This window comes from Diorhabda carinulata, chromosome 2 (genome assembly GCF_026250575.1).
Source record: "Diorhabda carinulata isolate Delta chromosome 2, icDioCari1.1, whole genome shotgun sequence".
Lineage (NCBI taxonomy): Eukaryota > Metazoa > Arthropoda > Insecta > Coleoptera > Chrysomelidae > Diorhabda > Diorhabda carinulata.
Genome location: NC_079461.1, coordinates 25,660,867 through 25,721,886, shown reverse-complemented (window position 1 = coordinate 25,721,886; position 61,020 = coordinate 25,660,867). Strand labels below are relative to the sequence as shown.

General features: G+C 32.9%; 1 protein-coding gene across 1 annotated transcript; it reads left to right on the top strand.

Annotated features, from left to right (window-relative positions):
• Positions 1–2,251: 2,251 nt before the first annotated feature.
• On the top strand, positions 2,252–56,086 carry LOC130890781 (dynein axonemal intermediate chain 7-like). Its single transcript, XM_057795098.1, has 20 exons — positions 2,252–2,365; positions 10,069–10,257; positions 11,823–11,914; positions 11,977–12,120; positions 16,218–16,365; positions 19,404–19,447; positions 19,502–19,771; positions 25,278–25,418; positions 29,912–29,992; positions 30,480–30,679; positions 31,767–31,936; positions 32,161–32,376; positions 32,550–32,714; positions 36,216–36,372; positions 36,431–36,646; positions 38,829–38,982; positions 45,574–45,634; positions 48,824–48,984; positions 52,714–52,815; positions 55,935–56,086. The coding sequence occupies exons 1-20, from the start codon at positions 2,344–2,346 to the stop codon at positions 56,070–56,072; spliced, it is 2,871 nt and encodes a 956-aa protein (XP_057651081.1). The 5' UTR covers positions 2,252–2,343; the 3' UTR covers positions 56,073–56,086.
• Positions 56,087–61,020: the final 4,934 nt, after the last annotated feature.

Sequence of the window (61,020 nt, the reverse complement as noted above, 5' to 3'; positions counted from 1 at the left end):
ATTGAAAAATTACCAGCAAATATTGCTCAGTACCTAGGTCTACCTAATATCAAAGGATACACAGGACATTTCCTCCTGGTAGGCTCAGGACCGGATATTCTGAATATAAAGCAACACGGAGGATGGAAATCCAATAATGTAGCCGAAAGCTATGTTGAGAGCTCATTAGAAAATAAGAGAAGAATTTTAGAAAACATTCTGGGCCAAGCCCCTGGCATACATGTAGATATCACAGCTTTTAATAAAATTAGCATTAGAAAGAAAATAAGTATAGTAATAATAACTATTTAATAATTGATAATAGTTTAGTAATGACTATGGATATCCAAGCAAGACATTTTAAAATGTGTATGATCTAAAATAAAAACAAAAAGTATTTGAGAGTATTAATAAATAATAAAATGAATATGATAATATCCAATACCAAATTTTTGATTTATTATAACCAAACGAAATAATTGATCTAATTACTTAAATTTTATCAATTGGAAAAAAACGAATAACTAATTTAGTATTATAGTTGGTTATGAAAAAATTTAAATATTAATATATTTACTTATTTTATACATTGTGAAAATCTACACAAGTAAGTATTATACTGATAATAATTGTGGGAATATGTGTTTGATCAATAATTTCCAAACGTTCACATATAATTCCTAATATTTTGTGTCGACTAAACACTAAAATATATAAAAATGGTAAGTAACAATAAAAAAATCATAAACTCCAATTATAGGTATTATTTTTAAAGTTTTATATAGCAATGTAATCACACTAGAGATTTATGAACAGAACAGTAATGTAGGTATATTTGTTTAACAATAATTAGTCTATTAGTAGTATAGTCATTTGGTTGAAAAAATAGAGGTTACCTGGAAAGTTTCCGGACACACAGGGTGATTGATTAGTGTGATAAAGTTCAATGCCTCATTTATCCTTTGGCCAAATAAATTAAAACCAACTCACAATTAATTGTTAAATGATTAAATATGAGTACATAATTATTGATTTGTCCAACAAATTATTTAAAAGGTATTCTGTAATGGTGGATGCTATTTAATCGGACAGTTCTATTAAATAAATAAAAAAAGGAATCGTGGTTCGCTGATTTTATTTATTTCGAATTTTAAAAATATAATTAGAGTAGATTTTTTACTTAATGTTGTAGATAAATCCTTTCCATTTGTTTTAATAATTTCTAAACGAATTCTTAATTTCTTATTTTTGGATATATGATTAATTATATTTGTGCAGGTATATCTGGACCGTAAACCAGGTGCCAAAATTGACTTAGGTAGCGTGCATAGAATATTTTGATAACAGTAATACTTATTAATCTTATTATTACATAGTATGTAATAAACTAAAACTTCCACATTCTATAAATGCAAAGATGGTTTGACACTGATTAAAAAAATGGTTTTAAATACTCAAACTCTTACACTAACGGTGGGAAATGTAAAAACTACAAAGATGGGAGTTTCCCAGCAATGCACATTTCAGATGAAAATCGGTTCGTTTGTCGGCGTTTTTCATAGCATCACTGTAATAAACTCATAAAGTTTAAAACATCTACCAATACTGGAAAGCAACATCTGGAAATTCTAGTTCACAACAAATGTATAATAAAAATTCTTAGCATTAGCCGCAGGCCCATTTGGTTATGGCAATAAACTATACCAGGGATGAGTAACGTACGGTCCGTGGGCCGCTTGCATCAAAATTTATGTATGAAATCTTTACTTTTTTGAAATTCTATATTTTTTTCTTCTAATGTTTACTATGAATAAAGTTTAATTCCCGTTAAACCGGTTCACGTACGTGTTTCGGTTTGGTTCGAGTTCCGGTTCAGCAGAAAAAAAAACGTTCCGGACTCCGGTTCACGTTTCGGAAAAACAATCCGGTTCGTTCCGGCTTTTGTTCCGGTTCGGATTCGGTTCAAACCCCTGTTTATAATAATACATATAAAAATTCGTCAAAATTTAGAAAAAAGAATTTTTTAATTTTTTTTTCAATACGTCAGCCAATTCTCGTTATCAGAAATCTTTTTAGTTCCGGAGCGCGTTCCTGTCCAAAAAGGAAGTACCGGAACGACGTTCCGGAGCATTCCATCTCGACAACACCACTGATTACAGCCTTAACTGATTTCAGTTTTAATCTAAATATCTTCCAGATATTTATGACACGTCTGCGCCGTGTATTTGCAGTATATGTTTTGTGTGAATCCGGCTTAATAATATTTATGTCAAATCGTTTATTATTATAAATGAACTTTCAAAAGTCTTGAATTAACAAATTCATAAATTAATTTTCTGTACCTACCAATTGTAAATATTAAATATGAGCGAAATCGAAGTTGAAGGTAAGTTTTAAAAACAATCATTATTTATTGCATTATCTACATTTACAAGACGTGAAATTTTCAGTTTATTACTGTAAAATGGGGTGAATAGGAAAACTTTTTAGTATCTTAAGTGATATAGCACATCAAAATTGATTGAGAAATGCACCAAATTTCAATTCTACATTTCCTCTATCATTTATTTACTTTTTGTTTGATTTTAAGTTGTAGATCTTGTAAACAAATATGTTACTGTTCCCAATGTCATTAAAAATGTTATTGTGTTTCTATTTAAAACAAGTGGGTGTGAATAAGAACAGTTACAGGGATTATAGTAGATAATGTAAAACATTTTACAAGTATAAATAAGGTAATTTATATTCTAAAAAAGTTCAAAAACATCACGCTTCTCTTGTAAGAGGAAAAAGAGTGAGTGAATGGTGTAAGCACTTAAGTCATTGATAAATGAAAAAGTTCAAGAATTTGGCAAATTTGGATGCTCCAATTCCCTCTACATAGTTCAATACAACTTCATTAGAACTAAGAGAAGCATCCTCTTGAGTTGGGACAAACCTACAAGTTTGCTTGATTTTTTTCTAAAAGAAACTAATGTATCCCTCGTTATCAGATTCTACCTCTTAACATAAAGATGAAAATTTTTTCGGGTTTTTCCAAATACTTTAACAAGTAAGAAATCACCGATTGAAACGCTATAATTTGCGGACATTGATCCAAGCTTAGTTTCATCTTTATATTTGTATGACAGCACCAACTCAGCATCACTATCTTGTAAAGAATACTGTCTGAATGGTTTCTTTTCTTTTTCTTCCCTTCAAGTGTTGCGGCTTTCTTGCTAGTTAAAGGAGCATTTATGTCTTCGTTATAAGATTCAAAGTCTGAAACTCCTACACTTTTCCTAGGTGTCACGGTTACTTTCTTTCTTTCCCTTTTAGGCTTCAATCATCGCCATGGCGTGGGGTCTGGTCTTGATCTTTTGTGTTGTCTGTAGAGGGTAGCACTTTAAGCACTTTCTCACAATTCAGAGGCCCTATGCCACATTTTTAAAATCCTATTTTATAATTGAGGAGAATCTGTCCTTTGACAATGATGACTCTCCTTTCCCAGAGTCTTTTTATCATTCTTCCAAAATATTTCTCCTCGAGATCTTCATCGGACGAAAAAAGGCAACGAAATGAATGTCTTTTTCCTTGCACCTTGCAGACCTTTATCATATCAACAGACAAATGAGATGATAAATTATCTCCAATGAGGTACTTTTCTATTTCTTTTTGTTTCAATAAGGAAACACTATTGTCTCCATCCAGTTAGCAAAACAAAACAAATCGAACCATCCCGATTTTGTTCTGGTGTATCGGAAGTTTGTAGGATCACCAACTCACCAACTGGCATATAGTTCTTTCGCGCCTTGTATACGGTATAAGGTAGTATATCATCATCACATTATACCGATATTGAAGACTTGCTTGAGTTCTGGGTACTTGTAGCCGCGTCGTCCGGGATCATTACTCAAATTCGTCTCATCGAAATTTATTATATTTGATGAAGGAATATCTTTTTCAAGTTCATCAAAATATTCACTGTTGGTCTCCTAGGAAACAGCAGCTCTCGACGTTTGATATTCTGGCACATTCTTGTAGATAATTCCTTGCAATGGCGGTTTAGAAAACTATATACAAAATCCCGCCCAGGAAATTTTATTTAAACCGTTTGACTGATTTACCTTGTTCATCTAGAAAGTCTTTGAAAAGAAGCCTTAGTGTGATTATATCAACTGAACAACACCAGTCTGTACATATTTGTAAGCGACTTATACTTTTTTAATATGATCGCCCAATTTTATATATCTTTGGAGAATAGTTGTGCTTATATGTATATACCGATTTGGCAATATACCTCAGAAACTTGCCCTACTTGACAAACTTTACAGTCTTTTCTATAGTTTCGGCGGAATAATGCTTGTGCTTTTTTTCTGTAATCTCAATATATAAATGTATTTCATATAGTATAAACAATAAATTGTCAATTTAGCAGTCCGTGGTGTGGGGTGAATGGGAACAAAAACAGCTGTGGTTCCATTTATCCTGCACTTCAGAAAAAAAATTGTTGCCAGGGAACTATTGTAGATAATATATTAAACAAAGTGTTTTATGCTAAAAGACAACTTGAATAACAATGATAGCATAGTAAATAAAGTATATAAATAACAGCTTCACACTTACAGGTAAAATTTGTGGACATTAGAAAATCATGTGGAAACTGTTAGAGTGCTTGTAGACGTTCGTTTTTCTCATCGGATTTTTGCCGGATTCGCGGTGGTGTATGATTTATAATGGATGAGTGTACATGCACCGGACATCGTTCCGGCAAACAATATACGCCGGATGCACCACCGCTTCCCCTCGGCGCGACGAACACCGTTCCGGTGTAAGAAAGTGCGGTCATCCACAAATTTGCAAATGGAGTGTCGTCTATCTGCGTTCTTTTAAAAATGGCTGCTATTGTAATTGTAAAATTCAGTTTTATCTTCTTCCAACTGCGTAAAAAGAGTATGAATTGCGCCATATTCTTCCCTTTCCAATAATATAGGATGCATCCAAAATGACCTTTTACGTTTTTCTATTTCTTTTTGTTTCTTCTTATAAGGGGTTTTCCAATAAGGACTTGACAACTGTTTTCAAAACAAAATGAAAACCATTTGAGATATTTCAAAAACTTTATTATCGAGTTGAAGTACATTCAAAACATTTATGGATGGAGGTCGACTTCGCTTATACTGCCACCGCGGGAACGTTTGCAGCGGTTGATTAGTTGGATCCAATTTTCCACGACTCGGCCACACATTTCGTCCGAAACGGCTGCTATTTCGCGTTCAATGTTGGCTTTGAGCTCTTCCAACGTCGTCGGCCTATTAGCATAGACCAATGACTTGACGTAGCCCCAAAGAAAAAAAACTAGAGGTGTTAAATCACACAAACGAGGCGGCAAATCGACGGGTCCATTTCTTGAGATAACACGCTTATCAAACTTATTCTTCAATAAATCAATTGTAACGTGTGCTGTGTGGCTTGTAGCGCTGTCCTGTCGAAATAACATACTGTCCATGTCTATATATTTCAATTTGGGCCAAAAGTAATCGATAAACATGGCGCGATAACGATCCCCAGTCACAGTAACGTGGCGACTATTATCGTCGACGAAAAAACATGACCCTATGACGCCGCCGGCATGCAAATCGCCACAATCAGTTATCTTTTATGGATTAAGTGGTTTTTCATTAAGTGCATGTGGATTTTCACCCGCCCAATACCGCATATTTTGTTTATTGACAAACCCATTGAGCCAGAAATGACATCTTCGCGCATCTTTTCCAGAGCCCAATCGGAGTACGTACGTCGCTTCAATTCTTGAGTGAGCCTGATCTTATATGGTTGTAAAGTAAGATCGTTACGGAAAATTCGCCATAAAGTGGTCTTGGCGATGCACAACTCTTAAGAACGCCGTGGAATTGACTGATTTGGATCATTTGCTTCGGACGTTTCAACGGCAGCGATATTTTCGTAGTCTCACTGCCTCGGCAACATCAAACAACGAATATGTAGACTCAAACTTTTTCAAATTTGTTACAGCCTGTCTACTAGGTAGAGATTTACGACCGAAAATTGGAGTTAACAACCTTAAAGTAGCGGCCACCGACACCGAATTTCTGTAGTAAATTTTTAAGATTTGCAGACTTTGTTCGTTCGTGTACTTCACCATGGTGGAAAGGTTATGTCTACTGAATAAACCGACAGTGACAGTTCGATGTTAAGTGATAAGGTTTGTTCACAAACTAAATTAAAAATTGTCAAGTCCCTATTGGAAAACCCTATACAAATAGTGGGCCAATACGAGTTTTTTTGTTATTATTCATTTCACACGTGCGTAATCTCTGACTACCAGTTCAACACTATCCATCCGGTAAAAAAATATATGTATACAAGGACAACCGTTTATTGACGGTCTGTTGTCCGGTGAAAAAAACGGACGTCTTCAAGCGCTCTTACAATTTTTCAATGCTGTAAAGACAAAAGTGCTACCAACAGAACAAAACCGAATAATCTTATTCATTCTATAGCCAACCTATAACACCAAAATTAATCAAAGGAACTGGCTTTCATACAACTATAAATTAATATTGAAGTTTTGTTCCTATTCACCCCATTTTACGGTATAAATATTGATTATGTCTTGAAACATGTTCATCAGAAACAATTCGCATCAATACTAATGATGCGGGTGCCGCTGCCACATTTACACCTTTTTATTTTTTTGTAACTATTTACTGCTACTTTGGCGGAGAATAGAAAAGATATAAATTAACATTTATGAACATTTCATGATTAAAATATTGAATAAATATAAAAGAAGGACAAATGCAATGTTTTTACTTCACACAACGTTGATATTTAAGCATAATTTCCAATTAAAATTTATTTGAAACAAAACGTCAATGAGCATGATACGATACGATAGCTCATTTGAGGTTATGGTTGTGAAATTGAATATTCTTTTATGGTTATATGAATTGGGTTTTCTTTGAATAAAATCTAAAGTTGGGTATGTCAAAGTAGACTGTAGAGATTTACTAAGAGTTAGAGTTGACATAGTTGTAAATTTTTTGTCGAAACTGCAGAGTTTTCAAGTGTAGGAAGGGACCAATTTACTATGGAGGGTAGAGAGAAGGAGAACAATCTATGTATATAAAAAGTTTCCGTCGAAATGCATTAAATAAGGGTAGCGCCACATTAGCATCAGTTTAAATTTCTTCTAGATTATAGCTACTTCATTATTTCGTACAAGTAGTTGAAATGATCAATAATGAACTATGATATCAAAATCATTAATTCGGCATATTTTATTTCATATACAATTGTTACATTTTGCAAATTGTTTAATTGAATATTCGATTCTAAATCTTTTGGCTGGCTCGATTCTATTGAAATATTAGAGGCAAGATTATTAGTCGGTTTTTCTTCATGGTCGATCTTAAATAATTTTTTATATTCTATGTTCTGAAAAGTATCTCCCTCTTATCAGGAAAAGAGCTCTCTACAGTTTTAAGTGTTATATAATTTAATTTAAAGTTTCTTCTGGAGACATGATAAGTTTTCAATCCAAACTTTATAAATATTGCAATGCTTCAACAAGTTCCATGGCAGTTATGTCTCGTTCATTGCGAGTTTTGTCATTGATTTTCAACTTAATTCTTACTGTTCGTAGTCTGAATAATTTTTAAATTTCATAAAATGCGAAATTATTATAATAAGAAAAAAGTAATTGGAATCTCAAGTTTTGATTACATCTAGACCACTAAAAAAATAATCAATTTTGAACTTTAAAGTTTCGTCGTGGATAGATTTATTGTTACGTTCGTAATTAAAATGATTTTTTTCATTTTTCGCAGTTTTAAATCTTTTTTTGAATTCAGGTTCTATATCTAAGCTAAATGTTATTTTTTTAGTATCGATCACAAAACAAAACAATACAAAATAAATAAAGTTTCGAAAACAGATATCTTGTAAAATTTCACTAAATCACTTAAATACCCTTCAGGCATCTGGCAACAAATGAAATAGCGAGTGATACAGCGCTTAATATAAGAAGTTTCATTACAATCTCAGACAAGATAAAAGCGCTTGTCTACTCGTTGGTTCGCTGCAAGCATGAATAAAATCAGATTTTTTTGAGTTTTAACAATTTATTTTATCATGATACATACTCGATCAAATAAATGCTATTAATGGAATATATATTATTTTCGAGAACATAAACAAATAAAAAACAATGTAATAATGGTCCAGTAGACTAGGAGGCAGTTTTTCACTAAAAGTTATGAGCAAAAAGGTTGATTTTTTTGACTTAATAGCATACTAATTAATTTAAGAAAAACTTCAGAGGTCTATCGATTTTCTAAAGTCAACAGAATTTCCAAAATCATTTTTATTTCCAAAATTTCCCATTATTTCATTCTGTCATGAAAATATAAGAAAATAAAAATACCACGTTGTAGGGTAAGTTTTTCTTGATAAAAAAAATCTCCTACATTTTTTCGTAAAAGCTATAGTTTTCTCGGAAAAAATTCGTAAATTTATCAGATTCTCGAAATTTTTTTGACTTTGAGAAATCGATAGACCTCTGAAACTTGTTTTAATCAACTCTTTTGCTTCTAACGTACTAAATTCTTAAATTTTCGCTACTCTACTGAATTACTAACTATTTCTGAACTTGCTTTAGGTTTGTTACTAACATGTTTTTCTGTACAAGCAGATCAATTAAACATATTACAAGTATATTAGCTGACTTATATCAAAGTGAACTTCGCGGTATCAAATAGTGATCTTGGAAGAATAATTGTCATCTCTTCGCAGCTTGAAACCACTATTTTCTCAGGTTTGGGTTGGTAGATGGACACATTGGCACAAAACATGAGTTTGGGATAATACTACTACTATTATGAACACCTGCTGTTGATGGATAGTCTCTTTCAAATTCTTACAAGAAAATATCTCCAAAGATTACCGAAATATGCAAAAGTATGAAAGCTAATGAATAACAAATACGACAGTGACAAATAGGAAAGTTGTCATTAAATCATAGGTCCGATTTCGCGCGAAAATTTGAAACTGTCAATTTAGAACCGCATATTTTCCAATAAATTATAATGTTTTAATATATTCTTGGTCTTTTCTACATGGAATTATTTGAAATGAGAATAAAAATATTGCATTGTACCTATTGGTAGAAAATCTAGAAGGATTAACGCCAAAAAATCTTGTATGAATATGTATCTATATTTCTCTATGGGGATTACAGAATAACTTCAAAAGAGAGAAACGCAGAATGAGGAATGATTTCCATAAATAGATTTCCCTTATTAATTCCTAACAAAAAGAATCAAGAAGTAACGTTTCTATTCTCTTTTGATAATGGAAATGTTTAAACCATAGGAATGTATGAATTGAAATCGATTTTTGAAAAATTGAATTCCCATTTTTGAAAAAGCGAAGCAAAAATTCTCACTGGTTGAGGTCTGCACTAATAAATGTGACAATATGATTAATTAATGTACTCCTGAATAGAAGAAATCGGAAGTGATTAGCAGCCTGTAAAAGCCGCACGAAGGAACTAAAACATCAGCTACTGAGGTTATGGAAACGGTATTTTGGGACGTGTTTTATTCATGGACTATATTCATAAAGATTAAACCATTAACAACGAATCTCGAAATAAAGAAAAACTGTTCTCAAATGCAAAAGAAAAAAAAAAAAAAATTATCAACTTATTTTCTAGATCTGCCTCCCACGGATTATTTGCATACTTAAAAAGAATGCTCTATGTTGAATGAAAAGACAAAGTATTTTACAGAAAAAGTATTAAAAAGTTAGAGAAGGGCTGGAGAACATTACTGCTGATGACAGATTTTTAAAATGTTTTATTAGTTATACCCGATATACCCAATACTTATTGGGGATTATATCTAGTGATTTAAAGAATTTCAATAATGTATTTGTTACCACTGAAATAATTATATTATTCTTGATGTCGATCTGCTTCTTAGAATCGTGGTTTTAGTTTCTAAAATTCTTTTAAAATAACTGTTTTTTATGGAAAAATACGCAATAAAGTCAATAAAGTAAATGTTATATGCTTTACAATTCCTATAGCCTCAGAGGCACCAGATGGTAAACAAAAACGCAAGAAGGGAAAGAAAAAAGCGGAAAAGAAGTTCAATGCACCAATTGTGATACCTTCTAGTACAATGACCAAACAGGAATATCAGTCCCAAATGATGCTTGCTGCTTCACAGACTCAGTACCCATTGGAATCGTCTACGAAATCTAATTTAGTATTAGGTCAGTGAAAGATTTTTTTAAATTATATCTTAAACATTTCTTCGCGTGGACAAGAACTGATATACTTCTGACGAAAAGGCCTAAAAATAACCGAAATTATTTTTAATAAAAATGATCCGAAACTATTGAATTATCCCTTTCAAATACTTCCCATTACAACTAATACATTAATATCACTAATGCTTCCAATGCTCGAAACTGTTTTCGTACTCATCTTTAGACATGGCTGACAGCTCCTTCGTCGTTTCTTCTATGTTGTATCGGTATCCTCTCAAACCTCTTTTCATGCGTGGAAATAAGAAAAGTCTCACGAGGCCAGGACAGGCGAGTAAGGTGTGTGGGGCATACCATTTCTAGCCTAACTGTTAAACGGTGCAGGTGCATTGTCATGGTAGAAGAATCAGTTTCCTATCTACCACAAATGGGATCGTTTTTGACAAATACTGTTACACACTCTTTGTAATGTGGACTAGTTCCAAGCTGTTCTTTCAAAGTACGTCAGGTTTCATGACTGAAGTCAGTTAAAGTGCGAACAATTCTTTTTGATTCCCAAACCTTCCGTTGACATTTACTAAACGGAGCACAGAGCCTCAAAATAACTCACTAATAATTGACAGTTGATCAATAATCACTTTATAGTCTATGGGTGCGAGATCTCGAATTTTTTTGGACAGTTATCTTGTGGATCGACATGTCGTTATTTTTAAACCACTCGTATTTTTTTAGGTTTAGTAGTTTTTCCCAAAGCGCCATCTTTGTCATTCTACAACAGATTCAACGGCATTTTTCTCAAATAGAAAACAATGTTTCACAGCTGCTCGTTGCGTTGTTCACTTAGACTTGGTATAATAAAAATCGAACAAATTAGCGTTAGCACAAAAAATCGTCGCAGACAAACAGAACAAGCCGCGTCGATATCACAGATGGCACTGACCCATGTGATCGTTTACGTAAATCTGACTCTAAATGATGTTCTTACTAGACCATTAACAGTAAACTTTGTTTTTAACATGAGTCCAATCCTTGCAACGCCTCTGCTCCGACTCCCGCATTTTTCACTATCTCTGAAGTTGTAGGACACTAAAAAGAGATAGGTGTATCCTATACTCATAACTGGTAACGATTTGCGCAATCTAGCTTTTCGCTGAAGAAATGTGTACCTCACAAGCTTCATCAACAGCAATACCACTTTCCGATTTTCTAGTAAAAAAATTCAAATAGAAGCTCTGCTATTATTATCGCTTGCATTGTCATGCTACTCTACGAGCAGTATTACATGTGAAATACTTTTCATTTATCGATTTACATAAGATTAATCAGAAGATCCTCGAAAAAGTAGCAGTTTTCGATATATTCAACTTTCTCCTTTGAGGTAGTTCAGATTTTTATTCGCATAAAATGAAGACTATTAATTTCTATCAATTACTTCGTTTTCTGGTAGTCTATCGCCATTCTACTATCTATTAGAAACAGACCACTTACGCAAATAAAGATGAAGATAATCAAATACTTGTTTTCTAAAGAGTAAACCCCATTTGCTAAAACTATTATCGTTGTTATTAAAGGCGCAGGCAGTTCCAAGATATTGAAATCGAAGCCTAGCAAAACTAAGTCAAAATCTAAAAATATTTTACAAAGTTTTCTCCAGCTAACACAGGTATACATTTCCTAATGAACCAGTTTAATTCTTATTCCAAATTTGTCATATTTTACATTTAGGTTGATGAAGAGTCGTACTCATCAGGATCTTCGACACCAGAAGAAGAGAAACAAGCTTCCAAAAAAAAGCACGTGGCTAAAGGTAAAATCGTGAAACTATCTATTGATGAAGATGGTATTGACATAGGTGCTGAGTTAGATAAGGTACTTTCCCCATCTATTTTTCATTCGAGAAGGAGAGTTTCTATTGACGAATATCGTACTACCTACCAGTCAATGAATATCGTATTCCTTTTTGACTATAAGAACTCTAATGAACTAAATGCAGTGAAGCGTTTTTTATGTGTTTCAAACGAGGTTCAGAATCAAAATGCATACATAATACATTAACTTATTTTTATATTTCACTCAACATTGTAATTAACGGTTACATTTGAATAATTTTTGGAAGTAATTTCTGGTAGGTATTTTCGCTAAAACACTTTTTCGGTCATTTGAATATCTATTAGTGAAGTCAAAGTTGAAGTTAATGGACTTAACGCGCTGAGCTTCAACAAAATTGTTGAATTAAGATTTTAGTGGCGCTAGTAGTCCAGGCGAGATAGCCCAAAAATCATCATTTTGCGTAGTTTTCCACGATCAGTATGAAACTTTGTATTTAGGTGGTGGATAGCGTGTACAATGACATATCTTTATCCGTGGTCTGAAAAATTTTTTTGTCATTGTCAAAAGCACCGATATATGTCGAATTTTAAGGAAATTTCTCATTTTTTGCTTATAACTTCATTGCTAGTGGATTTACCAAAAAAAAGTTAAATTCTTTTTTTTTTGTCATTAAAAGACCTACAAAAGTAGACGTCACGCGTTGAAAAATATTAATTTGTTAAAGAGATACAGTAAAACACAATAATAATTATTATTTTTATATAAACAATGATAAAGTAGCTTAATAATTGTCATTGGTTCTTGTAATTGTGCAAAAATACTCTGAACTATCAATAAATGACGTGTGCAAAAGCTGGAGATTGTACGTTTAATGGTTCATGAGTTATGGCCTTATAAACAAATTAACAGCAATAACAAATAACTTGGTCTGTGCGTTGAATGTGGTTGTGCTGATTTTTTTATGAGTAGATTTCATTATTTTATGTAGGAAGTCGACGTTCATTTAAAAAAAAATTGAATTTTGCAATCAAGGGAATTTATTTTTGAAATCCCCTCTAAGGGGATTTCAAAAATGAAATCTCGTGCGGATTCGTCTTTTTTTCATAATTTTTTTTGACGTAGATCGAAAGTGCATAAAAATAGCTTTCAAAAAAAAATTGAGTTTCGTTGGAAAACCACGGAGATACAGACCGGGAAAGTGAAAAATTAACTGTACAACAAATTTAGCGAGTTGACGAAAAAAAAATACCACATAATTTGTTATTTACAGTATTGTCTTTACATGAAAAATCACGTATCTCGTGGAAATTTCTCCCTGCAAAAAAAATTAACAAATGTCAGCGGAGCGCTCGGTTTTCCTTGATCGCGCGCGGTGGGGATAGCGGATTCAAGCGCGAAAAAAAGTGGTTTCGAGCGTTCAAATTCGACCGCGCATCTTTAGCCGTACTTTTCTCGGGAACTAATTGCTATAAAGGGATGATTTTTTTTTTAATTTGATACCTCGCCTCGAGAGGAATCGATTGGCATAGCTAAAAAATACTCAATACACAACCACATTCAACGCACAGACCAAGTTATTTGTTATTGCTGTTAATTTGTTTATAAGGCCATAACTCATGAACCATTAAACGTACAATCTCCAGCTTTTGCACACGTCATTTATTGATAGTTCAGAGTATTTTTGCACAATTACAAGAACCAATGACAATTATTAAGCTACTTTATCATTGTTTATATAAAAATAATAATTATTATTGTGTTTGACAATGACAAAAAAATTTTTCAGACCACGGATAAAGATATGTCATTGTACACACTTTCCACCATCTAAATACAAAGTTTCATACTGATCGTGGAAAACTAAGCGATTTTTCCTAAATTGCCTGGACTATAGGGGCTGATTCGATTTTATCTAACTTCTTGATAATTTGTTAGACATAGTTTTATCGATATAAATCATTACTAGATTTCCAATTGGTGTGGCGTTTTAGATTTAAAAGATCTATCCTGCATCCCATTATATATTCCGGATTCGATAACTGCACAATTTTCGTCTTTTTTGCCATGGTGCTGAAACAATTTCTTTCTATGGGCTATTTTGTATATTTGCCATGACCGAAGCTTTGCCATATTTTTGGTAAAGGTATGTTATTTTCATTGTCTTGATAACTCTTTAGAATAAATTATTTTCAGAAAATGAATTATCCTTGGATTACATTTTTCAAAACATAGTTAATGTGAGAGGTTTACTTTTTTTATCTGGATATGCTTGGTAGGAAATTATTACAAATATCGGATGCTTTTTAAGCAGTGAGTTGATTTTCAAACTGTATATCTTCATATTTCATATTATAATCAATATTTAACAATTCGAAAGGTAGCAGCATTGCGTAGTAACCTTGGAAACTGTGTCGTATCATTTGGACATGTAACAATTCATAAGTTATTTCTCATAATAACAGTTAGAAATAATTTCTTATGGTTTGAGTCATGCCTTACCAACAGATTTCAGCTTGTAAGGGTTGATAAAACGATGTCATCCTGCAAGTCAATAGAATATGGAGTGCCCCAAAGCTCAGTACTAGGCCTATTTTGTTTCTTCTGTTTATTTCACTTCACTTCATAGGACCATTTCTAGTAACCTAATCACCCTTAAATCATATTGCGATTTTTATCATATAAAAATGCATTGCATCCTTTTTTATAAATAACACCACCGTTGACGTCATTGAATCTATAAAATTCTTAGAGCTTGTTTTGGACAATTCTTCGACATGCCCTTCCCTTCTGGGGTACGTGTGGTGCGACTCAATATGAGCCAATATTCAAACTACAAAAGGGAGCTGTTAGTTATTTACTCGGACTAAGCAGCAGAGCTCAATGTCAGAACTTCTTCAAAAGATTAAAAATTCTGACTCTTCCCTCCTTATTCATCTTTGAATTCATTTGCCTAATTCGTAAGCCCGCTTCTCCAATTTTAGAAAGATCGTTGCACGGCTATCCACTTAGGAACGCGTAGCCCGACCTTTACCTACCTACTCCACGTTTAGAATTAGTTAAAGGCTCAATATTTTACAATGCAAAAAATGCACAATCACTTGCCAATTGAAATGAAATCGATTTAATCTTTTCCCGCATTCCGCGGTAACTTGAGAGCATATTTACTGGAAAGTGCTTCTATTCTAATAATAAAATTTAATTCCGGGCATACTGGTTTAATTTTGCTATGGATTTAATACTAATTATTAACTATTGCTATTACCTATAATTTAGTTATTCATTGTGGTTTTCTTCTGTATATTGAAAAGTATGGAAACATCTCTTCTGTTATGTCCTTCTCAATGTTAGAAATAGTGTTAAAACATCAAAAAAAAAACGTTTCTACATCTCTAGTGACGCGTAAATGTTGACTTTTTTCCGTACCAAAATAATTCACAAAATTCAATTTCATTTATTGGAATAATAATTGATAGTAAAGTTTGAAAAATTACTTCCAACATAAATTTCCGAAGATGTTCCATGTTGCTGCGGATCAGAAATCTCTTAAAGAGTTGATTCCACAATGTTATCAGATATTGTAATTTGTTTGGAAGAAGGTGGAAAATTCAAAATATTTCTTTAAAATATCAATTTTGTTATTATCTTCTAAATATGCTTCTGCTACGGAGGCAGATTTTCAGCTACCATGATGTTTTATGGACTAATTTTTTCAAGAAGACAGTCATTTACAAGGCATAACATATTGGGACAAAGACCACGTCAAGATGTAAAGTATTTATTTTTAATATATCTCAGACGATCTAAATTCACATTCAAAGTTGTACAGAAAATTTTGTTTGTATTTCGTGTATAAAATCCGTGTCTTTGTGGCACAATCGAGGCAATTTTTAGTCTCTAGATTAGAAAGAATATAGAACTTAACATTTCGTGAGCTTTTCAAGCACTTTTTTTCGATAAAAAAAAAATAAATATTAATGTGTTATTACGTAGAGCTAAGCCGCTAGAGACCATTAAAAATGTCCGATTCAAAGGAACTCTTCTCCAAAAGAAGTGTATGTATTAAACTTTTTGTGCAGAAATAAGTTTAAAAACTTTTGATCAATATTTTAATATTTTTCATTACAATTCAAATTGAGAAACCGCCAAAGAAGCCTAAAAAAGAAAAGAAAGGCAAATCCAAAAAGGCTGGGAAAATGGAGAAAGTAAAACCAGAAGAAGAAGAAGAAGAAGATATAATGCTTACAATTATGAAATTACAACCCTCAGCGACAGCACCTTCTGAAAGTAAGGATTGTTTTTTTACTAAAATCTTGTAGATATATACTCGTATATTACAATTACAAGAAATGGTTTCTGTTAAATGCAACGCAACTACATCAGTCTTTAACTAAAAAGAATTCTTATTTAACTTTTGCAAATAGAACATGAGTTAACTTAGACATCAATTTATTATGCTAATAATATCCCTGCAGTAAAAAAGGCTATATAAGTATTCATTATTTTCATTAGCCTGTAATTTTTGTTATCCGGATTCAACGACTTAGTCGATAAGTTGTTGATTACTGGAAGTACTATTTATGCTCATTAGTTCAAGTTCATTAGAATATAAGAATGCCAAAAATCTGCACCTAGATATTTTTAAGTAGCTCATCTTAATGTGACTCGAAATATTAGTAGATATTCTTTTATGTAATTACTATATTAATATATTTTTTCTACGTCAGGTTATAATATTCACGTTTTTTTTATAATTCATTTGCACTCATAAAAAATGTAATTTCTGAATGGGACAAAAAGCTTGAAAAAAAAGAGTGCCGTAACGTGTCATTTTTTAACGCAATTATAAAATTGTTTTATCAAAATAATGGGCTCTGAACGCTTTCTTTCTCATGTCAATTCGTTTCTCCGATAAACTGTCACACTAGAATATGTTGTTGAATCGACAACTACAGCGACTATGAATCTTCTCCTTGAGAAATCTAGGGAACAATATTTAAATGAATATAATTCTTTTATGAAGTAGCGCTCTAAAAAAGGCATAAACAGCTTCACAGGAAGAGTGTTACTAGCTTACTTTGAAACTAGATCCAAAGTCTTCAACACTTTGGTCGATTTATTCAAAACTAAAAGGCACCTTAATGGTAAATAACGACACTGACATCAGTAAATACTCTAAGCTCATTGCATTTTTGAAATACAAATCAGTTGGCTATAGACCTAAAAAATCTAAAACATCTGCCCGTGAAGAAATTAAGTTTCTATTGCAAGCTGCAGACGATCATAATCTCATGCATAAGAAATGATAGCAAAAAATTTTGATGTAAGCTTATTATTTGTAACATCTTAGAGGTTGCTTTAATATTCGGAATAGCTGGAGCTCTGCGGAGGGAGGAATAATAAAAAAAAGAAGTGTAACGATATCAATAATACTGTTATTGCTGAAACATCTGACAATAGATTGAACTTGGTGAACATTTATAAAAACCAACGACCCACAAATGTCAAAACATATCATTTCCTTGTGCAGTTGTAGGTATCAATACCGTTCCAAAGATTCCCTCGCATAGCGCAACATATATTTGAATTTACCTTATCCAAAAACTACAATGGGCACACATTTCGACGCTCTTCGGCGTCTCTATTTGTGGATTCCGCTGGTGATATAATTTAACTGAAGCAGCACGGTAGGTGGAAATCCAACACAGTTGCGGAAGGTTGCATAGACGACTCAATAAAAAACAAAATGGTTTCCGCAAAGAAAATTTTAAAGGGAGCAACTAGTTCGACTTCAAGCAACATTGTAAATGTTCACTATCCTACCAACAATTCAATAAGTACTAATACAACTATAGACGATGTTATTTCTTTGAACTCGTTAAATGTTGCCAATTCAAGTACCAATAGTAATGTAACTTCTTCTTCACTTCAAATTAATAATTCTCACAATTGTACTTTTAATATTACTATTAAAAAATAAAAATTGACAAAAGAAAAAACTGTTATAAAGTAGGAAAAATTTGACAACAACAAAAAAGCTTTCACAAAGTGAGGTTTACTGAAAAGTCGCCACTGATAGTCAGAGATCAACCAACAAATATAGACTGTTAAACACACTGTATAAATATAAAACTATCCTAGAATTTCACGCACATACTAATCAAAACCCTCTCATTCCAGAATATACCCGTGAACAATACATTCTGGAAAACGTTTCCTGCCATTCCCCCCGTCTCATCCCATGAACTGGTCAGTCTTCATACTTCGATATTATAGCATCCATTTGATGTTTCTACCTAAGATCCTGCCAATAATCATGAATTAGTAGGTCCTGTCGTATCCTGCTCAAATGCAATCAACTACATCTTCTGATGCGCTCTAAATCCTTAAATCCTGATAGAAACAAGGATGGCTCTGATGAGATGGAAGTTCTCAGTTCCAGCTTGGCTCTTTTTCTGCTAGCCGTCTTATTACCTTCCCTGTGTTGTCTATATGGTAAGCGACGTGGTCCTTGAACGTCAATTCTTGGTTTAGTATGACGTTCAGATATTTGGCCTTGGTAGCACTGGTGATTTTTTTCCTCGCAATGTCCAAGCCTTCTAGTATCTTCCTAATCTTTTCGAAGAATATTGCTTGGGCCTTATTTTTCAGTCGTCGATTCATTTCATGGTTTTCTGTATTCGCGCTATTTATCTTGGTTGGGTGCACCTGGTGGCGATGGCAGTGTCAATAGCGAAGAGGATTATCAGTTTGTTTTACATATAGATATTACAGAGCACCGGAGATAGAACTGCTACTTCTGACACTTTACCATAATTCAGCAGTTTAGTCAACAGCTTCTTTAATAATCAGGCTAAATACGGTAGAAGGTTGTGTATCTAGGAAGATGAATCTAGCGAATTGTATATATTAATAATTTAATATTCGCTTCCATTAAGGACGAGAAATAACATTTTCTTTTATATTAGAAGGTTTAATTAGTAACATTTATTTTTTTCTACTTTGCTATTCTTAAAATCGGAATTTTTACGGAAAACAAATGATAGAAAAAAGTTTTGATCAACCAAAAATTTCGTATTATTCGTGGCTTCGATTTCTCAGATCTAATTACCATGGTTTGAGACGAGCGGAAAAGCGCAGGAGTTGATAGAAATTGCAGAAAAAAGTGTGATCAAATGCTCCTCTCACGATCTGTATAGTATGTAGTGATCAATTTTTCAAGAGGACCATGTATTCACTAATTGCAGATTTTTTTATTCGCAAATTGTTTAAGCAGTTTTTAGGACTATTTAATATATAATACTTTTTTCTACTACAATCTGCAGGTATTACAGAAACAGAGGAAGGCAAGGAATCGAAAAAGAAAAAGGTTTCCAATCGAATATTCCTATTTCCTGTATCTTTTATAAATTTATTGTTACAGAAAAGCAGCGGCAAAAAGAAAAAAGACAGAAATATAACTCCTCAAATGGCGGAACAATTGAAAATGGAAGCCGAACAAGAAGCGATAAGACAAGCTGAATTGGAAAAAATAAGACTTGCGGAAGAAAGATTAATTGCGATAGAGAAAGAGAAAAAAGAAACACTTGAAGCACAAATTCGTGTAGAACAATTATCAAAAACAAACAATAATATTCAGAAAGCACTGGATCATTATAGAGAGGCAACAAAAGCGGAAAGAGAAGAAGAAGAGGTGAGTAGTTTTTGATAACAGCTTAATCAATTTCGTATGTGTGCTATGTTATGATAAACAGTTTTGTTTTCAATAAACATCGTGTTTAATATTTTATTATGATACATTTTATTATTGAAGGTCAGGTCAACTCAAGGTAAATTTAACAGTAACACGTGTATAGTGATCAATATTTAAGATTGAGAATGAAAATAGGACTTGGATAGTGAGAACGTTAGTTGGATCCCAATATTAAAATTAATAAACTTGGCTCTGCGTACCTGATATCCGTCTGTAGGCTTGTGGTTCATAATTTTCGATAGGAACTGAAGAGTTGCAAAATGGAAAAATTCCCGTCCTTTAAAACCATGTTTGATAATCAACGGATCTATGCTTTCCCAAGCTTTGGAAATAACAGCAGAAAACATAGATTTTTGTAGTTTCTAACCATAGTCTTTCCTCTGCCACTTTAAAAGTTCTTCCTCTCATTTTATTTTCAAAGGTCGGAACACACTTAGGTCCATTGGTTGAAGCACATGGTTGGTGGGTGGGGGAAGTTTCACCATTTTTATATTTTCTTGTCTTGCCATAGGATCGTAATGTTTTCCTTTCCGGACCCATTTGTTGCCCTGTAAGCAGCTGCTACGTTTTGGCCAACAACCTTTATTCTGCTTGGATCTAAGAAAAATGATGTTTCGTCTATTTTATAAATTCGTGTTGGCGGAATATCTTCGACAACATCTTTTAACAGAGCGGGGTCAATACCCCCTTCCTTGCTACTTCAACTTTTTCCTGGCTAAGGTGGAATATTTTTTTTTAAACTGGCAAAATAAGCATTTCCTGGTGTCCCATTTTTGAACGGAATCCGAATGTTATTTTCCTTCAAATACAAGCTTTTAAGGGTCAACCCTTCTTTTTTCGAAAGATCGAATCCCCATTTTTCCATTACTTTGATATTTTCAGTTACCTTCTGTTTTTTTTTTTCATAAGGAAGTAGCTCTACCCATAGTGGAGGTTTTGACACCCCTTTGGCCATTGATATGTTTGTAAAGTGTTGTAAAGTGTAGACTTAGGAATTTTATAAACTATTAATGCTCTATATATAACGGTAGCTTTTAGTGCCTACTTAGAGTACTTAGGTAACTCCTTCTTCCGAACATGTACGCACCATATGTTAAACAAATAAAGTAGAGCAGAATTAAAAATAAAAATGGAAACATTTATGCCGATTCAAAAGGGGCAAATGAAACCCAACCCTAGCTTTTCTTTTTTTGAGGGGAGGGTAACCATTCAAATTTCCTGAAAGTTACTAAATATACGTTTGTCATAAGTTTAAAACACATAGAACTAAGACTCGTTAGGTACTTACCGGAAAAATTCACAAAATACCACTATTTCCTTGGTCAAAGTACACACTGGTAAGAAACACGTGCTAGCTTATTTTGCGAGGTAAATCTAAAGAACACTGGCTAGGTTCAGCTAGAAATGACACGCTATCGGCTACATATACTACAGAGTATTAAAGGGATATAGATAGGTTAGAATACTACACGAGAAGCCGCCGTACAAAACATGCACTTGGCAGAAAAAGCCTGGGCTCCACTTACCCCGGTGTACCTTAATTTTTTTGAATTTTTATTGTTAATTTTAAATTTAAAAGAGGGCGGGCGGGTACAGCAGCGACTGCGTTATTCCCTATAGTCGGTCATTTGGCTGAAGAACCGGTTCACCAGGTTGCAGGCAAATCGTAGAAAACCTGCAACACCGACGATCGACGAAGTGTGTATAGGGTGGGACTGGTAGGTCGGGTTTTATCTGTTGGATTTGGGAGGGCCGGCGAGAAGTCTGCCGGCAAGGTTGTATTTTATTGGGAGGTACTTGGCTTTTGGGTAAAAATAAATAACGTCAAACTAATAATGATTTATTATTTTTTTTTAAACTTGAAGTTTAGGGTACTTGGAAATATCTGTTATCCTCTATGGATATGAATATTTACGCTATTAGCTTGATGAAGATTTTCATAGAACATATTTTTTCCACGATTTTTCTTCTAAATCTGTAATGCAAATCAACTTGCGGTTCTTGATAAAATAACAATGCTTACGATGCTATAGAAACCTGTCAAAGCTATTCATAATTTCATGCGAAAAGTATGGAATTAAATTAATGAAAACCAAAAATAAATTATGTAGGAAGGAGAAAGAATCTTATAGACTTCAAGGGATATGAATATATTTACTGGTCTCGAACTTTATTGCCATCCCTCGCTCTCGACTAGTAAACGTTACTTCCATCCTTTGTAGTATAAATAAATATTTCATAATTCAGATCATGGAAATCAATATCGGCGTTGGTAAACTCTTTGCCAAGTTTACCTGCTCCACTAATTCGACATGTAAATTGTTCGTCGGAGTTTAAGGGTTCATTTTAACCCTATAAGTGAATTGGTCGTCGGTTTTTTATATTGAGACCAAAACAAAAAACAAATAACGTATAATGTACTTTACTATGACGAGTTTATTATTCAAAAGCAGCATTTATATAATCTCAGGTGCGGATTATATCATAGCTGTGGGAGAAAAAAATTATACAAAAGTGGCCTCGAGAAATACGGGGAATTTATTCTCAGAATTTTATCCACCACTAAAGGTAGTATTTGAGAATATTAAATTGAAAATTGAAATAGCGAATTATTTTAAGATTTATCTAATTAAGTGGCACTTATACGATAATCGGTTTTCCACTCTCCCCAAATAAGAATTTGCTGTTGTTTGAAAAAGCTTCTGCTCAGTAACACGAAACATATAAATTCTAACTTGATGTCTAGAAGACGTTGTTCCCTATATTACAGATATTTTAATTTCTTTCCATAAATTTAAATAGAAGCATAAGAGTTTGAGAAAACCTTTCAAAAGGAACTAAATTAACATTAAATTAGTATAAACCGCATATTGATATCTTTTTTCTGTCCCGAGATATCTCAAGAAATGTGTAAGGCAGCGAAAAGGAGGAACGGTTATAAGATGGGAAATAGAGGAATAAAAATTCTCTACTATGCAGATGATGCTATCCTCATAGCAGAAAGTGAAAACGACCTGCAAAGATTGGTCCACAAGTTTAAGATAGTAGCAAAGAAACTAAACATGGTAATTTCATCCCAAAAAACAAAAGATTGAACAGATTATGGAAACTAACTACTAAAGCATCACATTATCAAGCTATGGAGATGTAGAATCAGAAGTAAAAAAAGAAATACAGAAAGCCAATAGAGCAGCAGGATGCCTCAATAATACAAAATGGAGAAACAAACTTATTAGGACGGAAACTAAGTTTAGAATTTACAAAGTTGTTATAATTATTTCTTCGTCTGAAATCCCACATCAAACATTTACAGACCAACGACCCCAATGTTAGATCTCTTGCATTTAACGGGGATTAGTACATATTATGATGAAGTACTCTACCATCACAATGAAACGTAACCTCATTTGTCCACAAAATTCGTTCAGGATCGCCGTGTATTATATTTAATAGCCAGTTGCAATAATTCAGCCTGATATCAAAATCTCGAGCATTCAGACTGCTGTAGGACCATATTTTGTGATGGGGGCAATATAAAATAGTATAATTAGTATACCTAGTGTAAGTAGTAACGACAGCAAGTCACATCATTAATTATTCTTTCATATTTTAAATTTTTCTTGACAAATATGTACGTTTTGACTTATATATTATGCTTTAATTTACTGGCAAACAAATATAACATTTTTGAATAATGAAAAAGATTCAACACAACTTAGGTGCTTCATCAGCCTACTAGACATTTGTAGAAATATTCTCGCCGGTTACAATTCTTAAGATATCTCGGCACAGAAAAAGAAATCGATTTTCATTATATCAATGTTAATTCAGTTTACTTGGTTAGAATTTATATAAATGGAACTACTGGATAAAAGCTCTTTCAAACAACAGCATGTTTATGAAAATCGGCTAAACAAAACCGGACTTACAGACATGTTTTCATATCGAGGCTCCCACTCTCCCCAGCCTCTTTTTCAATACAATAAACTAAAACTTGTGAAATGAAACATGCGCAAATTTTTTGAAAAATTCGATTATTGTACATAAAGAGCCATTTAATTTTACAAATTTAAAAAAAATTTCTATGTGCTTCTCTTTGTTATTTTTTTCCTGAGGCTGCAATCTAATATATAGTCCATTCTTGAGATATGCCCTCATGAAGACTTATTTTTTTATATTTGTTTCAAATTCACATACTTTGAATTTTTCGAGGAAGACATATATGAAGGAATGTATTTCGTACAAAGAAGAATTAAATTTTGCATGAAACGATTTGCAGCAATTAGTCGTTCTTTTAACCGAGGTACCTTCTTCAACCCACAAAATAGGAGAAAACTTGGTATATTCGATGACGATTTCTCTAACAAACAGTCACAAAATATATCTAAAAGCTCACTCGCTGGTTTATACGACATTGAATAAAAAAAGAAACAGTCCTTTTCTTCATTTGAATTGAATTAAGTCAGTTCGACGGTATTTTTGATCCAGATTCCTATTTCGGTCTTTAATTCATAATAAGAACTTAATCCGATTGACTTGAAGTTTGAATACCATACGAATATCGCTTACTTTTACATCTGGCCAAACCCACATTAATGCTATGTGGATGGCCTTTTCAAAATAAACGAAAATTTGCGGTGGATCAAAAGTAATTTTCATAAATCTTGTACTTCAATAGGTATAAGTATTTTCTTGTCATTTGTCTTACTTGAAAGCAAAAAAACACTAGTGAAACAAAATGACCATTTTGTAGTTCGTAACTATAAGAAGAACTTTGCAGAATGAGAATATTCGGTCCATAAATAGTATATACATATCGGTCAATTGTTCAGCTTTTTGCCATATGCACTGCTAAAACTCCATCCACGATTTTTGTTATAAATATTTCTTCTAATGCAGCCAACATCAGTAGATGAGGTAGAAGAAACGGTGGCAAGTTTGTTGCTGAAGCTCTACAAGTAATTTTTAAGCGCCTTTCTATATTCGTAGTTAGTTATGCGCATCGTCCCTCCTGGATATCAGGTTCTCTGTTCCAATAGTGTTAAGCCTTGCTTACCCTTTGCAACAACTCCATGATGTTTTTTCTCTTTTCAAAACTTTGTGTTTGGAAAATGGAAAAGTTTCGCAAACAATTAAGTTTCTCCCACGTTTCTCTCAATAACTGACACTATAATTCATTTCGCTTGATGGAAGAAATAGCAATGAATGAAAGCAAATTGTGAATAACCATTCATCTATTGCTCCATACATGCAGAGGTACGTAGTCAAAAAAAAACGCCGGCACGGCGATATATTTACATTTCATTAAATTCGACCCTTTTCGAAATGTAAGTAAAGGGTTGGCGACCTTGGCGACCAGTTTATATCCAAAATAAGAAAAACGAAATGATTGAAGTGAATTTTATTTTTTATGAACTACTAATAATTTTTTGAAATTTCATTTCAGTGGAAATTGTTTGTCGAATGCGGTAATTTACCAAATCCTTATTTTTGTGATCAAATGAACACGTATCTTCACATATGGGAAGATGAAATTGAAAATACCAACGTATCAGATATATCTATAAGAACAGAGAATACTTTAAAGGTAAGGTCAAAAAATTTAAAAGTCCTCGATATAAAAACAGATGATTGTATATTATTTAACCAGTGGTATTGAAAGTCATAACTCACGCAAGATGAATACTATACTCCATCTGCAACTATACCTTACTAAGATACAATTATAGAGAAAATACTTAATTAACACAAATTTTGATAGTTTCCTTTAATAATACTATAAAATTCGGTTATAATTACTCGTTTTTTTTTAAACAAATTAATTGTTAAACAATCAGTAAACTGACTATGGGGGTCGGAAATTTGGTGTTTGTTTTATGTTTGTTCCGTATATCTTGTTGATGTATTAATTGGTTTTAGTGTTATAGAACTCTATATTTTATTTACAGTATCTTTCTCAATCTCAATAGCTGATTGTCAATCGCCATTGCGTTTCAGAGCTGTTATATCTCCTCCAGCAACTACCAATAAATTTGTCGACTACAGGTACTTGAATCTATTTATCGAAAGAAAATAGTAAACCAAAAAAATGATCAGGACATGATCATCACGTGAACATCCCGGGCGAAACGAGGCGCGGCATCGTAATTGTCCAAATCAGAGGCACCATTATATACCACAAATGAAATGCGTCGTGGGAAGGGCTAGTGCCGCATTGCTGCAAATGCTGCTAGATCAGGTGTAGTACAAGGACGGCATCATACTACAGAGATTGTTCGAATTTGTCTTCGTTCATCTTTTTACTTAAACTGTCAGTGATTGTTAATATTCATAAAAATGAAATGCACGAAAATGATGAGAAGACTGTTGATGACGTTATTTCCAAAGCGGGAAATATTTCGGAAGTATGTTCTTCAATTGTCTACCGAATCGTTCGTGAGTATAGAGCTAATCATTCAGTGGCTGGCCCAAAAAAGTGTCCATTCATCGTCATTATCACCATCGTCAACAGAGTTCAATTAATAGCATATTTTATGTTTGGTTGTGTATGCGCGTAGTTTTATAGGAAAACTTTAAATTTAGGAAAAGGATAGAGATTATTAATTTGTCACCTTGGTAAATAAGATGGTTTTCTGCCAGATGCTTTGGGTATCTGAATCGAAAAAAAAAACGTAGACTATCACGAGAAAATTGGTTTTCCAAAACCCTACCGAAGAGAATTGTGTTGTCGTATTAGGCAATGCTAAGGATCACACAAGGCAATATGAGAAAATTCCAACAATGGTATCAAGGATAGCAGGTGTTCAATAATAGCTTACTTCTACATCAAACGATAGTTGAGGCAGAGCTTTTAGAAATTGTCAAAAAACATATAAATAAATATTTTATAATTACCGCCCTACCATTGTGAACTCAATTCCATTGTGTTGATATGGGCAGATGTGAAACAATATGTTGCAGCAGAAAATAAAACATATTCAGATAATTGAAACTAAAATCTGGAATATAGACATTGTCATTGATTTGCAAGTTGAATCCCTTATTATAAATGTTGATGAAATTGGAAGCTCAATTTGATATGATCGGGAATAAGAAAATGTGTTTATTGAAGTTTGATTTACTATTTTTCTTTGATACATAGAATGTAGAAGAGAAACGATCTGCTGCTTAGATGTGACCCAGGTCGAGTTTGATCCATAAATTAAATAGGATGCAATATGCAGAAATACTGACATATATTTCAGATAGTTTGTTCAGAACTAAACAGTAAAACCCAATACAGAGAAATAGAAGTTAGCGTTCTACGAGGAAGTATTTTAAGACTCATTTTCTATTTTTTGTTCCCTAGTGATACTCTAGATATAGAAGAAATAGTAATAGAGACTTTCGCAGATGACACTGTATTACTGACTGTAGTGCCAAATCAAAATGGGACAATGGGGAAACTACAAGGTTCTACAAAAAATCTGTACAGGTAGAATTCACTGGTAAAAGTTTGATTAACCTAGAGATATTGATGGAAATATCTAGTATCAAGATATAGTAATTATTACTGGATATTATGCCATTCTAAGTTATAGGCGTAGAACAGAATTATAATATACAATTAAATACTAAAACCGATAGGGCTCTTTGGATTCCAACTATGAGGATTGGCAAAGAACATCAATATAAAGAGCATTTTAACTTTTCAATTCACAGTACAACGAGATACATTCCTAACAAAGATATCTCAACAGTTAAATACAAAATAAAAATATTTGCTGGTAAGCATGAAGCTAGACTATATCTATATGACAATCCTGAAAGCCTGTCATCTGCATTCGTCTCCTCATAGTTATCACAAAAACGAGCAGATTCGAAAGTAAATAAACCACCTTTAATAGAACCGTTTGAAAAGCTACTATTATCAGTCTGCACCCCTTTTCTGTTAATGGATTTAAACCAGTAGAAAAATTAATTGGTAAAGCCTGTAACAGTTTCATTTTGCCAAAATTTATTTGGTGTATGTCCCATATTGATCCATGTTACATCCATATGAAAATGTGTTTCTTTCTTGAATTATAAATCCTTTCATAGTCTTTAGGTAATCTCGTCTCCATACGTTTCTTACTATAAAAATAGATTTTCTTGTATGCTTTTTCCAGTGAAAACCTATTTCTTTTGAAAGATTTCATGCATCGAATTAGGGATATCCTTATCATCTTGAACCGTGACAAACACTTTATCTACTGTCGGAAATCCTTTTCTAAAGAAGAAAGCATGAACTTTCCTTGGAAGTCTTTCTTTCAAATTATTTTCTATTTGAAATGTTTGTCTGGAACTTTACGTGCTGTTTGGAACTTGCAACATTTCTCTTCTTCAATAACTCTATAAATAACAGATTTTCCAATACCAAGCGAACTACTAATTAACTTCAGGTTATCATCCACACTTTTACATAAATGTTTGTCTCTAAATGATTTGAAACAAATAAATAAATATCAATGTTTTTCCATTAACTGCCAAAGGAACGATTTTTTGGCGTTTACGCGACCCTTCCAAATTGTCCATAATCAACTAGGATTCACAATGAATTTCAAACTGCATCTTGCAAGTTGCAACTGAACTAAGCTGTCAAGAAAACACAACTTCAACGTTCCTACTATATGGAAAACCTATTTTCGGTGAAATTTGTCGGAAAGAGATTCTTGGAATTGTAATCAAACAGAATTTCCAACTTTTATTGGCAAATATGTACTATAGATCTTACGATTATGTTATTTTTAATACCCAGGGCTTTTAACCAGTTAAAACCTTCTTCTATTGTTCTGTATAGTTTATAGAGAAGACTAATAAAACGATTATTCTGTAATAATATTTAAAACAACCCTTCGTGAGTTTTGAATTACTTAGTAGGTTTTATTACCCCTTAGTGCATAAAAATCGACTAGCGTTACGGTAAAAAACATACGTAACGAGTCAAAATCATACTAAGGTACCTCTACTAAATTTTTTATGAATTGACAACTGACACAAAATGTTATGCTGGCGTATGTTGTTGAACTTTCAAAAACATCCAAATATTGGGAAAAAATTATAGTATACCGAAAATATACTTCTACTTAACTTCCACCTAGAGAGCTTCTACGTGAAAGCACGTTTTTAGAACAAAATAAACCAGAATTGTACTCAAGAAATTCGTTCCGAAGATTATCAAATGCCACTATAAGATGATTTTCTATGACTTTCGAAGTGGATTATACCAACTGATATTGCAAGCAAGATCATTATGTGGCATGAACATTTGGCTGTTAAAAAGATTTGATCGCATTGGATATCGTATAATATAATCGCGAGGCTTCAACAGACATCTATAAGATCTTGATACGCGACGAATCATGGATCTATGCATATGTATCCGAAACTAAACTACACTCAACATTATGGGTCTTTCAAGACGAGCCAAATTCAACAAAAATTGTTCACACACGAAGTACTACAAAGCAAGTGGTCGCCTGATTTTTTGGAATAACTGGATATGTCTACACCGTTCCATTAGAGCAGCTTAGAATGGTCAATAATGGATGGTACACTAGAATTTGTTAGCCAGAAATGTTCGAAAAAAAAAACAGGGAACCCAATCGCAGAAGACAGAGGATTCTCTCTCAGTCAAAATATCGAATTATCGAAGGGTTATCCGCCGTACTGTCCAATTAATTCTTCTTATTCCCAAAGATCAATAATAAATTGCGTTTCAAAACCTGAAGAAGCGGTTTATGCGTTCAAATCACATGTTTTGGAGGTACCTCTATTGGAATGGAATGAATGCTTCGACAATTGGTTCAAATGCATGCAAAAGTGTATTGACCCTAATGGAAAATATTTTCACAAACAATAAAGCCATACCCAATTATAAATATTTGTTTTTATTTGTTTATCTCAAAACTAAAATATCAACCCTCGTAGTTATGGATAAAGTATAGTATTTAACACGCGCATAATGGCTATTACCCCTTTCACATGCTACAACTGCTGTATTTCGTCGTCAGTTATAGCTATACTAGTTTTTTTTATTTAATTTAATACTTTAATTTCAAGCTTATCGGAAGTTTGGAGGAATTAATTACAATGCCACCAGAAGCAGAGGACAATAGTGAAAAATTAAAAAATTGGTTGTGGGTAAGTCCTGTTAAAGAAAATAGTAAGAATTAATATCTTAAAAAATCTCTTTGATAATTTGAGTTGTAATTCTGAATCCTGATTTCGTTGCAAGTAAATGATATTTTGACATAGTCGATTTTGTATTAGAGTGTCCGATTCTTTTTGCTATTTCTACGCAACGCTATATGCCAGCCACGACATTAAAAAAATGGTGTCACATTTTTGATATTTGACGTAGACTAACTCTCTCTATATTTCTTCCGGTTTCCTTTTTTATATAGAAATTCAGTCTCATGCAGTTCTAACGGACCAAATCTACAGAAATATCTAGTCTCTAGAATCGATACATCGTTTAAAATAATAAGATATTGGTTTAGGAAAAGTGAGCACCCTTGTGCGGATTCAATATTTTTGATGCATAGCATTTAAGGTTTCAACTTTCTATTTTCAAATTCAGTTGGCAAACTCATTTATTTGATAAATTTCATGTCATCTGATATTTTAGATTCGTCAACTTTACATCGAACATCAGCAAATGAGTTTAGATATTGCGACTTACAGACTTCTTAGAAACGTTTCTAAAAATTTGGTGAGACTTGATATACCGACAGCCGATTACAATTACAAGGACCCCTATGTTACTTTATGTCTATGGTTGAGGGTACAGTTACCGACGCCTTTACCAAATCCGAGAAGACCACCAAAGTAAGTAGAGCGTCACGTATACACATTCAAGCAAATTTGGTGAAAACATCGCGGTTCTCCCAATATTCCCGAGCTAAACTTGATCTTCCAGCACCTTCTCCAACTGATCCAATATCTTAAATTTATCAGAGAAACTGAGCACTATGGGTTTACGTTTAGACAACAAAGTTAGAATCAATTTGAACAACAGCAAACAATCTCTGACGATTGTTCACAGATATGACGTGCACGCCATGTCGTAGGAAAGTTCGGTCGGTCGCTCGCATGGTGCATGATTCAAATTTGTATTTTTTGGCTTCTTTTTCCTCTTGGTTGACCTACGTTTGGTATAATCGACGCTCTTCTGTATACTTTTTCAATTAATAAGTCCTTCATAAAATGGATGAGCATTTGAAGTATCATCTTGAAAACAACAACTTTCAGAATTTTCAGTTTATTCCTGCCAATAATTTATTTGTAAATATTTTCTTTATTGAATAGCCTCGGAAATTTCAAAACAATGAATTGTTGCTTAAACTTTACTTTTTAACTAGACAAAATACCGGCGAATAAAAGGCTGAGGCTAGCAAAAATGATATTATCTAATTTTTTCTATTTGAAGTGACATCTTTGAAACGAGAACTGTGAAATTTCGATCTCATTCCCTTCAGTAATTTGTTTGTAAGAATTTGATGAAGCTAATAGCCTCAATAATTTTCAAACAGTGCATTGCCGGTTAAACGGCTTAAGAGAATTTTTCCGTCATGCTTTGAAACTTATATAAAAAGACAAAAATAAAATATACCACGGATGATTACTACATTTTAAATATTGTGAGATCGATGAGGAGAAAAATTAAACTCGTATGATAATGCTAACAATTTTTTATTAAAGTAAGTATAATATAAAAAAAATGGACAGAAATGGACTCTCGGTTCTTACTGTGTATGGTCATGGTAGCACCGGAACTCTTTTCAAAAATGTCTCGTTATGTTTCGTTTCGAAAAACCGCAACTAGATCGAGAAAAGTCTCCAGCTCGTGTGAAGCTCTAGAATAAAATTGTATATCCAAATATCCAATTTTATACTTTATTGAAACTTATTTCAGGCCAAGAATAGATATCACCTTCAAAAATTTAAATGGTTTGCAAGTAATCTTGCCAGCTACTATGGATCTGGAAAAAATGGCATTGAGAGTAATGAATCTGACATATGATCATTTAAGTGATAATTGTGAATTCTTCGATTGCCCTACAATACCTGGACATTACGATTTAGGTAGTAATTAAATTTGAAATATACGTAGATTCAATGCATCATCATGAATCCTCGATATCCAATTAATTATTTTTTAAAATGAGTTGCAGATCGTTATATTTGTTAATTTCATTCACAAAACATCGTTATTTGTTTCCTTTCACATTTTTAAAACAAACAATTACAAAAAAATACAAAAGGGTAAATAACTGATATAGAAGTAAATTGACCCTACGTTTTTTTAGATTTGAAGGAATCCTGTAAAAAAGAATGGCGTATTAAATTACAATACAAATATGACAATCGCGATAAAAAGGCTCGCCCAGTTATAGATCCTGAAAATGAAAATGCAGTGATATTAGTACCAGAACCAGAAGAGTTCGCGTCAGATGAAGACATTCCCCAAGTGCCATACAAAAAGCTAGAGCCTACTGCCAGTCAATATGCCTGTTCTGTAGAAGGTATGTCGGTTTTCTAGCAGAAAACATCTTACTAAACAATTCAATTTTTTGGAACCCGCATTTTGTTTCAATATAATAAAGTTAAAAATGAATGTTGAGTGTCCCCAGTCATTTGACTCTTATGACTTAATATTGTAATAATTTCTGTTGAAACGATTCTTATTCATTTTCAGAAAAGTTATACGCCGAGGCCAGAGAGCAGTTTTTGTTAGATTTACCTCAAAATGTAGTGAATTTAAGGAAATACGTAATACTTGGTGGTGTATACCACATAAATTTGCTACACCAACCACCTCAACCTCAAGATTATGTTATTTTGGATTTGAATATTACAAGATGTAAGTAATGAAAATTTGGGAATATTTTGATTTCTCATTTGTCAATTTGTGTACCTAACCTGTCAATTTACTATTTATTTTCATTTATAATAACAGTAATAAGGAAATACAATGATTAGAAAACGTAGAAGGAGAATTTGCAAATAAAAAAGAGAAACAAACAATAGACATATTAACAAACTAAATAGAGTGAAAAATAGAAAGGAGGAACAACAAGAAAAGCAGCATTAGACTCAATGAACAGAAAAATTATACTAAGTAGTATGAGGAACATACAAGTCCTCCGAAAAGTAATATTAAGAAAAGATATGTATGAAAAGTAAGAGGATAACTTTCAAATAGACAGGAGAAAATTGAGAGAGTTTAGGATGGAGATTAGGATAGAACAAAGAGACAGTCTTAATCTACTTCTGTTCATAGCAGCCATGTTAGAAACAATAAATGATAAGAACCATAAATAATTGGCTACAGATACCTAGAATCGGTTAAAACAGATTAATCAGAATATGCAAACAACATAGCAATTGTAGCAGATACATTTAGGAATATGAAAAAAAATAGACCCATGAATGTAAACAACACAAAATAAAAAAAGGAAAAAGGAAGGAAGTGGAAAAAAGGACAAGGGAACTTGAGGAAAATATAATGATAAAAGGACTAATAATAGATTAAATGGCCACATTTGGGGTTATTTCCACAGAAAATTAAAATATAGACAAAAATATAGCGAATTGGGCTAAAATGGATATCTGAAGCCCTGAATATTTCATACGAATGTTTTCATCATATAGTTCACGTCGATTTGGACATGAGAAAAATTGTTGTCTTGGATCCCCAAGTGTTTGAATGTTGACCAAAAGCGTGGAGGGTAGAAGCATCGCTTTTAATATGTGCTCGATTTGAAATCAATGTAGACTTCTTAAACCGAGTTGTTACTATTGATGAGACTTGGGTACATTTCTACGATCCAGAAACAAAGTAACAATGGAATGGCGGCACTCTGGTTCTCCAAGACCTAAGAAGTTTCGAGTCCAAAAATCTGCTAGAAAACTCTTGCTTCAGTTTTTTGGGATTACCATGGAGTAATCATGATTAATTTTTTGGATAAGGGTAGAACAATAACTGGAAATTACTGACGACTCTACGGGAAAAAATTAAAGAGAAACGAGGCGGAAAGCTGTCCAAAGGTGTTTTTTTTTGCAGGACAATGCCCCTGCACACAAATCTCATGTTGCCATCCAAAAAATTCGTGATTTAGGGTTTGAATTACTAAAACTCCCCCCCCATATTCCCCAGATTTGGCTCCGTCTGACTATCATCTCTCTCCTCAACTGAAAAAAAGTTTAAAATGTCGTAAATTGTCTTCCAACGAGGAAGTAATAGAAGCTGTGGAGGTCTGGTTTACAGAGCAAGAAAAAACATTTTTTTTGAAAAGTCTAGAGACGTTGCAGGTTCGCGGTATTAAATGTATCCAATTAAGAGGAGAATATGTTGAGTAATAAAATATTTTGATATTGAAATTTTGTTTTGTTCTATAGTAGGCTAAGAAATTTTCAATATATCCTCGTCCAACTCAACAACAGTAAAACCTGAGTAGTGAACAATAAGAGAGTAAAATAACAGCAGCAAAGACAAAACATAGAAAACAAGGATGGACATGATAAGAAATGAGAAAAAAGATTAAACAGGAGCTAATAGAAAACAAAATTGTTGACAGGAGAGGAGAAGAGGAGGAGAGGGAAAGCAAAGAGACATAAAAATATAAGAAAAGAAAGATCCATAAAAGCTTGTCTCGAACAAAAGAAAGAGGAGGAAAGGAAAAAGTTTAACGACAAATAAATTAATTAATATTGAGATATAAAGAAGAAAAATTATAGTGATTAGCCCAGTTTACGCCCTATTTTTAAATGGTTTCGTTGTTTAGTAGGATAACTAAATGCTTTTTGTTATTCTGTTGTTTTGTCATATTAAATAAAGAACTTTAATACTTTAATGAGGCTTATGGCTTTGCAGACTGGCTTACGACTGTTGAAGGTTGACTATTAAAAATAGATGTGTAAGAATTATTCTGATTTAGGTAAGGAATGATCTCGCTCAAATAGCCATAAACTGCTAATTTTATTGTTTCGTCATCTCCCTAGCGCAATATTCTTCAGGAGATTTTCTTTCAAAATTTAGTTAGGAATCGTCGAGATATGTAAACTATTTTGGAGTTGGCCAGTTTGCAACAAATTAAAATATGAAATAGCGACTTATTACACGCTAAATAGTGTGGTTTCAATCAAGAAAAATTATTCAGTATATTGTAACGGAAAACTTCATACTTAGAAAGACTTATAAAAATTTGAGTTTTAACCTGTCGTAGTCAGAAACAATAGAATAAAAACACCGTAGTGCAGATGTTTCCATCGAGTGTTTCAACCTTCTTCTTCTTCAAGTACCACACACTTTGTAGCGTGTAGGTGTTCTCTTGTTCAAAACTTATAATCTATTATCTGAAGCATCCCTCTTCTGCACGACTAATAATTGTTGCCACACCCTGAATGCCATACCAGTCTCTTATATTCCGTAGCCAGGAATGTTGTTTACGCCCTGGTCCTCTCTTTCTGTCGATCTTTCCTGTCACTATGAGCTTGAGAGTTGAGTATCTGAGTCCTCACAAGATGTGTTCCAAATAAGATACTTTTCGTTATTTAATTACCGCGATCAGTTCTCTATCCACACCTGCTCTTCTCAGTACTTCTTCATTCATCATGTGCTCGGTCCATGGAATCGGTAGAAGTCTGCGCAACAGCCACATTTCCATTGCTTCTATTCTGTTTAAGGACCTAACTTTCAGGAACCACATCTTCACACCATACGAAAGGATTGGCCAAATATAACATTTTATCACCGTCAATCTAAGGCTTAGGGGATCTTCTCGGCGGATTAGGAACTTATTAAACTTTCAACCAATGGACTGAAAAGTGAGAACCGGCTCCAAAGAGGCAAAGACCGTTCCATCTGCAGATGGAAGGTCATGGTGTCGGTTTTTAGGGATGCGCGTGGGATAATTTTCATTGACAATCTTGAAAAAGGAAAAACTATCAACGGCAAGTTTTATGCGAATCATGCAAAAACGGTCGCATTTGACTAAGAAAAAAATGTTGTTTCATCAAGACAATACACCAGATCATACATCCGTTATTATTAAGTTTGAATTCCTACCTTATGCACCCTATTCGCCAGATTTATTTTCTGTTCCTAGACTTAAAAAAATTGCTTGGTGGTCAAAGATGTTCCAACAATGAAGAGGTGATGTCGGCAGTTAATGGCTATTTTGAGGTGTTTGACGATTGTTATTATAAGAAGGGTTTTGGTGTTTTTTTTTTGTTGGGCTAAGTACTTCTGGATCCATCCTCGTAATCATACTTACACGTATGTTTTATTGTACGGCAACATTAGATATTGTTCTCGGTATCACTTATATCATTCTTGGGGATGTAATAACATATGTTTTAGTATTTGTTCCCAAGCAACTTGAGCACGTGGACTTCTTTACAAGTTATACGCCTCCGGTGCCATCAGATCCCGACGTTAGAAAAGCACCAGAAGAGTTAGAAGAAGAGATGAAGAAAAACGAGGAAGCATTGGATTCTTTAATATACATTAGCTTAACGTGAATATTTTGATGTTTTTTTCTAATGATCTTTTCAAAAATGTCCACGTAATTCTAGGTGGCCTAAGCACGTGATATTTCTAGAGTTACCTATAGTATGTATTTGGGATGACAAAGAAAAGTACTGGACCAACAAATATATTCATGATTTGAAGCACAATGAAGAGAAGGGAACGTTATCATTTAGATCACAAGTTTTCGGAATCTTTGGATTAGCTTCGTTGAAATATAGTAATTTACCATATCAAGCATGGGAAATAAAACCAGAAGAAAAGTAAGGAATCGATCCATTGTTCATTTATATCTTTTCGAATCTATTTCATATCTTCTCTCTCATGATTCAAAAATTGTTCCAACTAAAAACTAATACTTTTGCTCCTGTATATAACTATTATAGATTAGTTCTGATAAAATTCCTCGACAAATCCAACACTAATTTGTAGTTTTGTCTATTTGGAACCCCTTAAAAAAAACCCAAATGGTGTTCATATTTAACACGAGTCAACAAAAAAAATTTTTTGCGCATGGGTTTTATTTAATATATTTTGATTATATAAGCATATACTTAAAAAGAAATTTGATTAGAATTTGACACTGTTTGATTTATACGCCCAATCAATGTCGTTATCGGGTGCTATTGGTGTAGAAAGAGAAGAGGACGTGTGAACAGTGTTTCTTGCACCGCTGGTTGTATACGACAGTTTGTATTTGAATATTACAGAGAAATAACGTCTTTCATATCATTTTTCACTGTATTAATCTGTGTAAAATGACTACAAGTAGTTGTTAACGTCACCAAAAAGTTATTTTTAAGAAATACATAAAAAAATTTGATCTATTGATAAAATTATACGCGGCCTGCAGTCATCCATTGTTTTCGCCGCCCGCGTGCCGTGCCCGTGCTGCACACCTACTAGGATTGGACTTGACTTTCATAAACCTTCAATAGTAAAATAGCCTCTAGGTGTTTAATTAATATTGGCAGTTATTAACGAAACACCAAATTTGAATATAAATAAATTTTTTATGTTGAATAGTATATAAACCAAAACATCAGTAACCTTTCAATTAACGCTGCTTACAATAATAAAATAATAGATAACTATATTGGAGCAATGTAAAATTTTTATAATTCGAAAACAAACCAAAAAAAGACGACAGCTAGGGTCGGAAAGATTTTTGCACATCTCTGTGACTCGAAACAATCGGGTCACAGAGAACCCGATTGTTTCGATCAGTTTCCGAATAACAGGGAACGTGATCCGGATAACTCTCATAATCAGATTAACCCTCTCATAATTCTTGAAAAGCCCTATTAAAATATGGGATCTGTAAGTTTAACAGTCCGGATGAGAGCATTAGTGGAACGTAAGCTTAATATGCTTTTATATCTTCCAATAATATAAAATTTTCAAAAAGTAGTCGATGAGGTTTAGAGCACATTTCTATGTGATAAAAGTCGAGAATTAAGAAAAAACTATAATATAACCTTAAATTCCCCGGCAGGAGATTCGTCCTCAGTGATATTCGGTCTCAGTTAAAGTATATAAATAACTGGTACTTGGGGTGAACAATTAATATTGAATTGGACGCCACCAGCTTTTTAACGAACGACGGTAACAATTAATAAAAAAACACGGACAACCTTATGAATCAAATTAAAAACGAAAAATTGAACAATCTAAAACTATTCCCGGAGACGATTATCCAAATTAATATTTATTGCTAAAACAATAAAGCTTCAGCAATAATAAATTTATTGAAAAAATTGTAAATTCGCATCCAAAAGAGCACAACGAACTAAAGCAGTTATAAATTGTAAGTTGTATTTTTAATCTGGTAGTTTGAAACTCCCAACATGGCAGCTGTAGAACTGCGGGGAAAAAAATAAAATGAGAAAGGAAACGGGAACATAGATGGAAATTACGGAAAAAGTAACGAGTAGAAAGAAGAGATTTGATGGAAAAGAGCTAATTCTCTAACATATAAGAAAGCTGAAAGTTTCATCCAAAATTTTCTTAAAACAAAACCATATAAATTTTTGTGAGTACAATAAAAAAAAGCAAAGAAAAGCTTACCAGCTTACCAACTTACCATATAAAGAACAAAATCACCGCAAATTTACTTTGATAGTTATAGTGTAGGTGGGGAAAAATTCGATTCAATTTCGATGTTTTATTGAATTTCTCGAATAAAGTGGGAGGTCGATAGCAAAATAATTTCTTCAATAACTCGAAGGTTAGAATAAATAAATCCGAAGTGACTACTATGCCACAATACCTGAACAAAGGAATATTCAAAATGTTTGAAGAAAAGCGGTAAAAGCCGAATGACATGTTACAACTATTGAAAGTTATAAAAAGTACATTAAACCTCAACATTTTAATTTCTTCTACCTTTAAAATACATTATCTCTTCTAGTTATTGAATAATAAATTATAATTTGTTTATTGTAGTGGATCAATTAATATATCGATCACATCGGCAATATTGATTTTTGAATTCAAAATTCAAGATGGGAAAATATGCTTAATTTGGGTACAAAATAGTCCAAATGATGCTTTGAAATCATACATTGGAAAATACATGAAACTATATACGCTAAAAAAGGTAAGCAATTAAAATTCTATGGAGTAACGGGGGTATTACGGAATACCCCTTTAGTTTTTTGCCAATATTTTGTAAATTAAATGAGTTGTTGATAAATAATGGGAATCATCACTGCTTGAATGTGTTTTTCATCTTACCGTATTTGGACCAAACAAAAATGTTTTTGTTCTGATGTTATTGAAAATAATCAAACAAAACACTTGTATCGTCACTCCACAAAATTGCAAACATGTCTTTCTCTATAACGGCACACAGTTCGAGAATCCAAAGATTACATAGAAGACACTGTTTCCAAACCTCGCCCTTTGTGTTTTGCGAAAACAGGGGAGCGCAAAAAAAACATTCATCATCTTCAGATGGTTGCTTGGCTTGGCTTAATCACCAGAAGATTCAGATAAGGAAACCTTATCACATCCTGAGCCATCAGAAGAGAAGTAACTGACTAACTGACCTGTTGTTTTTTCTAGTTTTAGTTTCTTGGGCTTGAACTTTACTAAGACCAGTTATTGCATTGTTTGCTACAGTAGGGCTATTTTTTTTCTTAGTAAATCTTCTTTTTTACCTAACTTTTAGATTTAGGTGTTTAAGCAAGCGAGAGTGATTGCTTTAATTCATTTTTATTGAAAGCCGAGGTTATTAAGTTAGCTTCGCCGGGCTCCTACCCTCTGGTTCCTAGCCAGAGGGTAGCAATTTCTTAGTCGAGATTAGCAGTGGTTGAATTTCTTTGAGAAAAATTAAGTGAGAGGTAGGCATTCTTCGCTGCACATTAGGAAATTGTTCGAATTCTTCTGCTCGCGGCTGTTTGAGGATTCGTGTGCTTTTATGCGTCTATGATTGAATCTTCGTTGGTGAATATATGTCTGTTTACAAGAACAATGCCGGCTTGCTAAAACCATTCACAGCTTTTTTAAAATAGACCTTAAATAGTTCACTAATATCAAAGTCTTTTACTGGATGGTTGTTTATTTGGAACAACTGACGAATTTTCTTGTTGTAAAACGTTTTTAATATGCCTATTGTTGTTTTATCTAATGGCTGGATCTTGTGTAACCATGTGGTAAGCAAATTATGGTAACAAAATTTCGTCTTCTTTCAACGTTTCTCTGTAATACATAGTCCAGTCTCATCGACTGCAATGGACATTGAACTGCCTGTTATAATTGCAAGATAATTTCCTGTTTCAATGTGCATGGTACCTTACTTCAGATGTCAGCATATTGATAGGAAATGTAAGTTAATATGTAAGCAATTTTGGTTGGTTCGATCCATCCGGGTCGACGGCTTATTATTATTATTATAACTATGATCGTTGTCCAGTACAGACATGTAACGTTATCAATATACGTGTGAGAGATTTTTGAACTTCCATTATTCTAGCGAATAGCTAGATCATGTCCCCCTTTTTACCCTAACGGACACATTCTTCACATGGCGATCCTGCCAGCCCAAAATAAATTAAAATGTTGAGTGGAAAGTGGCTAAATGTGCAAGTAAAGTGATAGCAGAAATGGGATCATCACAATCAAAAGAAGAGGTAATTATAGCACAAAGCGGTAATAGCGGAGGCAGTACCACCAGTTGGAGCCAGAAGTTTTCCATATCTGAAATTTTGGGATTGATTGCTTTTGTACTTTTTTTGTTCCTTATCATATGGCGACTTACTCGTCGTTGCAAGAAAAGTTTGGAGAAGAAGATCAGAGAAGAGATCCAAAACAGCAGAGAAAGTGTTGTGTAGTGCAGTGTAAACTGTGATGTGTCGCAATCGCAAGGAGTTCAAAATTCAAGACGTTGTGTCCAAGCGTCTCGGAAATTTCAAAATTGAAGAATAAAAGATAAGTGTTAATTTTAGTCAATTATTATCCATGAGCGATCTTGAGGATATTAAAAATTTGTATGAGGAATTTAGGGTATTTTTAAGAAATTTAGGTAAAGACAATCAGCAGCGTAGAAACGATATAATTTTAATTAAGAGTAAACTCAGTAAATTAGATAGGTTAAAAGAAGAATATGAACTTGCAAAGCAGAATTTTAATAAAAGCACTCATAGCGAAGATGTGACAAAGAAAGCTAAGAATTATGTTCAAATAAATGACAAAAATATTGCAGAAATTAAACAAATTTTAGAAACTAGATCAATTAATATTACCTCTAATAGTAATTTAGTCGAAACAGCAGAAATGGCTGAAGAATTTAGTTTAAGAACAGCAGCAAACTTATTGCCTTCTGTGGACGATACAGAGAATACTACTAAACAATTAATTGATGCTATAGAATTGTATGACGGTTTGTTAAATGTCGCGGGAAAAAAATTGTTAACTACTTTTGTGTTAAAAACGAAACTTAGTCAAAATGCGAAACTAAGGTTAGAATCAAATTACAATTCTAATGCCGATTTAATTAAAGATATTAAAGCTAATTTATTAACAAAAAAATCTGCTGCAGCGTTGTCAAACGAATTACATAGCGCGAGACAATTAGAAAAATCAATAGATGAGTTTGGAAAATCATTGGAAGATTTACTGGTCAATCTCACATTAGCACAAGCAGATGGAGATGGTGGCGCAGTCAAAATTTTAAGAGTGGCTAATGAAAAAATTGCAATTAATGCGTTTGCTAATGGTCTACGTAACCATGAACTGCGAACAGTTATTAAGGCGCGAAATTATGCAAAATTGAAAGACGCGATTAGTGGCGCGAAAGATGAAGAAATTTCAAAGAAAGCTTCATCTTCAGCACAAGTTTTTCATACGCGTAACAAGAGTGATTCGAGACAAAATAACGCGTATAGGGGTAATTCGCGTTCAAACGGAAACAACAGGGGAAGTTATAGAAATAATAGCAATCACACTAACAGAAATAATAATTATAATTCCCGGAATAGCAATTACAATAACCAAAACAATCGTCAGCGTGATAATAATAACTTTAGAGGACGAAATAAGGGTCGTTATAATAACAGAAATCAAAGATCAGGTAATAATAGATACAATCAAAATAATAATAATCAAAGATGTAACGTGATAGGAAGTGGTGAAAACAGAGAAAACGGTAGTACCAGTAGGAATAGTAACAATAATGAATCGAATGAAGTAAATACGTTTTTTCGATCCTAAAATTGAACAGGAAGATAGTATTTTAAGTTTATGTATAAATGGATTAAGTTATGTACCTATTAAGTATGGGATGAATGGGTTAAACTTATTATTAGATTCAGGAGCTACAGTAAGTATTATTTTTGCATCTCATTTGAGTGACAACCAGTATATTGATTCCTCAGAAAAAATTAAAATCAACGGTATAGCTGGTTCAACATATGCAAAAGGAAAAACAAATATTACATTTTTATTAGGAAATACTAAAGTTAGTCATGATTTTCATGTTGTAGATGAATGTGGTAGCGATATGCATGGAGTTTTAGGAGCTGATTTTCTTTTGAAACATGCAGCTATTATTGATTACGAAAAATACTTATTTTTATTTTGGAATAAGGGTGAGAAAATTTCAATACCTCTTGATTCAAAATTCAATTATTGTACAACAATACCACCAAGGTGTGAAATAATAAAGCATTTTTTGGTAGATAACAATGACGATAGTGTAATCGTATCCCAAGAAATTTGTAAAGGTGTATATGCAGCGGGACTAATTGTTAGACTTGTTAAAAATATGATTCCGGTTAGATTATTAAATAGTACCGATAGAGAGATTAAGCTGAAAAATTTTAAACCTAGAATTGAGAAATTATCGAACTTTGATATTTGTAACTTTGAAAAAAGTAAATTTTCAGTAGACCGTATTGATAAATTATTGAATAAAATAAATGTAGAAGGGTTAAGTAACGAGGAAAAAACGTCAATTCATAAAATATGTGCAAAATATGACGATGTGTTTCACCTGGACAATGACACACTTACAGTAACTAATGTTTATAAACAAAAGATCCAGTTACAAGACGGAGCAACGCCCGTTTACGTGAAACCGTATCGGTTGCCGCACGCACAGAAAGCAGAGATTCATAAGCAAATTGACAAAATGTTAGCGGACGGTATTGTAGAAAAAAGTAAATCAAGTTGGAATAGTGCTCTTTTATTAGTTCCGAAAAAAGCAGACAGTAATGGTAATAAAAGTTGGAGAGTGGTGTATGATTATCGCTTATTAAATAAACAAATCAAAGACGATAAATTTCCATTACCATGTATAGATGAAATTTTAGATTCATTAGGTGGAGCTATGTATTTTTCACATTTAGATTTGGCACAAGGATATCATCAAATCGAATTAGACTCTGAATCCAGACAGTATACAGCATTTACGACAGACAGAGGACAGTATCAGTTAACTAGATTACCAATGGGATTAAAAATTAGCCCTAGTGCGTTTGCTAGAGCAATGACGATTGCCATGTCAGGCTTAAATTATGAGAGTTGTTTTGTTTATTTAGATGACTTAATTGTTTTTGGTAGTACACTAGAAAATCACAATCAAAATTTAGTTAAAGTTTTGAATCGTCTCAGACAAGTTAATTTAAAAGTAAATCCTAATAAATGTCAATTTCTGAAAAAACAAGTTTTATATTTAGGTCATTAAAAACCCTGTCTGTTGTCAAGCTGTATCTCCTCATTTCTTATATCAAAAAAGGCACCGACAGATTCCTTATTAAACTTCACATCTCGTGAAATAAAGGTTCCAGTAGACTTCTCAACCTTAAAACATCTGGATATTTTTTTCTGAAATTGCACAACCAATCTTTGCCTGTTGATTCGTTCATCGATGAAAAAAAATTATGTTTGTTAGTTATATTATGTATATTGTTTCTTCTTGCAAGATGAAAAGCAGCATTGTGGACATATTTTCGTGTCAATCAACAAAAAGTTCGATTCATAGTCGCATAGTGGCGAACAAATGCTGATGTACCATTCAGAATTGACCGTTCAAAGTTGTTCTAATGGGACGGTTGTGACATGTCCAGTTATTCCGAAAAAACAGGCGACTATTTGCTTCGAAGTACTTTGTGCGCGACAACTCTGATTGGATATAGCTCGTTTTAAAAGACCCATACAGTCGAATCGAATCGGCCACGATTGGATTCGGAGAACCAGCAAAATACGGTGGCTCGAGATTTTGCTTCCTGATCAAAAGTCGAAGCTAATATGTAAATATTGAATATCAAAAAAAACTTTTATGTTAAATAAATACTTTTTCTGAAAAATATATAGATATTAGATTCTGTTTTTTTTAAACAAACCAATTAAAAAAAAGAAAATACAGTTATATAATAAAACAACCTTTTTAAAATCCAATGAAATTTGACAAGTTCATTTTTTTCAATGTATATATATTATCAATATCAAACATCTTTAATATATTAATAAAAATAAAATGAATTAAATGATAATAAAAGGATTTCTATTTACAATAAATCTCTTACAATTTTATATTTCTATTTATTGTAAATACAGATCTGTCTTCGTGAGAAGGGACAAGGCGAGTAGCGCTGATACCCCACATCTCATTGCAGGCTCCACTTTCACGTGCCTTCAGCTCGCGTTTCCTACCTTCCCTACTTCCATGTAGACAGTCGGGTACCAACGAACATGAACTATCACATACCAAAATGGTAAAGAAGTCCATGATTTCGTGTTGCAAGATTCACGTGTGACTATTAGACAAATAGTCGAAGATTTAAGCGTCTGATACCACATGGTACATACTATACTAATTGTCGAAAGAAATTGTCTGCACCATGATATGTAAGTTTAAATGTAATAGACAGTTCTTGTTTAGATGAACATGCAGGTGGAATACCCTTACACAAAAATGTTAATAAAGTCCATGTTCTTTGTGGAACGACATATAATTGAAGATAGTGGTGTACCATACTATGTGGATCAGCTTCGATGAATATGAAAAAAATTACTGTAGGATGGGTACCACGAATGTTAGCAGTGACAAGCAAACTTGAAAAGAGTGCACAATATAGGCAAAACATAATAAATTTTCTGCAAAATTAGTAGTAATAGATCAACCATGGACTTACTATGATGTAGAGACCAAAAGGAAACATCGGGTTCCACTACCGCCGAAAAAATTCAAGATACAACATTCAGCAAGCAAAATCGTTCCGCAAATCAGTGGTTTGTACAGATTGTACATATTTCGATGCTATGACATCGATGGAAAGAATCCGACAATGTGGAGACTATTTTGAAAATAAAAATGATATAAAGTTCTTATTAAAGCGAAGCAAAGGGACTAACTCTTGTAAATAATGTTTAAAAGACGCGCACAGGACGTAGTGATAGTAGTTAGACTTGTATAAATCTTCTATTAGAGTAATTACCAATTATTACCTACATTCATTATTGTTATGAACACTTCATGATAAGTTTTATAAATAAATAAATATTAAAATAGGGATTAGTATTTTTACCATCGCATCGTAATAATTTCGTCGTTCTGTTGTTAATAGAATAAAGAGTGGATTAGAAATACCTTATGATGCGGTTGATTAGCTGCTAACTAGAAAAAGTTTTAGAAATAGTATTTGTTTTCATTAACAAGATTTGTGTGAAAAAATAATATGTGTTACAGGTATTAAAAGAGACGGGTATAAACATATTTCCTGAACACGATGCATTTTGTTACGTTGAAGGTGAGTTTCCTAAAATTTCCTTTCACGTATGGATTGACTTACTGCAAATTCGAATCCATATAAATTTTTAACAAGACCTAGTACTTAAAAATAATCTTGTAACGTTTTCTTCCATTTTATCAAAGAAAGCAGATCACGAAATATTATTTATGTGAATTAAAATGTGACAAATGTATGATATTAGGTAACTAAAACAAAATAATTAACAAGTTTATAACGAAAAAGAAGTAGAATTTTAGTAGAGTTAAGAGCAATATGTGATTGAATAAGATTTACGAAAAGACCATAAGAATCTTGCATGCTCGGTCTTGTTCTTGCGTAAGTCTTGAAGTTCACGGACATCTTGCATGAATCTTGAACTGCTCGGTTTTGGTATTGGTCTTGCGAACTTAAAGCTGATTTTGGTTTTGATCTTGATATAATTGGTTTGTAATAGACCCATCGTGTCCCACTAAACACTACCAAAGGCCGATCTATTTCAAAAATCAATCAGATACTTACTGTTGATCCTTCCCTGATATTAATAGTCAACCTGTAAGACTTGCAAAGGTGGTTCAATTTCGCATGAGTTTTGAACACTGTCTGGTTGAAAGGCCAGTAACTAATCCCATATTTTGCACCTATTTAAATAGAGCAGTTTATTGGTAATTCAGGTAGAAAACACATCTATATGAGCCCTACCTTGTCTCTTGCCTCGTCTTTTATGAATCTCCGTAGAGCGAATCAATCCCATTGTTGTACGATAGATTGGGAACTAAGTCATGTAGGATTTGTTGTACTCTAGCGTAAGCCACCACACCAATTCGGCTATTGTTGTTTTTATAGCTGCTCCATGTATAAGAAGAGAGACGTGCCCGTGTCTCTATGGTGCCAACTAAGTATCTTCCGACCACATTCTATCACAGTAAACAGCGCGTTAGCGTGTTTTTAAGAGAGAACAATCTGCTTATGTTGAAATATCCTCCACAGAAGCCTTCTCCGTCTAAACCTTTTAACCAGGAGCCATCCATGTAACAGGTAGCTCCATTATTGAATATCGCGGGCTTGGAGTCCCTCGTAGCCCAGCCATATTAAGAGTTTCACCTCGAAATAAAAGACAATAAGCTGAAAATTGGTATAAACCTTTGTTTTGTCGTTATAAATATTGTCTCAAAAGTCCCCATTGCTATCGTGTCCGCGTCTTAAGATATTGAAGATCAAAGGTCATTAAAATCTTTTTTTTGCGAATGTCTCGGTTCCTATTACTCAAATCAGATTCGTATTTATTATAGAGTTGTAGAATATAAAACTCTCTACAGCTTTTGTTAAAACTTTCTTTCCATACAACCAACCATTTTTTATTATAATTATCAAACAATGCCCATTATTTATGTACTAATTATCAATTATTTATATTTAACTATAGTATATTATCAATTATAGGTTATATATTTTAAAATTAAAAAAAAAACAGTAAGGAAATAGATAATATACAGATTTTTATTCATCATTAAATATGGCTTATATACATTTATCAAAATGTGAGCTTAAATATTAAAATTGATTGTCAATGGAAGCTAGTTATCTACCTTCTTCTCTGTCGTCTTCTTCTTGTTGTCGCTCAAAAATGTTCATCAATTCATTGTCATCATCTTCATTATCGGTCATATTCATCTCCAAACCTTTCAGAATTTCAGGATCGTATGAGCTTTCTTCATCGGGATTACTTGGATATAGTGGAGCTTTGAGGCAAGCTTGTCCATTGCACAGTAGCTCTGATTTTCTGCATCCACAGTGGGACCTACAACCATTTTAGCAATTGTAAAATATTGTGTTAAGTAGATCGGCTGGTGCTGGAGGTAATAATGTTCTTATGGGCTCCAGGATTTCATTTACAAGTATCCAGCCCTATTCTTGAGGTTCTAAGCTCTAACCACGTTTGAATTTGGTAGTAGACTCGTATGATATATTGATGAGCTGTTACACTTGTTGGTGGAAGTATTGACAATTGTACAAGTTTATTTAGTTTCGTTAATTTGATGAATTTTTGGAGCGTTTTATAATATCATCCTGATGTACACTCCATTTTCAAATAATGTTTGTACGTGGCAGTTTTCTTATTGAAATACTTCCACCAGTTTATATAAACTGGGAATTTTCTCCAATGTTCTAGCAACAGTTTTTTTCCTCTTTTAAACAGCGCAGAAGTCGTTTCACAGACACTAATTGCGTGTAAAAATAAAATGTGCTTTTTAATACGAGGATATTGGTAAAAAATTGTAGAATAGTAAATTTGTGTTTTAACATTGTCATTTGCACCTTTTTTAAAGAAAATTCCCTGTAGGTGTGATTGAGTATATCCATTTAAAGTCAATATATTCTCCTATGATGACGGCAGTCATGACTATACGCGTCCACTCTTCGCGCTCTACCCCAAAAATGGTTCGTTGTATGGAAAAAAAGTTTAAACAAAAGTTGTAGAGAATTTTATACTCTACAACTTTTATGATAAATACAAATCTCAATTGAACAATAGGAATCGAGATATTCGCAAAAACCCGATTTTGACGACCTTTCACCTTATCTTAAGACGCGGATACGATAGCAATGGCGACTTTTGAGACAATATTTAGAACGACAAAAAAAAAGGTACCAATTTTCAGCTTATTTTCTTTCATTCTAAGGTTGACCCCTTTTTTACCTAATATGACTGGGCTATCGTCTATTTTTATCTCACAGTGTGTCCTTAATGATGATGATGATAATTAACAAATGCAGACGCCATTTCATCACTGCCTATAAAAATGTTAATACATTCACTCACAACCTATGACCAGAATTTCGAATGGCCAGTTACTCCAAAACGCATTTCGTTGAACAAATTTAATGGGTTGAACACCACCACATGGGTTATAGCTATAAATAAGAGCAGTAAACATTATTTCTCAGTCAGTTCCGTGATATATACGTAATATTAACGAGCTTTTGATTTCTTCTTATGAAAACAGTTTTTGTAAATGGAACAACGAAATTTTCTTCTGTCCATAATGGGTGGTCACGTACGTATGGTTAACTTTTCTTCTGTTTTTCATGGTAAAGAAAAATTGAAGGTTTCATGTTTTTTTGCAGGGTTTTATTTCCAAACTTTCCTAAATTTATGTTACAACCTAATTATGAAAAATTTTTCTCATTACCTTTGTAAAATTTCAGGCTGTTGCGAGAAACAATGGCCGATGGAAAAGAATCTTTACTGTAATATGGCAGCCTTGAGCGGCTGTTTTAATTTTGCATGGTCCAGATGGAATTTAACACTAGGTAGAAGAAGTATCGTTTTATTGATGAGAGAATACTCGTTCGATAAATCAAAACAAGTAAGTTATAAATCAAATCTCATTATATTTTTTAATTAGTTGGATACAATTTTTTTTTAAATCGGTTCCACCTTCTTAACAATCCTGTTGGTGTCCGGTTACACTCTTCTCTTACACAGATAATTGCCTTTCATTTGATTATTTTGGTATTCTCCTTCGTCGTTTTTGTTATAATTTTGGTAGCTTCTGGAAAAGAGAAATTCTTAGCCGACTTTTAAAATGTGAGGCTATCCTTACTTGAGGACCTTATCATCTCTCTAATAGTGTACAGCGATTCTACTTCTACTTCTTCCGTAGAAGTTTTTTGTTCCGATATTGTCCGCGCTGTCAATTGGGGTCTAGCTGTTTCGTTTAACTCTTTATAATATTCCACTTTAAGGATGTTTGATTATTTAATGTACGTACTTTATTCAAAAACACAGACAGAACGATAGAAGATCGATGGGCCAAATGGGCAAAAGATGAAAAACCAACTTCCAGAACACCTCCCATTAGATGGTACGAAAGATGGACATACTTCTCAATAGGCTAAATAGTAGAATAAACAAGACTAAGTCTTAAGAAAAGAGAAAGAAGGAGACAGGTCATCAAAAAAATAAACTGCAAATCCTTTCACACATTTCAAGCTCTATCTTTTACACTCTATCACTACATAATTTTTGATGTACCTACGAATATACTCATTTGAACTTTTTATGAAAAAAATATTCTAATTATTTTATTTTGTTGTTTTTTGATAATTCTCTGTAGTTGGGATTTCCTCAATTAACAATCAGCAATGGTTTGCCAGCATCCCAAGGTTCCATTATCTTTCTTATCGCTTTTCAACAACCTATCTTGAGAAATAGCTCTTTATGTTCATTCAGAAAGTATATTTATGAAGATTTCATCACAACATCTTTTGAAGCTTAAGCATATTCAAATTAATGATGTCCTAAAAAGGTTCTGCAAAAGATTTTTTGGACCTACAAATATTCCCGCATTTACTTTGGCCTTTCTCGGAAGCAAACAGTTTTTGGAGACATCATTTCTTAATGTAACGTTGATTTAAGAGATTAAATTTGCATAAAAACATCAATACATGTTTGCAGCACCAAAATCATTTAACGCTGTTGGCGATAGAAGAAACTAGTTTTTCCATTATAAAGTACAGCTTTTATACCTGCTTAGATAAGTTGAAGAATATTCTCCAATCAGTTGATACGTGCTTACGAACAAAAATCTATAAAGATATCCAAACTGGGCTCATCTTAATATATAAAAATTCAGTGTTCGTGTGTATGTTCCGAATAAACTCAAAAACAAGTCAACTGATATTCATAAAAGTTGGCATATATATGTACTTTGTTCCAACTTAAATGATAGGATAATTATTTTTTAAATTAATAGTCTCAATAATTAATAATTATTAATAAACTGATCATCAACGTTGATTGTTGTTATTAATCGTAGTTTCCATAAGTCTGGAACAGATAGCACCTTAAGTCAATTTTTTTACAGAGAACTGTAAAGTTTTGTTTTTTGCACCTCATAGATGGCGCCACACTTTAATGTGATAAATTTTCTTAGACTACACACTATACATGTCTTATTTTGCCTATACCACTTAACGTCGCTTCTTTCAAATCACTCTTCATTTTGTCTTCGTTGTGTACATTACTTCGAATATTTTTTTCTACTTCTAAATTACAGTTTTTCTGACAACAGCAAAATTCATTTACTATTTTTAGTAGAATGCCACCCATAAAATCCAACCTTAATGCCCGTAGCAAGAAGACTCGATGACCACGTGTTGAAAGGGCTCATGAATCAGTCGAACAGAGAGCAGAAAGAAATGCAGCTCAAAGATTTCACACAACTGAAATTCGTGCACGAGAACAGCGTGATAATCGTCGACAAGAAAATGCATTGAGAGCCAGGGTGGCACGTCAACAACACAGATTCATATAGAGAACAAAACCGAGAAAATCATCGAACCAACCGCGCAGTAACACGTGGATCATTTGTTCGTCTTGCATTTAATTATGTACCAGACATCAATTCGGCCGATTCCAAAGTTACTTTTGGTGCGATGGATAAAATTTGCAATTATTGTCAGGCGTTAAAATTTCACAATGAAACACCAGGCATGTGTTGCGCATCAGGAAAAGTTGTATTGTCACCACTCCCTACTCCACCTGAATTTTTAAAATCCCTTCTTTCTGAAATTTCAAATGAATCAAAATTATTTTTGCGTAAGACACGAAAATTTAATTCTTGCTCCCAAATGACGTCGTTTGGAGCATCCAAAGTTTGTGATTTGTCATCTGATGGTCGTAATTTTGAGACAACATTCAAACTTCAAGGCCAGGTATATCATAAAATTGGATCATTGATGCCAATGACAAATGAAGATCCAAAATTTCTTCAGATCTATTTTATGGGCAATTGTAAAAAACGTGTAACAACTCGAGGCCAATATAATTTCATTGAACAAACAGAAGAGAGAGCAATTGTATTGTCATTAGAATTATTTCAAATCAAATCACTCAGCCACAGCAACGTTTGGCCGGGTCTGCTAGTATTTCATATATTCCTTTAGATAAAAGTAAACTTCTAATTGGATCTTTGATATATTTTTGAAAAATCAGATATAGGTGCAATGCTTCTTCCTCTTCGCTGTCTTCTTCCGTTCCGTTCAGTACAAGATAGTTTGAGTTTTAGATATTCATTCATTCATACTCGAGAAACCCATTCATTGTTCTTTTGCCTATTTTAGTATCCATTTTTTTTTCTTCTTTACACCGTTACAAGTAGTTTTTCTTTAACCTTTAACAATACTGTTTGTCACTTCACATCAAATATATTGGACCGTTTTTAGATTTTACGGTCTATTTTATTGTTTGGTTATAAAATTATTTCGTCCCAAATCTCAGTATTTGATTTTCCCTATAACAAGAAGAATTTTTCTTCCAATAGAATCACTACAAAATAATTAGCACGAGAGCTTCATTTATTCTTCTCGGTTCTCATCTATTGTCAGTATGGAGGTTTGTGTCGATCTAAAACATTAGTTTTGTATATTTTTCTACCAATAATTTTTCCTCAGTACAATAAGCAGAATCACTAAAAAGTTAAATTTATCTGCATTTTACTATTTGTTTAAACTCATCTTCGATTCTCATTTGTTTTCTAATGAAATTAATTCGAATTGAAATGTTACATAAATGCTGAATGCGTTAATAATTACATGAACAACTAAGTTGAATCAATTGAAATGGGAGAAAGGGTTCGTAAAGCAGAAACTGTTAGTAAAATTTGTACAAACTCGTGACATAAAATTAATTTTCTCACACATATAATTGATGGAAATTCACATATCCTATGAAAATAAATTTAATAACATATCGCACCTCCGCTCAAATAGTGTCATAAGTCAAAAAAAACCATCAAGTAATAAGCGTTTGAAATTAATTCTTCATTTTCAACTTTTCGAATGATAACTGAAAAACTCACAAAATTACCGCACTAGAAACTATTAACTTAATATTATTAGAGATAAGATTTTCAAGTTACTTAGCACCAATAACACAACAAAAGAGATTTTCTAATTTTTTGAGTTACGACGCCAATTGAGCGGAGGTACGATATTTTTTACTAAATTTAAAACTTTTGTTAATTCTGGATGTAATGCAACAAAATTTATGTTGACTAGTGAATTGAATAATATAAAATTGTCTTATTTTTCAGAAAAACTATTCAACTCTTCTAGTTACCCCTACTAATTCTACAATAATCAATTGTACGGAAGTTAGTCAAGAGTTTTCGGATGAACCTGTAGAATCAATCAAGGTGACGACAATAAATAATTTTATCCACGACTGTACACGTATACGTATGCTTTCTTGACCTTAATAATACCCGTTAATCACAACAGTGATTAATGAACCTATTAACCACTGCTGTCGGATACTATGGATTTAGCTATATTATATTTTTTTGGTTGGATTTTATGATCCAAAAAACTACTACTTCAATTTTGTTCTGTACACATAAAAAATTGAAATAATTAATTTTCCTAGACTAGAATCGAACCCGGGATCTGCAGTTTTAATGCAAAGAACATTAACACTGAGCTATCCGCTAAATCGAATATGTTTATCGTAAATTGAAGTACCTTTTGAAACAATATAAATTTTATTTAACACTATTATTATGTGTTTAGATTTCTCAGTAATTTGATATTTTATGTTAAATTATGTTAAAAACCAACCAAAAATATATATAGAAAATGAAAGTGCGTGTTTTTTAACACCACCAGAAATAAGAGAAGCTGCTGAAGATGCCACATTAAATTTATTCCAAAAAAGTCAAGGCAATTGTATAGTACGACATATGAATTTTGAATTGACAAAAGTAATTATTGATAACTGGGTGATTCCGTTCTAACTGTGATTTTTTGTATTCAAAATTTCAAGATTTTAAAATTTAACTTTTCTAACTTTTTTATGCATATTATTCATCTATTTTACTGTAAAAATAAAACTCTAAGAGGAATTTACTACAACTTCAAAGTATCACGAGCAAGACACAAATGTCGGATTTTGAGTTCCACGGTACTGACTCATTTATCCACGGTACTGACATGGTAACTTAAGATATTAAACAACAAGTGCATCAATTTTCCTCAGTTTGATCATAAACATTAGAATTTATAAGGTAATTAGTTTAAATCATTTGTTACGACAAAAAAAATTAATAATTTATCGGTAAATTCTAGGAATGGACATGACACGGTACTGACATTCAAGTGATGTAGTATAAGTTTTCTTTAAGTGGCAAGTTATATTGTATAAAAATAATGTTTAAATATCTTAAGAATTATTCAATTAACACAAAATTTTTATTAATTGATTATTAATTAATGACTAGTACAAAAAAACAATACAGGACATTGAATATCACAGTTATAATGGAATCACCCAACTATCCTCTTGTAACAGCATTTTTGTGTTGATTATTATGGAGATACTATACGATTATTATAATAATTTTGCGATAACTATATTCAAATTAACAATAATTTATTGTATGAAATATTTGTTTCAATAAAATAATGGTGTATCTAATAATGTAACAAAATTTTCCAGCAAAAAACTTCAACAAAAATATTTAATAGTCGTGGATAAACTATAGAACTACCCGCGTAGAATGAGTTATTATTCATTCGGTGATTTATGCAGTAAACTTCACCTCGTCAATAATAACCTCCATCATACACTTGTGAATAATATACTATTATTCTATTTTACTATACAATAAACAAACTATTTTTCTCTGACAAGCTATGATGATTTAGGTACAGTTTTATTTTCAATCTACCCCCACGCCTTTAACTTAAAAACTTTTTTTTGAATTTTTTTAAACGTAAGAGGCGTACGTGTTATAGATAGTTTAAAATCAAACTGCTTAGCTATAACCATCCATTCAATTTTTCCAAAATAACTCAATTTTTTTTATTTCTCAATAAAACAGTGAATTGGAATTTTAAGAATTTTTTCAAATATTGTTATTAAAAAATAATACAGTTCCGTATAATTACTATTCAAGATTTATACTCAAGAACCTTCATTATACACTCGTGAATAATATACTATTAATTATGCGTAAATTCAGTCATGTTCTAAATATACAGTTTTAAAAAAAATATTGATTTTCAAAACTATAAAACCTAGGCTTAACAAAAATAAGGAATACTTGAGCGGGAAAGGAAAGTTGTAAGAAAAATTAAAGAACGTAGAACTCCAGAAATGTTGAAGAAAATCCAAAAAGTGGTACTGGATGATCGTCGACTGAAAGTGCGCGAGCTAGCAGACATAGTAGGCATTTCAAAAAGTGTGGTACATTGCATATTAACTGAAAATTTGAACATAAGAAAGCTGTGCGCAAGATGATTGGCGCGTTTGCTCAACAAACCAACAACAACAGCGTCATGAAGATGTTACCATCGAGTGTTTGGCAATGTTTCACAGAAATAAAGATGAATTTTTGCGCCGTTTCATAACCATAAATGAAACGTAGATCCATTACACCCGAAACAGAAGTACAATCAACATAGATAACTGAAAAGGGAGAACCGGCTCTAAAGCAGACAACAAAGTCCGTTCCATCTGCAGGCAACGTCATGTCGTCGGGTAATTTTCATTGGCTACCTTGAAAAAGAAAAAACTATGAACGGCGAGTATTATGCGAACTTATTGCAGCTTTTGAGCGAAGAAATCAAGCAAAACGGCTGCATTTGGCTAAGAAGAAAGTAATGTTTTATCAAGACAATGTACCAGTTCACAAATCCGTTTTTGGAATAGCCAAAATAATGAATTAAAGTGTGAATTCCTACCTCATGCACCTCATTTGCCAGATTTAGCTTCTCCGGACTTAAAAAATGGCTCGGTGATCAAAGATTTTCCAACAATGAAGAGCTTATATCGGAAGTTAATGACTATTTTGAGAAGTTTGGCGATTCTTATTAAAAAAGGGGGCATCGAACTTATTGACCATCGCTGGGAAAGGTGTATGTGTGTGTGTGAATGGCCAGGTACTTCTGAGAAAATCCTTGTATAATGAACAGAAAACACTCATTAAGGAAGTAATTTAGTTCTAAATTTTCAATAAAAAGGTTTTGTAGTTTTTAAAAAGAAACAATTTTGGAAGGGAATATTGAGTGGTTTAGATATCGATTTAGCTGTGCGCATAACACATTCGTTGCATAATTATGTTACAACTTTCAAAAATATTCAATTTCTTAAGTTTATCCTGAAAATTCAATACTCTGAATGGATTATGACAATATTTGCGTTCAGGTGCTTAAAAAACTTCATATTGAATATAATTTAACTCTTAAATCACTACATTTAGTTTATATGGAAGGGCATTTTCTGAAAAAGGAATCTAATTGTTATCTTATGTTTCAGTTTTCCGCCGATTTGTACAACTTAATGAAAACAATTAGTGGAATTGCAGTCAGAAAAAAAGTTGGAGAATTTTCCAAATTAAATATATATACAGTTTCCGAATTCTTGATAGCTACAAGAATTTTGAGTTTCTCATAAATTTAATAATAAAAAAGGCATGAATCAAACCAGAGCTTCATTTCTTCCGAAAAAAAAAACTTTACTTTAGTTATGGTCATCATATTGTTAGTTTCCACAATCTTTCGGAAGTCCTCTGTCAAAATTTCACTTAAATCTGAGAGATAGTTTTAGTACCATGCGAGGAAAAATACTTTGAACAAGTTATCGTCTTCAGAGGCTGAAGCTGAACTAAAATCTACCAATTTTGTACTAAATTTTATGATTGTGTATATGTATCCAATAAAAATTGTTGGATGCATTTGAAAGCAATCAAATTTTTAAATGTAAGAATAGCTTGAATAGGGACAATGGACACATTGCTTACAGCTCACTCTATAGTTTAGTAGTTGAGGAATAAATGTGAAGATTCTCGCCAAGGAAGTTTTCCCACTAGAATTATTTTTCAAGGCAGAAGGTTCGTTGGTGATAAAATTTAGTATAAAATAGGTAAGTCAAGTTAATAGCTTTCAGTTCACCTTCAGTCTATGAAGACGATAACTTGGTTATCGAAGCGAGTGAGTGTTGGTGTACTGGCAGTATAAACAGTGTTTCAGTATTATTTCCCCTTCTTATTTTCTGGTGGCGATAAAGCTTGATGGGCAATAAGGGTAGGCAATATAGATCACTAGAATTTGAGGATAAGAGAAGACACGATAACTCAAAAGTCTTATTTATAATTGCATAGAATACGCATTGTTAGGATCAATATTATAGCACAGTTAGATTCTGCTAATTGGTTAAGAATATAAAGTCATAATGGAAATGTGTCTAAGAATTATTCCAGCAGTAGGTTTTTATCATATTTCAAACTTTGGTGCACTACACATTACTTGACTAGCATCTATTACATAAACTATAGAGTCAGCTGAATTTGGTGAATAGTACGTAGTGCGGTTCGTAAGTTCTAGGCCTCGTATAATAAATAGAGTAAAGTCGCAAAAAAACTTTATAGACGCGTCAGTGACAAGTCTCAACAAGCTTTACAAAAAGTTTCAACTTGCTGCCTCAATCCATTTTACTATTGTAGAGCTGCAATGACCACTCATTCAAATTATTTTGAACAATGTCTCAAATTGACTTTCACGCTGTTATACAATTTTTACTTAAGAAGGATTGTGGAGACGGTAGCTATTCCAGAAAACATTAAATTAGTGTTAGAAATTGTTTTGAGTGACCGGCTTCTAAAAATAAAAAAACTGCAGCACAGACCTGCATTTCCAAAACAAGTACTCGAGAGATCCTACACGAACATTTAAATTTCGTTGCAGTGCAAAAGCAGTATCAAGTAAAATGTGAGCGATTCTTAGAGCTTTACCGCGAGAACTGAGAAAGTGTAAGAAACTATGGTCTTCTATTGAAATTTAAAAAAAAGTAAATGTCACGAAAAGCACCAAAAATAATATTCTGGGACTGCGAACTTATCCTTTTGATTAAACACCCAACACACAGTTTTTTTCTAGGTATGAAGGAAGCAAAAAAAGATAAACCTTATTGCACTCGAGTAATTCGAATAGTGTCTGCCGTGTAGCGGATATTAATCTTAAATTACTGTATTCTGTAGTGTTTGGGAAAGACGTGCCTTGCTAGTTGATTCCTGAGGCATGCAGTTCTCCAATGAAAGTAATTCCGATAAATTGACTGTTTGGGAGTATGCAAACGAATTCGGTGTTAATGAGCCAAGGCTGTCCGACGAATAGATGTTGCAAATACTGCTCTAGGTGGTATGATGTTGGTCAGCTCGCAACAGCACCTACGGTGGTACTATCGGTAGAAGAGAGTTAGGTCGGCGAACTTACTTCTAAGGTACTTCAAGGTATGCTGGGAGCCAAGCTCCAAATGTGCGAGTAGTACTCCAAAGATGGATGAATCTGAGCCTTGTAGAGGATTAAAAGCTATTGCGAAGTTTATAGCTTTTTGGTCTTGAAGAGCACTCCAAGTTTTTGTGAAGCTGCCTAAGCTAATTGGGCCATTTGAGTATGCTAGGACATATTGCTCTCAACCTCAACACCCAACAGGCGAATTTGCGGTGCTGGTGATATTTTATATCCAGACAGAACCAAATTTTGAGTCGCAGTGCCAGTCTTCTTTGGGAAAACAGCAGCCTGGTTCTTTGCTACATTGAAGTTAATCAGATTGCTTCCACCCCACTCCAGAATGTTTTCTTGTTGGTGTTTACGGATTTGGGTGTTAGCCGAGTTTATTGGGACAGTTGATTTGAACGAAGACATCAATATGTTATCGTCGGCGAAGGTAGAAATCGGGTTTGCAGTTTTGTCGATTAAATCGTTGGTGTACAGGAGAAAGAGAGTAGGTGACAAGACGCATTCCCGGGAGAACACCAAAGTTGACTTCAAACCTTTTTGAGGTATTTGCATCGATAGCAACGACCTGGATGGATCGGTATTTGAGAATAGTACTAAACCAGTCGATAAATGAGGACGACGCTATTAACCTATTTAGAAGGCTGGCATGCCAAACTGTGTCAAAAGTCTTCAATATGTCCAGTGCGATTGCTCGGGATTCTCCGTATTTCTCTATAGCTTCAGTCCACACATTGATGAGAGAGGGCAGCAGATTTCCGGTTGATCTATGTTTACGAAAGCCGTATTATTGGTAGCTGACGACTCAAGATATCTCAAGATTTGCTGGTTGGTTGTTGGTAACCGTATTTTAAATTTTTTTTTGTATGGGTTGAGCCTGAACAAATTTCCAAACTGCAGGAAAGAGACCTCATTTTTGTGATGGAGAAAAGAGTTTGCATAGTGGATTTGTTAGTTCAGCTTCACATTACTTCAGTACGATTGGTGATATTGTATTGGGGCCAGTGGCCGGTCGTAAAACCGATAAAACAATAACAAGTTTCCATTTTTCCAATTAAAAGTACTGTTTTCATCATTTATAATAGTTTTTGTTTGTAATCTTTTCATTGAAAGTTGCATAAAATAGAACATATTTTGTATAGGTTCCGTTAACACAAAAATTTGGTGTAGATGATAAACCAATTCGAAGCTACCACCGAATACGTTGATATTCGGTGATAATACATATAAATACTTTAGTCCAGAAATTACAACAGAATTATTTGAATTCATCATGTATTACCAAAATCAATTTTTGATTAAATATTTTAATAATACTAATAATAAGATTTTATGTTCCATTCCAATCAACCAATAAAAATAAAAATCCTATCATACAGTTTAAAATATTAATTTAAAACTTAACGAACTGAACTATAACCACGTTTAAAGTGTACTTACTTAGAGAGCAGTATTTAAAATTAAAGTCTATGACATCATAACTCGAAACGAATTGACCTTCAACAGTTCAAAATTATGAAATCGAACTCAAATTTCTATAGATATAGATAAAATTTGTGTTTTCATAAATAAGTTTTGGTATTGATTTACGGACATATTATGTATAGTTTTATCACATTAACGCTACACACTGTATATAACACGTGTAATAATATTTATGTCGAAATTAAAACCAACATTTTCAAATATATTGAGCGTTATGATATATGAATACAAGAAACATAGAGTAGCATTTAAACTAAAAGTCTCTGACTGAATCATAATTAGAAACTAATTGACATTCAGTAATTCAAAATTATAAAATTGAACCCAAATTTCTAGACAAAAATTGCAATTTAATAAATATATAGAGTTATCACATTAACGCAACACACTGTATATAACAGATTTATTTCTTGTAGACATTTTGAATTTTTAAACGTATGTTAATACGTTTTATATTCCTTCACTTTGTTAAATAATCCCACATCCCAACATGTACGTGCGTTCAATGATGCACAAGCTTTATGCTGTTACAGAACGAAGAGAAATTATCACCATAGGACACTGCAGGTGGTTTTAGTGTAAAACAGTATTTTTTACTTCTTTTAACGACAACTCGACAACCCTGTCAGTTTAGTTACGTGCGATTTTCAAATGCGCACATTTACTACGCACCACACACTAGTTTGGGGCACGCGGTGGCTACCCCCTCCATCATTGACTACAAATGCACTGCCAAAAACATTCGAATAGCTCTTCGATTTTATTTTGTCGCAAACGACTGATGTTTACGTTGTAAGCCAGAGACGTACTTTTGAATTTAATATTTAAATTTGAAATCTACACACGACAACGACATATAGAGTGTTTCTAAATTCATGCCACAAAATTCAGGAGGTGATTACTGGTATGAAAATAAGATGGATCTTTTCTATAACAAAATTTACTCAGCCCCTTTCCCGAGATATAAACCTTGGTGGTGACTAGAATTGAGTTTTTATTTTTTCTTATAAAATTTCAGTAATGCTAGAAACTTATGTTATTTTCGTGCACTCACAAAGGATTAACCACGGGTATTTTTTTAACACTCCTGTTACATTATACGGGGGTGAAATTAGCAGCCCTTCATTTCACATCAAAACTTTCTTTAAGATGAATTTTATTTAATTAAATTATAACTTAAAATCCTTGTTTCGTTTAAAAATATTTGTTTTTCCAAAACCAATAGCTGCAGAGAAAAAATATAAGCACTATAATTTATAATTTTTTTAATAAAATGAGTGGAAATTTTGTTATAAATTAATTTCATTCGAGCAATAACCATCTGAAGTTTGTTATATGAATTTAAAAACACCCTGTATATTTTCTAGAGTTTCAGATAAACTGATTCATTATAATGAAGTGTAAAGCTAATAAAAGTGTCTTGTTCCATATACAGGATGTCCTGCATAAGAACTTTTTACAATTTATATAAATGATTAGTGAACGATGTTTGTTTTATCGTTTTTGATTACGTTATTAACCTCTCTTTATGGTAAACCAATTAGGAAACTAGGCAAAAATCTTACAATACATAAAAATAAAAGGAACCTAAAAACATCTAACCAACAACATTATCAATTATA

Coding starts and splice junctions, on each gene's coding strand:
- LOC130890781 (XM_057795098.1), top strand. CDS start 2,344: ATGAGCGAAATCGAAGTTGAAG. Junction 10,258..11,822: donor GAAATCTAATTTAGTATTAG/GTCAGTGAAAGA, acceptor TTGTTATTAAAG/GCGCAGGCAGTTCCAAGATA. Junction 36,373..36,430: donor TTAATATACATTAGCTTAAC/GTGAATATTTTG, acceptor ACGTAATTCTAG/GTGGCCTAAGCACGTGATAT.